The sequence below is a fragment of the Populus euphratica genome, unplaced genomic scaffold (genome assembly GCF_000495115.2).
Source record: "Populus euphratica unplaced genomic scaffold, PopEup_1.0 scaffold478.1, whole genome shotgun sequence".
NCBI classification, from domain to species: Eukaryota; Viridiplantae; Streptophyta; class Magnoliopsida; order Malpighiales; family Salicaceae; genus Populus; species Populus euphratica.
The window spans coordinates 105,136-175,800 of record NW_011500352.1 but is presented as its reverse complement, the minus strand read 5'-3'; the positions used below and the strand labels follow the sequence as shown (position 1 = coordinate 175,800).

The 70,665-nt window shown below is 31.8% G+C and overlaps 9 protein-coding genes and 1 long non-coding RNA gene across 11 annotated transcripts; 7 read left to right on the top strand and 3 right to left on the bottom strand.

Annotated features, from left to right (window-relative positions):
• Positions 1-10,553: 10,553 nt before the first annotated feature.
• Positions 10,554-21,115, top strand: LOC105113964 (uncharacterized). Of its 2 annotated transcripts, XR_840050.1 has the most exons (3): positions 10,554-10,722; positions 10,852-10,929; positions 20,973-21,115. It is a non-coding gene; the product is annotated as an uncharacterized LOC105113964 (long non-coding RNA). The 2 variants fall into 2 exon arrangements; XR_840049.1 differs by lacking the exon at positions 20,973-21,115 and having other exon boundaries at positions 10,852-11,150.
• An 867-nt stretch (positions 21,116-21,982) lies between these two features.
• Positions 21,983-24,504, top strand: LOC105113963 (proteasome subunit alpha type-4-like). The gene is made up of 2 exons (XM_011010336.1): positions 21,983-22,105; positions 23,492-24,504. The coding sequence occupies exon 2, from the start codon at positions 23,503-23,505 to the stop codon at positions 24,277-24,279; it is 777 nt and encodes a 258-aa protein (XP_011008638.1). The 5' UTR covers positions 21,983-22,105; positions 23,492-23,502; the 3' UTR covers positions 24,280-24,504.
• A 6,839-nt stretch (positions 24,505-31,343) lies between these two features.
• LOC105113962 (umecyanin-like) lies at positions 31,344-33,049 on the top strand. The gene is made up of 2 exons (XM_011010335.1): positions 31,344-31,654; positions 32,499-33,049. The coding sequence occupies exons 1-2, from the start codon at positions 31,489-31,491 to the stop codon at positions 32,876-32,878; spliced, it is 546 nt and encodes a 181-aa protein (XP_011008637.1). The 5' UTR covers positions 31,344-31,488; the 3' UTR covers positions 32,879-33,049.
• A 462-nt stretch (positions 33,050-33,511) lies between these two features.
• On the bottom strand, positions 33,512-37,415 carry LOC105113961 (transcription initiation factor IIF subunit alpha). The gene is made up of 9 exons (XM_011010334.1): positions 37,052-37,415; positions 36,818-36,976; positions 36,591-36,736; positions 36,068-36,441; positions 35,640-35,755; positions 35,195-35,326; positions 34,692-34,907; positions 34,381-34,593; positions 33,512-33,889 (listed from the first exon to the last, which is right to left on the bottom strand). The coding sequence occupies exons 1-9, from the start codon at positions 37,220-37,222 to the stop codon at positions 33,797-33,799; spliced, it is 1,620 nt and encodes a 539-aa protein (XP_011008636.1). The 5' UTR covers positions 37,223-37,415; the 3' UTR covers positions 33,512-33,796.
• A 1,315-nt stretch (positions 37,416-38,730) lies between these two features.
• Positions 38,731-42,404, top strand: LOC105113960 (fumarylacetoacetase). Its single transcript, XM_011010333.1, has 14 exons — positions 38,731-39,029; positions 39,221-39,299; positions 39,392-39,450; positions 39,538-39,662; positions 39,771-39,845; positions 39,946-40,021; positions 40,181-40,280; positions 40,369-40,428; positions 40,583-40,653; positions 40,762-40,824; positions 41,036-41,100; positions 41,375-41,471; positions 41,571-41,696; positions 42,052-42,404. Exons 1-14 carry the CDS (start codon positions 38,826-38,828, stop codon positions 42,109-42,111), a joined length of 1,260 nt encoding a protein of 419 aa, XP_011008635.1. The 5' UTR covers positions 38,731-38,825; the 3' UTR covers positions 42,112-42,404.
• A 2,952-nt stretch (positions 42,405-45,356) lies between these two features.
• On the top strand, positions 45,357-47,208 carry LOC105113959 (spore wall protein 2-like). Its single transcript, XM_011010332.1, has 3 exons — positions 45,357-45,647; positions 45,850-46,087; positions 46,237-47,208. Exons 1-3 carry the CDS (start codon positions 45,419-45,421, stop codon positions 47,054-47,056), a joined length of 1,287 nt encoding a protein of 428 aa, XP_011008634.1. The 5' UTR covers positions 45,357-45,418; the 3' UTR covers positions 47,057-47,208.
• A 630-nt stretch (positions 47,209-47,838) lies between these two features.
• On the top strand, positions 47,839-51,029 carry LOC105113958 (mannan endo-1,4-beta-mannosidase 6-like). Its single transcript, XM_011010330.1, has 5 exons — positions 47,839-48,409; positions 48,601-48,798; positions 49,171-49,293; positions 49,589-49,800; positions 50,189-51,029. Exons 1-5 carry the CDS (start codon positions 48,005-48,007, stop codon positions 50,571-50,573), a joined length of 1,323 nt encoding a protein of 440 aa, XP_011008632.1. The 5' UTR covers positions 47,839-48,004; the 3' UTR covers positions 50,574-51,029.
• A 101-nt stretch (positions 51,030-51,130) lies between these two features.
• LOC105113957 (uncharacterized) lies at positions 51,131-51,788 on the bottom strand. The gene has a single exon (XM_011010329.1). The coding sequence runs from the start codon at positions 51,672-51,674 to the stop codon at positions 51,321-51,323; it is 354 nt and encodes a 117-aa protein (XP_011008631.1). The 5' UTR covers positions 51,675-51,788; the 3' UTR covers positions 51,131-51,320.
• Positions 51,789-54,821: 3,033 nt separating this feature from the next.
• LOC105113956 (probable long-chain-alcohol O-fatty-acyltransferase 3) lies at positions 54,822-55,748 on the top strand. The gene has a single exon (XM_011010328.1). It carries the CDS (start codon positions 54,822-54,824, stop codon positions 55,620-55,622), a length of 801 nt encoding a protein of 266 aa, XP_011008630.1. The 3' UTR covers positions 55,623-55,748.
• An 11,229-nt stretch (positions 55,749-66,977) lies between these two features.
• LOC105113968 (putative UDP-glucose flavonoid 3-O-glucosyltransferase 3) lies at positions 66,978-68,018 on the bottom strand. The gene is made up of 2 exons (XM_011010339.1): positions 67,480-68,018; positions 66,978-67,257 (listed from the first exon to the last, which is right to left on the bottom strand). The coding sequence occupies exons 1-2, from the start codon at positions 68,016-68,018 to the stop codon at positions 66,978-66,980; spliced, it is 819 nt and encodes a 272-aa protein (XP_011008641.1).
• Between the last annotated feature and the right edge of the window lie 2,647 nt (positions 68,019-70,665).

Sequence of the window (70,665 nt, the reverse complement as noted above, 5' to 3'; positions counted from 1 at the left end):
TTTCTCTCTCAATAATAGAATCTTGCAATCTCTCTCTACTCTCTTAAATCAAGGAGTGAAAATAATAAAAATGAACTTTTATAATAAAATTGAATTGCAAAAAAAATTAAGGGATCGAATAGGTATACTTTGGAAATTTGGAGGACTAAATGGAACTTTTCATGAGAACTTTGAACCCACCATTTATTGTCAATGCTTTTTTCATATTGGTCCATGGTCTTTCAATCTTGTCGTTAGTCAACAAATTTGAATCAATTGTCCTTTAATTTGCCTCCAAAAGGATGCAATTGTTTAAAAAATAAAGCTTGAAGATTAAGATGAAAAAATAGAAAAATTTTGAAAAGTGAAACCATAATGAAATGTGAGAGAATAAATAATAATTTTTGTTAAAGTAAATCTTCCATTCTTTTAGTGTTTTCTATAATAGTATTTATAACATGGGTCCTCAGTTCACAAGTTCATTGTAGGTATATATACAAAGAGATTGTAATAATTTGATATTTTTAAGGTTGTGAAGCTCAAAAGTTTATTAAAGAATGTAATTGAATGTGCTAGCCATTTCTCTTATGTTATTTTTTTCAAAAATAATATCAAGTATGTAGGTTACTTCAGTGTGTTTTTTTTATATAAAAAAAATTCAAAGTGTAGATTAAAAAGCTTATGTAAGCATCTAATTAAATAAATCAATAATCATTTCTATAAATAAAAAAATATTGTTAACAACAAGTAAGAAAAAAACTTAAAAAAATAATAGATGAATGCATATCAAGATATTCAATCACACAAATGAAACATTCAACCAATTGTGTTTACTAAACTTATTTATTTAAATCAATAAAAGATAAATTCACACTTTAAAAAACACAGGATTTAAAAGATAATAAATATAAATGAAATTAACTGCATAAACTCATGCCATAAAAAATATTACATAAGGACAAACACATCAACCATATTATTTAAAAATGAATATTTCTTATTATAAACAAAAAACTTTATTTATATAGAAAATATAAATGAATTAAAATAATATCTTGAAAAATACAACAGAAATAGAACAACTAAAAAAACTTATATTAAAAAAAGGCATGCTAAAAGATTATAAATAATCACAACTTATATACACGTGACCTAGATCATAAAATCGGGATAAACTCATAGAAAAAACTTGAAAATAATCACAAAATAAAAATTATAAAAAAAACCTAATGCAGAACAATAAAATCATACGAAGTTGAATCCTTAGCAAATTAAATGTTGAAAGATGAAACCATGAGAAAAAAATCAATTACACAAAAAAATATAAGAAAATGAGGGTGAAAAAAAATATTAATTGGAAGGATACAAATTTCCAATTGGAGGGTTAAATTGAATTTAAAAATAGCTTTAATAAAAGAAAAAAAAATCAAAAGAATAAAGGTCAAATTGAAAAAAAAACAATTGATTGAATGATGAAATTGAAAGTAAAAATTTTTTTTATAGAAGTGCCAAGGAAAAAAAAAGAACCAAAATAAAAAAAACATATGAGAAAGTGCAATTGAAAGACTAAAAAAATTCTATAAAGGGAATAAGAATTGAATAATAAAAGAATGGGATTGAAATTAAAAAAAAACATATGAGAAATTATAATTGAAGGATTAAATTGAAAAGAAATAAAGGGGAGAGATCAAACAACCACCAACATTAATCTAATTACCGTAAGGTGCCATGCATTACTTCACAGAGAAGAGGACACAATGGTGTACTAGAAAGATGGTGGAAGGCCAACTTCGGCCATAGGATGGTGTCACATGCACACTAAAATGACGTAGACGCAAATCACTTACTGGTGCATGTTCGCTGATGCATGTTGAACATGCACCAGTAGCATTTCTAATTTTAAAATAATATGAAAATATCAAAATGTCTCCTATAATTTTGATAATTACACAAAATACACATGTGAAAGTACAAAAATATACCCAAATACAAAGTTTATTTTTTGTATTTTTTAAAGTTAAAGATGTACTTTTATTCTATATGTATATTTGAAAACTCTAAAATACCCTTATTCAGCAACCCAATAATTTTTTAACCCAGGAGAAAATAAGTATTTTTATTGTTAAGAAACTTATGAAAAGTTAAAAAAGTTGTTGGTGAATTATTCTAATTTTTGTTGATTTTTTAGGTAAAAAAATATTTTTATTATGCTGGAAAATTTAAAAAGATGTAAACACCCCTATAGAATCTTTTAATGAACAAATAGACTAGTAAAAAAAAGACCAAAACACCTTCACTTTCAAGACTCTGGTTTTTTTTTTTTCCAATTAAGGGTAATATAATAATTTTATTATAAACTTCCAGGAGTCTGAGTGTTTTTCTTAAATATATTAAAGGGATCATTGGAGGGAAATGAAAAAAGAAAAAGAAAAAAAAAGGATAAAAAGATGTAAGAATAGAACGCCAAAGCATAACCATAATGGATTATACGTACCCTAATCTTTCGAGCAATTATGCAAATCAAGCCATGTTTGTTGTTTGGAAATTCTAATGCAAGAAAAGCATATACCAAACCGGCGACTTTCACTGTTGTAATTGTTGTAAGCATATGGCCGACACCACCATTGGATTCATTAGACAGTACTCTATGATCTACAGGTCTACCGTAGAGTACTGCCAAAAAAAAAATCCGAGAGAGTGGCTTGTCCTGCCTCTTATGTAGTTCTTCGTATGAAGATTTTTTTTTCTCTCCAAGGAAATTGCATACTTTTTTTTTTTGATTTACGTGGGGTATCCGAGCCAGGTTGCACACACCACGACTAATTCTCACGGCCCACTGAATACCCTGCAAACCCAGTAGGCATGTAAGGCACCGCGGGGGTGACAGGCGTGCACGCCAGGGCTCGAACTCAGGTGCAGTGGAAGGAAACAAGCCCCTTCCACCGCTAGACCAAGCCCTAGTTTGCAAGAAAATTGCATACTTCATTTGATTGATTGGTGTCTACAATTATGATTTAAGATTTAATTTTTGAAAGATATCGATAGTAAATTGTCCCTTATAGTACAATATTCTAATGTGAATATATTAAATTTTTAAAATTAATATTATTAAATATAATATGTACTAACAAATTAATTTCGTGACTCATTATAAGTTATAATCAATCTTGTTAGAATTTTATTTGATTTTTAAAAAATATTAAAATAATATTTTTTATTTTAAAAAAATGAAAATAATATTATTTTAAATTGATATAAATCAATCCACATTTATAATTGGGCTTTAGCCAGTTCCAGTTCATGTACCGGAAGATAATAATCTGAACACTTGAAAACTGATACATGAATATTTGTTACCATCAAAGGGTTTTATTTGATTCCGTATAGTAAACACCGTGTTATTTGATTCCGTATAGTCCTTAAAAGTTGAATTGTACATGACACCGATGCCAATATATTTGCCCCAAAATCCAATTTCACATATGGCAATAAAACTAATTGAATAGGTCACTCAATGATGACAAAAGATACAATAAAATATTGGACTGAAAATAATGTGTGCATGAATTTCAGATCTACCACTAGATTGTGTACGCATGATGTCGCAGGCAGAACTGAAAAAACATTTAACCAAAAAAAAAAGTTCAGAAGATTATTATGTTTTTAAAGAATTAAAAGAAATTTGATAATTAGATTAAATATTTATTAATTTAATAATATAATAAAAAAAAAAGCAATAACAACAACAAACAAATTTAAAGAAAATATTGTTTATGAGCAAAGTTGGGTTAACACTTGAAACATGTAACCTAACAGGCGAGATCGAGATAACATTATAAAAACATGATACTATAAAAATTTAATTGAAAAAATATCTAAAAAAAAAAGATATAAGTTAACTTGGTCAAACCTTTTAAACCAGTGACTAGAAAAGTTAATAAAATCTTAATTAATAAAATATTGAGGGATGAAATAAAAAAATTCAATAAAAAAAATAGTAATAAAAAAATAAGAATAAAATCTAATAAAAAATAAAATGAACTAGAATACTGAGGGATGCAATTGAAAAAATAATTCAATTAAGAGAATAATATAAAATATTGAAGGATGCAATTAAATTTTTTTTTATCTAATTAAGAGAATGATATAAAATATTGAGGAATGGAATAAAAAAATAATCCAATTGAGAGAATAATTAAAAAAATTAAAATAAAAAGAATGAAGATCAAATCTAAAACCAGTAAAAAACCAAATGAGGATTCAATTGAAATTTTTTTTTGTTTGTATGGAAAATCTAAAATAAAAAAAATAAAAATCAAATAACAAAAATCAAATCTAAAAATAAAATAAATAGAAGGGTTTTTATTTTTTTGAAAATATACAGGGATTGACTCTGAAACCAAGTAAAAAAGTGAAAAAAAAAGAAAAGAAAAAAAAATGATCATCAATGAAAAACCCGATATATTTTTGTCACACCCGCCATAACATTGTAAGGATTAAAGAATACAATAAAAGAACCCATATATGTTCACATGATACCATGCCTAATCTGTTTTTCTAAGTTAAATAATATTTTTTATAATAAAATAGTCAAATATTTTTTTATTAAACTCTATAATAACAAAAATAACTAGATGAAAAAAAAACACAATAAATTTACTTTGCAAATAAAATTAAATAAAAAATAAAACAGACCTTCTTGGCAGGTATTTTTTCCCCTCCGAGGGCACATTAATCATTTTATTGTTCAGTAAACAGAAAAATACTATTATACCCTGCAGCAAAGACTATTTGTGGGCTGTTGTCAAGGGCAAAATCATCTTTTTATTGACAATGAGTCTAGAGCATAAGTGAAATTGGCTACAGTAAATCTACTACCTTTCTAATCAATAACGTGTGACCCCTCCAGTAATACCAATACCACCAACTCTTCCTCCACCAAAGCCTCCAGTGACTCCTCCAGTAATACCAACACCACCAATTCTTCCTCCACCAGAGCCTCCAGTAATACCAACACCACCAATCGTGAAGCCACCACCAACACCACCAAAGCAAGAGACTTGCCCCATAGACACTCTGAAGTTAGGCGCATGTGTGGATGTGTTAGGTGGGCTCGTCCACGTTGGTGTTGGAAGTAGTGCTAAGGATGAATGCTGCCCACTGCTGGAAGGTCTTGTAGACTTGGATGCTGCTGTATGTCTTTGCACCGCTATCAAGGCTAAGCTTCTCAACATCAATCTTATTCTACCCATTGCTCTTGAGCTCCTTGTTGACTGTGGCAAGACCCCACCTGAAGGGTTCAAGTGTCCTTCCTAATTATATAATAGGTACTGCCTAGCTTCAATCTTCAGGATTTTGCTATATACATATATATAATTTTTTCTTGATTTTGAGTAGATGTTCAGTTAATTAGAAAAATACTAATTCATAGTTTGTATTCTATATTTGATCATTGCAGGTTGTGGTGTAACACACAGATGAAACATGTGTGTGGGCTTGAAAGCATAAAGAATAACTGCACTAGCTAGGGATCTTCATGTGTCTAACTGCGCGAGAGATCTTCAAGTGGCTAGAATGAAGCATGCTTCAATAGGATATCCTATGTTTTGATCTCCTAGTGGATTTTCTTATGTTCCTTTTTCCCCTTTACGATATAATATACTGTCTAAATTTGCTTTGCTTATTATGCGTTATACTCTGTCGCGGAGCCGGGGTTTATTTTATTTACACGTGACTCGCTTATAATTTAGGGACTGTTTGTTTTCCCAAAGTGTTCTTTGAAAAAAATTTATTTTATTTTAAATTAATATTTATTTTTATGTTTTCATATCATTTTAATATAATTTTAAGAATAATTTTAAAAAATTAAAATTAAAATATTATTATATTATATTTTTAAATAAAAAATACTTTAAAAATAACAAGTAATATATTCCCCATCGTTATATCCAAATAAATTCGTGTTTCAGACGGCCTGAGCGCCCAATTTTCTCCTCTAAAACAAAGGTGATGGTTTCTAGGCCCCTAGAATCCAACAAATATGAAGCGTCCAGCATTAAATTGGACTTCAGTTGGCCATGAGGCCTCACAGGACCATGCCCGCCGATAGGGGATTTTATAAAAGATTAATTGAACCCCAAACGGCCTTCATGCATCCAGAACCACTTATCACATGAATTTAGGCATAAGAGAATCCAGGACCGGGTAAAATTTTAATTTTTTAAAATATATTTTTTTAATTTAGCACCCCTTAATTTTTTCTTCTTGTGTTATAAATGTCAAAGTCTAAATCTTTATGTATTCTTATCACTTTAGTGATTCCTTAATGTTCAATTTGATCAAAATGTGATGAGAATGGCGTGTTTTTATAGGAGAGAAATTAGAACATGAATTTCCTTGCGAGACAAGGATTATGGATGATCCTCAAGCTAAATTAAATGGATTGGCCTTTTTTTTAGAAAAACAAGTGGTTTCTCTTATAATCCATACTGAATTGAAATGTGTACTCGATTGTCGACCAAGACCATCTCTCTTTCTCCAGAAAATGCTTGTGATGTGACCTAATGTACTATAAATGGGCAGCAATGGGTTCGCCTGTAAAGCTAGAAATAGAAAAGGAAAAGGAAATTACACTGGCATGGAATGGACTCTTGTGCATGTATTTTATGTGCTCAAGATATTGTAGGCCGACAAGATGACCGAGAAGGTATGGAGGAACATCGCCAACATTTCACTTTCTATGAGCCTGTAGTCCTATCTTTCTTTGTTTTTACTTTCTTCTATGAGCCTGTCGTGCTATTATTTACAGAAATAATAGATGGTGATGCCGATAGAAATCATTGTGCACACAGAAACACAAAAGGACTGTTTACTGTGAAGGTTAAATCACGCTTTTGTCCTTCGAGAAAAATAGATGCTTTTGTTAGGAGAGTAATTCGGTTTTTTTAATGGCTTGTCAGGGGCTATTTTGTCATCTCCTCACTTTTTTAGAATAATAAAATGACTTATTTATTTCTAAAATAAATAAAAAAATCCATTTACATTGGGGATTTTTATCTTTTTCCTTTTTTAGAACAGGCAAATAATTTTTTTTGCCTTTAGAATTGAAAAAATAAAGGATATGTTCATGAATGATTTTATCTTTTTATGTTAATATTTTTTATGATTCTAAAATCATAAACAAAATCATGAAGATATTTTGAACTTTATATGCTTAATAATTATTTTTTAATTAAAAATTTGTTAGAATATTTTCCTCATGCATTCTTGTGTGTTATTGGAAGCACCACCTAGCCTTTTTCCTTTCAGTATGGTGCATAATGATGATGGATGGATGGTTAATTGTTAATGATCATTTTTTCTCTCTTTTTCCTAGAAACTGCACGTTTTTTCTCTTTTTTTTTCTTTTTTAATTTTATCCCTAATGTTTTTATTTTTTATTTTCATTGTTGGCATTTTGAGAAACAATTTTAATATTTTTAATTTAATTCATAAATTATAATTTTTTATATCTTATTTTTTTCAATTTCATCCTTATTATTTTAAATTTTTATTTTTTTCCATGATTTTTTTGTTAAAGTTTTATTGTTTTTAGTTTCACAGTCTTTTTTAAATAGAGGTTTTTTTAAAAAAAATATATATTTTGTGTTGGATAATTTTTTTTCTTTTATACATATAAGCTTTATTTTATAAGAAAGTATTTATTTTAAAATAATATTTTTGATATTTCAGGCCTTGAATTATATTTTTTTCTTTTATTTTATTCATTGAGTTTCATATATATTTCTATTACTTTTTATTGATTTTAATAAAAAAATTAGTATGTGCAAACATGTAAATGTCTTATTTTATGAGATTAAATATCTTAATTTATATTTATTTATCAATTTTATTGATTTTTTTAGTTATTATTAATAACATTTTTTCTTTTATATCCATAAATAATTATCGATTTATTTAATTAAATATTTATATAATTTTTTTTATTTAAACTTTGAGGTTTTTAATATAAAAAAATATCAAAATAGCCCATACCCAAGTTTTTTTTTTTTCAAAATGAAAATTACACCTTGTAGTAGAGTGTATGTTAATATATTTTTCAACTAGCAAAATCAACTATATTATATCAAGTAAATTTTTATATAATATAATTTTTTTGAAAAAAATTACAATATTTAAATATATTTTTTTACATTAATTTTTTTTTAACTTGATTTACAACTTAACATAGCACGAGCAAATCATTTAATATATTTTATAACGTGTTACCTTGACCTTAGCAGAATTCAATCGGTGTTTCCATATTCTAAAATTTTGAATTTGACAAACCTGACAATTGGATACGAGTACGAGCAACATGTCACATAGCAATGGCGAGCCAGTGTTCGGCATTAATTGCAATTAAAAAGTGATTTATTATTTATTATTTTTTACTTTAAATTAAAATATTTTTAATAATTTCATATCATTTTAATATATTAATATTCAAAATAATTTTTTAAAATAAAAATATTATTTTAACACATTTTTAAATAAAAAATATTTTAAAAAACAATACATTCATAAACTGATCAGCAGGCCAGCAGTACTGTGGCTGGGTGAAACCTCGATGAAATGAGTGAGAGACACAGGGTGATGTCGGTCGAAGGCAACAACAAATTTCACTCTCTCTCCATGAAATGTAATTCATTTGCAGCTTGAATTCACATGCATGCATTGTATAGTTTCTTCACTGGACTGAATTCAGAGGGCAACTACACTGTCATCACCAGTCAATGTCACTGGTGGTGATAAAGAGTTTATTTAGACGAAAGACTATATATATATATATATATATATATATATATATCTTCTTGGATGACTAAAGGAGAAGAATGATGCCCAAAAAGACGAACACCAATTTGATAAAAGAATTAATAATCCAAAAGGATGTGCCATCGATAAGAGCTGGCCTTGCAAGTTGTCTTTTTTGGACATACATATACCCAGTCTAGCTACGGTGTGAAGTGAGAATGAAACTTCCCAATCGCCGCCTATCCTCGTGAGCAAGTAGCCATGTCGTCGGCTCAATTGGTAGCTGTGCCCAGTTTGCTTAGTTTATAACTATTAATGTCAAGAAGTTCGGTGGGATAGAAAATCCAATGATGTAGCCATCCAACGTATCTAAGTTGATGCAATGGAGCATGCACATAAGGTTGAGATAAATCTCGATCAAAACATGCTAAATATGAAAAATTATGATTGGTTGGATAGTCGAATTTGACATTGATCTGGTTTTTTTCCTTCAAAAAAAAAAAATTCCTTTCTTCATGGTTCCGAATCTGGTACCTCACCTTCACAAATTATGCAAATACCACTTTATCATTTCTTGTTCTATAATTTTAATTTTGGAAAAAAGAAGTTATATTATAATGCTATTGATCCAGTTGTTTGGCCAATGTAATTCCACTACTTGAACCATTACATAGTAATTCAATAGTTTGATAATTTTAATATCATTGCTAAAGAGTTCACTGAAGAGATTTCTCCATAAAAAAAAAAAAATCAATCCCACCAAAATATAAGCCCCTGAAACAAAACAAAACAAAATATGAATATATTATTAGAATTAATTTTGAAATCAAAGCATTCTTTTAATTTTTTAAATGCACTATAATTATTAAAAATATATTTATTTTTTTAAGTTACTTAAATTATCCTATAACATAAATATAATTATCTTAATATTGCAAATTTCTATCAACATTACAACTTTTGAAAACTCTAATTCTTATTGACTATTAAAGCTAAGAATATATATTTTAATGTCAAGAAATCATCTTAATTTAATAGTTTAATTTGTTAAGTTAAATTCTAAGATATGATCATTTATATTATTTCCTAATATATTTTTTAAAGTAAAAGTTTTTTAGATTTAAAACTTGTATAAATTTATATTATTTTTTATTTAATTTTTTATTAAATAAATAAAAATAATAAGATTATTACTTGAAATCTCTAAATATTATCCACCACATACTCTAAGAATAGATATCCTAATCTCTCGAGCAATTATGCAAATCAAGCCACGTTAGTTGTTTGGAAATTCTAATGCAAGAAAAGCATGCATCAAGCTAGTGGTTTTCTCTATTTTAATTTTTTGTGACTATGCGGCCGACACAATTACAAGTCTATGATTGAGTGCCAATAACCCGAGCGTTGCTCGTCCTCTTATATATGTTGTTCTTCATATAAAGATTTATTCTCTCTAAGAAAATTGCATATTTCATTTGATAGAAGTTTACATTAATGATTTAAGATTAAAGTTCTGAAAGAGATAGTTAGTAAAGTGTTCCTTATAATACAACATTCTAATGCTAATGAACCATGTAATTAAAACAATGTTATTTATAAACTTGCCAAACCCAACTAATCAATTTGATAACCAATTCACAGCTTGGCAAGTACTATCATATTTTAAATTAAATTGAATGAGAGTTAAAATCTGATTTAATTTGTAAAAAATTTCAAACAATAACCATTTATTTAAAAAAAAAATCCTTGAAATAACATTATTTTGAATCCATCCAGTTGCTGCCCACTGCTGGAAGGTCTTGTAGACTTGGATGCTGCTTTATGCCTTTGCACCGCTATCAAGGCTAAACTTCTCAACATCAATCTTATTATACCCATTGCTCTTGAGCTCCTTGTTGACTGTGGCAAGACCCCACCTGAAGGGTTCAAGTGTCCTTCCTAATTAATTAGGTACTGCCTAGCTTCAATCTTCAGAATTCTTCTATATATAAATGATTTTTTGTATTGATTTTGACTAGATGTTCAGTTAATTAGAAAAATATTAATTCATAGTTTGTCTTCTGTGTTCGATGATTGCAGGTTGTGCTGCAACTCACAGAGTATACATGTGTGGGCTTGAAAGCATAATTAAAGAATAACTGCACGAGGGATCTTCAAATGGCTAGAATGAAGCATTTTTATATAGGATATCTTGTGTTTTGTTCTCCTAGAGAATTTTCTTCTGTTCTTCTTTCCCTTTTATAGAGAATATATTGCGTGTTAATTTGTTTTACTTCTTGTTTACCTATTATGGCTATACTTTGTCAAGGGCCAGGGGTTGATGTTCTTCGTGTACCCACTACTTGAAATTAATATTATAAAAATTTGTTTCCATGTTATTATGGACTTGAAGCCCACCGCAAAGCATAAGACACAAATGAAGTTAGCGTCCATAGACTCCATGCTGGCCTGTGTGTTTTAAACGTACGATTCTCATTTGAAATGAAGTTCATGGTTTTGGAACCTAGAAGTTTTAAGCCTAACAAGATCGTTCCCTGTGATCTATAACTTATATCTTTTTTGAACTCAAAATTAATGATAAAGAACAAAATTAAATGAAAGAGATCCAAACAGAAAAGGTTTTAACGTTCGTATAAAAATATATTTATTTTGATGCTTGAAATTTATAATACACACACACATATATATATATAGTCAGTTGTTCAATATTTTTTCAATTCAAGTTTGACAAAAAAAATTCATTTTTGTTATTTTTAAATATTTAATTTTTTTTTTAAAAAAAAGATCACCAGAATCTAATAATAAAAAAAGAAACTCGATGATTTCATTGATTTCAACCATTAAATGGTCGATTGTGGTTTGGAAGGGTTCTATTTTATAAGGAGAGTTTCATTTTTTTTTAAAATTTTAAAATGGCCTAAAACTAGATCTAAACTCAAAAAGAATTTTGATTTTGAATTGATTTTGGATTTTTAAGTAGTTTTTTTAAAGTCATTTTATGGGTTTGTAAAGATATTTGTGCTATTTTCTAATTGTTTTGGTCAAAACTTGGTTTTTGAATAAAAAAAAATATATATTCTGTTTTTCAACCACCACAATAGCTGAAATCTTAGGAATTCCACACGACACATTATCTGAAATATTTTTTTCAAAAAATAACGAGACGGGTGACAAGGCGTCCTTTGTGATTATATTTTTTTAAAAAGGCCTCTTGCAGGCCCACATATGGGCCTTTTTTTAATGGGATAGACCCAGCAGCGCCTAACCTTTTACTTTTTTTTTTGTAATTTTTTCTTTTGTAAAAAAATCATGTATTTTTAATAATTTTTAAAATTATATTTCAATTAATATCTATTCTTTCTTCTTCTTCTTTTTTTTGTATTTATCCTTTTTTAAATAGTATTTTTTTTATGAGTTTAATTTTTGAAGCATTTATTCTAATTCATGTATATTTTTTATATAAAAAATACATTGAAAAAATCAACATATTTAATTTTTTTCTAAAAATAAACCAATAGCAGATGATAGATCAAATAGTTATTACTCACCGATAAAGGCCGAAGTAATGACCAACCTCAAATAGAGTTGATACACCCAAACTAATCACCATATATGAATGCATTACCTCACATGTACTATTCTACATCGGCGGGTGAGGACTCGGGGAATAGCTTTATATGACCACACTCATCTTGACAAGTAATATACATTTTAGGGCCATGCATAACTGCTATTAACAAATTTATAAGGCCTATCGGCCAAGGTAGACTGGTAATTTTGATGAGGTCATCAAGCTCTTTAAAGAGGATGGATTGTAATATCTCACATCGACAGGTGAGAAGGACTTGGAGTAGGGCATTATATTAACTTGCTCACCTTAACTTGTAAAATGTTTTAAAGTCATGCATAGTTGTTAAGAACAAATTTGTAAGGCCTGTAAGTCAAAGTAGATAATATCTTGCTAGTTAGGTGGAGTGTTACATCTTAAAACTCTCAGCTCATATTTATAAATTGATTTAGGCATAGAAGAATTCTCATCTTTTTCAAAGAATTTATTTTTCAAGTGTTAAATTGTCCAAATCTAATTCCTTATGTCTTTTTATTCTTGGTAACTTCAAAAAGATTAATGTTTTTTAAAATCATTATTCTTATCACTTTATTAATTACTTAATGTTTGATTTGATAACATGTGATGAGCACATTTGTGCATATATGCTTTTAAATGAGCACATTTGTGCATATATGCTTTTAAATGAGCACATTTGTGCATATATGCTTTTAAATGAGCACATTTGTGCATATATGCTTTTAAATGAGCACATTTGTGCATATATGCTTTTAAATGAGCACATTTGTGCATATATGCTTTTAATTTTGACTATCCATGAGTAATTGTTTTTATTAAAAAAATTAATTCTTTTGAAGAAGTTACAATGTAACTTAAAATATTAATTAGTTTAATAGTATAATTATGAAATTGCTCTTAAAAAAAACCTATTGAACTAGATATCAAGGGTAAAGTGATCTTTTTACTATATTATAATTATCTTTAACATATTGTATGAAGTTATATTTGTCATTTTTTTGCATAGTAAAGTTACTACTCTAACCCTAGAATAAAAAATAGAATGCCTTTCACTTATGGATTTTTTGATCATTTTACATCAATTTTATTTTAAATTTGGAGGTTACTCAATAATATATATTAAATATTATTAAAAATACAATCCCGTGTAGAGCCGTTCATCCACCAAATACCACCTTTCATAAAGGCTTTTGGAAGATCTCAGCACCCTTTGCTCGGTAGGTGTAGACTAGAGCGTCTCTGGTTTAAAGTCGATGATATTTTTTTTGTATTTTTTTTCATTAGTTTTCTTCTCTCACTCTCCCTTTCTCTCCTCTTTGAATTTAGCATCAGTCCCTTCAAAATTTCAGATCATCCATTTTTTTTTTTCAATTCACATTTGATCTTTGTCCTTTTGATTTTTTTTAATAAGCTATAAAATTATAAATATTTTTAAATTTCATAACTCTTTGATTTTTTTTAATTTATCAAATTTGATACTTATTATTTTATATACTATTTATTTTATTTGGAATTATTTTTTAATTTTTTTCTATTAAACTTTATCTCTATTCTTTTTGTTACTATTTTTTTTGCTTTTGCAAGTTTTTTTATTAATATTTTTTTTTCATGATTTCATCATTCAGAATTAAATTATTTGAGAATTAACCTTCTTAATTGAATCTAGAACCAGTATTTCATGGGTTGCAAGTTTTAGAGATTAGAAAAAATTTAGGATATTCGCCAGAGTTTGATTATTTTTTTCTCGTTTATTAAGTTGATGTTTTTTTTTTAATTTTTAGTTTTGATTTATTATTTTTTATTATTTACCTTCTATTGGATTAGTTTTAGGTTAATGATGGTTCACTTAAAAAAAAATTAATAGATTTGAACTTTATTCTTCAAACTTTTTCCCCTAATTTTTTTATGAGATTATCTCAATTTTATGCTCTTGGTCATGGGATTTTCGAGTTCACCTAATTTAATATGTTTTTTTAAAATTATTTTTATTTTTATATTTATAATTTCATTATTTAATATTGAATTGTTTGATAATCCGAATAGGTTTAAGTCTGGTTTTCTTTACTTTTTTTTGTTTTTTTATTAGTGTATTTATTATTATTGTATTTTTTATTTAATTATTTAAATTAACAATTAAACTAATAACTCAAGTGTTGGATTTTTTTATAATTTTTTTTTACTTTGATAAAAATTTACCCGGCCCTTTACAGATCATGGGTAATAAATCTTGCAAGAAAGAAAGTACTGGAACATAAATGATCTCCTAGGAGACAAGGATTATGGATGAAAGTTACGCTACACGATATTCGATGTCAATAAAATCTGAGACTTGAATTATTGGTTTAATCCCTCTATTTTGGCATTTACTACGCAGCAGCTATCTAAATGCCAAAAGGAAAAATACATATGATTGTGTTCAGCTATCTAAAATCTTATGATGTTACCTAAAGTTAATACTATATATGGATAGTGCTTGGTTTACTGGAAAAAGGCTAGAAAAGGGGGGCAAATTTTACAAGGTTTCAAATTTGGTACATTTATTATTACATGTTATTGATCAAATGATTCAACCACACTATTCCACTTTTCAGATCGGTTTTAATTACATTGCAGAAAAGGTCTGCAGAAATTCCTTCTCAATCAAACAATTAACAAGATGTGAATATATAATGCATGCATCCAATTTCAATTCGTTTGGAATTGAAGTTTTATCATGGAGTTCAAACTAAGCTTTGAATATCATGCAGGATGGGATAATGGCGTGGGCACTTACAACTATATTATATCATTTTATATATATAAAAAAAAAAGTCATTTCACTTTAGATAGCCTTTCCAACTCTGTGCACAAGTACATTGCATATATGGATAAAAGAGACCGAAAACGATATGACATCAATGAGCATAATTGTTACTTGTGCTTATTTACGCGGTAGAGTAATATTAATTTTATTTTAAAATATAAAAAAATATTAAGAGTATGTAAAAAATATTTTAATAATTTTATTAAACCTAAAAATTTATTTATTTTTTTGTCAGATTCAAGTAATATGGATTTGATAACCATGCTAGACCTAAAATATTGATTCAAATATCTTCAATTTAAATAATAAAACAATATCAAAATGTCCTCTATGATTATATAAAATTATAAACAAATAGCGTGAAATGATAAAAATACTGAAATATCCCCACAACTAGAGTTTTAATATTTTCAACTAAAAAGCAAAATGATAATTTAATTTTATATGAAAAAGAAACATTAGCCTCATCTCATGCATTTAGAGCTTGAAAAATCTATGGTGTAATAATATACTTGCCCAGGGTTGTCAAACCCTAGCGGCTTGGGTCTAGCACCCAAGTAAGTTGGATTAAGTATGTTTGTCAAACTCAAGTAAACATGGGTCAAACATAGCTTTTTCACTTTAAAAATAATAAAATAATACCAAACTATCAAAATGCCCTCATAATTATAGAAAATTACACAAAAAACAGTATGAAAGAACAAAAATATTCACATATAGAAAGCTTATTTTTTGTATTTTCTAAGGCTAAAGATGCATTTTAACTATTTAACAATTTCTAAAAGGTCAAAAAAACCCATGGACAACAAGTTTTAATTTTGTTGACATTAGAGATAGAATAATATTTTCACCATGCAAATAAACATGAAATTACCATACCCCGTTTAAACGTTTAATAACCAATAAGCCCATGAAAAATACTAAAATACCCTTATAATCAAAGCTTTAATTTTTTCAACCAAAAAGTAAAATAATAATTTAACTTTATGTGAAAAGATAACATTAGTCTAATTTCAAGCCTTCAAAGCTTAGAAAATTCATCATTCAAGTCTATAATGGATAGTGTTTTAGTTCACAGTACACTTGTATAAGTCTGTCAGACCCAAGCAGTTCGATTGTGGTAACTATGCCAGACCCAACGTGCTTGGATATAACAAATATGCTTGATTTAACAAATAACAAACAAAAATGATAATTGTGCACTTTAGTTAGCAGAAGAGAGAAAAAAAATACAAACAATTGACCACTGATTAGTACTTAAAAGTGCATTTTTATCATGGTTTTATATCATTATTTTGCACTTGAAGTATCAATGACTCCTTAACTAAAACATGTTTTATAATAATATATCTAATAATATAAGATACCTTTAATTTGTGGTAAATGTTCATTTTAAATGCAGGCCTATCACATAAATGAAAGGATTGATTGATGACTTTAAGAATTTAAATTGCAAGGGTAAAGAGATGACCAAAATTAGAAAAGAGATGTCGGTGCAATCCAAACCGAAACACTGTTCGGTAATTGGATCATATCTGGAGCTATAGATCTCAGATTTATGTCTACTTTATATGGATGGAAAGGTAAGACATAGACCTATAACTTTCATATGGAGCCCAAGATCTAAAAAGGCCATTATCAAGTCCAAATTGTAGCAACAACAAAGAAGCCCGAATCTGTCTTCCAGCCCGAGCACTGTTCGGTATTTCAAGATCTAAAAAGGTCATTTTCAAGTCTAAATTGTTGCAACAACAAAGAAGCCCGAATCTGTCCTCCAGCCCGAGCACTGTTCAGTATTTTGGTCATATCTAAAGTTCTAGAAGTCCAAATGAGCTGATTTGTTTACACAAAAAAGCTGAGACAATTGCCTACAACTTGCATGTTTTCGAGTGGCTCCAATTTTGACATTATCAATGACGTTTTGGGCAGACAAGAGAAGAAAGCTGAGACAATTGTCTACAACTTTCATGTTTGCAACTGGCTCCAATTTTGACGTTATCAATGACGTTTTGGGCAGACAAGAGAAGATAAGGATTGTCACCAAGTTAAGAGATGGCCACCCACTCATCAATTAGTCATCAAATCAATAGTTCCCAATTTTGGCCTATAAAAGGAGGCATTTGCCATGTATTTAGGTATCTTGGTCTCCAGATCAAGATCATACTCTTCTTTTCTTTCTTTGTATTTTTTGTAATGTTTATGCTTTGCTTTCATTAATATCAAGTTTATGCCTTTCATTTCCTTACCTTTACTTAGTTAACTTTTATGTTCTTATTTTGTTTATCTATTTTGCTTTCTTTCATTATGTCTAGCTAAGTTAGTTATGTCAAGGTGAAAAGGTTACACTAATGGTGTAGGCTTTCATTTCCTTTCCTTTACTGAGTTAACTCTTATCTTATTTATGTTCTTATTTTGTTTATTTATTTTTCTTTCTTTTATTATGTCTAGCTAAGTTTATTATGTCAGGGTAAAAAGGTTACACTAATGGTGTAAAAATAAGTATAGTGTAAACTCAATATGAACTTTAATGTTTGATACTAACATGTTTTGTATTTGTTATCTTATTCACTCTTTAATACTTTGCTTGTTAAATGACTAATCTTGATTTATATTGTATAACACTTGGTACAACAAATGCTTGGCACTTTCATAGCGCATACTGTATGGTATAACCGACACCTGAGCTATGAAAGGAACTTGATTTGTTGTTAACATAAGTTATAATCATGAATGCTTGACGAGATTTACAAGTATTAGCATTAATTGAATAAGATGACTAATGTAATCATGTTAACAATCTATAATCTGATTGGAACCTCCTTTGTGTGTGGTTTCCAATTGACTAATAAGAGTTTATACTATACTTGTTTGACATACCATTAGTGAATCCTCTAACCTTGACATTTATTGTTATCGTTGTTAAATCTTTACGTTAATATTCCATCTCAAAGTTTTTATCTTCTTCTTCTTCTTTTTCTTTATTATTATTATTATTATTATTATTATTATTAGTATTACTACTACTACTATTATTAGTACTATTATTGTTGTTGTTGTTGTTGTTGTATTATTGTTATTTATAATTTGTACAATTAATCTCCCTGTGATTCGTCATTACAAGTCTATCATAGTGCCAAAAATCCGAGTGTGGCTTGTCTTCTTATGTAGTTCTTCATATAAAGATATTTTCTCTTTAAGAAAATTACATTTTTCATCTGATAGGTGTCTACAATTATGATTCAAGATATTCTAATATTAATAAACGATATTCTAATATTAATAAACTAAAACTAGTGTTATTAATTTTTATTTAACTCAATGATTTATTGAATCTTGAGTCATATCAAGATTTGATCTAAATCTTCAAATTAAATTAAATAAAAATTAATCTAAGTTATATAAAGTTTAGATAAATCTCGATGAAAATCAGCTAAACCAAACAAAATATGAAAAATTATGATCGGTTGGATAGTCTTGTTTGATATTGATTTAATTTTTTTAAATAAAAGATAAAAGTTACAGTCTGCAGGGTTTCAAATTTGGTACCTTCACCTTAATAAATTATGTAAACACCACTTTATCATTTCTAGTTTTATAATTTTAGTGTTGGCAAACATACTTATATTATAATGCTTTCGATCCAGTTGTTTGATCAATGTTCCAGTACTTAAACCAGTACATAGTAATTCAATAGTTTGATTAGATCTATGTTCGAATAACATTGTTAATTAAAGAGTTCTTATCAAAAGTTAACACTTAATCAAAAAAAAAAAAATCCAATCCCACTACTACTTAAATAAAATATAAGCTCCGAAACAAAACAAAACAAAATGTAAATACATCTTGCAAACAACCAGTTTCAACTCCTCTGGAATTGAAATAAGCTTTGAATATCATGCAGCTTGGAGATAATGATGGCGGCACTTATAACTATCGTATCATTTCATCATAGTGGTCTGAAAAGGAAAAAAAAAGGGGTACCATTGTACTATATATATATCCTTTACAATGCGGGTCCTCTGCATGCGCACAAATGCATATTGCAGATGTGAAACTGAAAACGATATGACTTTTCTGAGGTTGTGAAGCTCAAAAGTTTACTGAAGAAAGTAATTGAATTATCCTAAAGAGGACCATAGGAGGAGCATGAAAAAAGAATTGAAGAATAAAAGGACGCAAGAATAATCTTTCGAGCACTTATCCAAACGAAGCCACGCTTGTTGTTTGGGAACTCTAAAGCAAGAAAAGCATAACCAGACTAGTGGTTTTCTCTATTTTAACTGTGTCTGTGAGCCTGTGTGCGACGCCATTGGATTCATTAGACAGATAGATCAATTTACAAGTCTATCATGGAGTGCCAAAAATCCGAGTGTGGCTTGTCCTCTTATGTAGTTCTTCGTATAAAGATCTTAATTTCTCTCTCTAAGGAAATTACATGTTTCATTTGATATATAGGCGTGTGCAGTTATGATTTAAGATCTAAGTTTTGAAAGAGATCACTAGTAAATTGATCCTTGCACTACAACATTCTGATGTATTGATTAGAACTAATAACTTGGTTCGGCTAGCTGGATAGTTCAATACAGTTGAAATGTACGTAATTACACCAATGCCAATATATTTGCCCCAAAATCTAATTTGATTTATGATAATGAAATTAATTGAATAAGTCAATCAATGATGACGAAAGTCACAGCAAAATATTGGACTGAAAATATGAGCAAGAATTTTATACCGTTATCATGTCTATAAGAAGGCTACGTACATGCTTGGCTTGAGCTTCATATTCACTGAGAACTCAGTAAAGTAAGTCGCCACGATGGCTAAGTTTGCTTTGGCCAATCTCTTGATCCTTCTTGTGAACTCGGGCACTTTGCTTACTTCACTTGCTTATACCGACTGCACTTACCCGCCCCCACCACACTATCCTCCAATGTTACCACCAGTATACATACCACCTCCACCACCACAACACTATCCTCCAAAGTTGCCACCAGTACACATACCACCACCACCACCACCACCACCACAACACTATCCTCCAACGTTACCACCGGTACACATACCACCACCACCACCACCACCACAACACTATCTTCCAACGTTACCACCTGTACACATACCATCACCACCACCACCTCTTTCACCACCAAAGCCTCCAGCGATACCAGAACCACCGATCGTGAAGCCACCACCACCTGAAACACCATGCCCTCCTCATCCATCACCACCAGAGCTATGCCCACCACCACCTCCAAAGCAAGAGACTTGCCCCATTAACACTCTCAAGTTAGGTGCATGTGTGGATGTATTAGGTGGACTAGTCCACATTGGTATTGGCAGGAGTGCCAAGAATGAATGCTGCCCAGTGCTTGAAGGTCTTGTAGACTTGGATGCTGCTTCATGTCTTTGCACCGTCATCAAGGCTAAACTTCTCAACATCAACCTTATTATACCCATTGCTCTTGAGGTCCTAGCTGACTGTGGCAAGACGCCACCTCCTGGGTTCAAGTGTCCTGCCTAATTAATCAGGTTCTAGCTAACTTCAATCTTCAGACTTTTGCTATATATAAATAAATTTGTGTTGGTTTTGACAAGATATTCAATAAAATTCATAGTTTGTGCTCTGTGTTTGATGATTGCAGGTTGTGCTGTAACTTACAGAGAATCCATGAGTGATGACAAGATATTCAATAAAATTCATAGTTTGTGCTCTGTGTTTGATGATTGCAGGTTGTGCTGTAACTTTCAGAGAATCCATGAGTGAGCTTGAAAGCATAATTAAAGAATAACTGCACTAGGGATCTTCACGTGTCCAACTGCACGAGGATTCTTCAAGTGGCTAGAATGAAGCAGTTTTCTATAGGATATCTTGTGTTTTGCTCTCCTAGAGAATTTTCTTCTGTTCCTTTTTTCCCTTTTCAAGAGAATATATTGTGTTAATTTGTTTTACTCATTGTGTTTCAAAAGTGCTTTGTTATGGGCTTGGTTTATATATATGCGTTTTCATACATAACTCGTGTTCCAATACTTTTATAAGGAAGAAATATTTAGAATATAAATTTCTTTTAGGAGACAGGGATTGTGGATGAAAGTTAAGCTCCATGACATGGATTGGTTTAAAAGATTATAATGTTTTTTTTTTCTCTTGATCCATGCTTGATTTGAAATTTTTACTCGATTAACGTCGACCAAGGCCATCTCTCTCTCTCTCTCTCTCGAGCAAATTCTTGTGATGGTCTAAAGTAATACAAATGGGGGGACTGCTTGGTTCACCGGAAAAAGCTAGAAATGGAAGAGGAGAAGGAAATTATACTGGCATCGAATGGGCTCTTTTGCATGTATTTTATGTGCTCAACGAAAATTTCTTCGAATTACATGACAAAACTAAACCCTAATTTCACCACACTTAATACTCTTATAAATAAGGAAGGCCACGGTTACTGTGGAGCTACAGATGTTGGTGAGGGACATTTTAGCAGGTTTATGTAGGCGAATCTATTTAATATACAGTAATTAGTAAATGAATATTACTAATACGATATTACCAATATCTTAGCAAAGCTAATGCTGATTTATGTATATTTTAAGGAACACATATATACCTCTTTATCTCTTCTATCTTGGTAAAATCATAGCTATAGCTCAAAGCTATGCTTAATCCATCCCCACTATCACATACTTTAAATAAAAATAAAAATAAAAAAAGTTTTAAATGGGCTTAAAATCGTGTTAGGCCTACAAAATTAAGGCCAAGCCAAAAATTTAGAGTATTGCCAACCCAACCCACTGAGTCAGCTGTTTCCCCTCTTCTTGAGCAAGAAGTTAAGGCAGAGCTAGAAAGAGTATAAAAACAGCAAAAAAGTCGAAGCTTTCTTCAGCTCTTCAAAATCACTCGCGTCATAAGACACAGCACATTCCTCTAAATCACTCGCAGTTTACAGGTAATTAGCTCTATCCTTCAATTCTTAATGCTATTTGTGTCTTCTTCTCTTGATTCCATGAACCGGGTCTTCAAGATTCATACTTTTTATAATCGTTTTTTTGTTGTTGTGTTTGATTGTGTTTTTTATTGAAAATTAATCATGGGTTTTAGTCTTTAAGTGTTCTTAAGTTAGTTTTGTAGTTGTTTACATAGATCTGTTTGTGTTTTGGGGTTATTGTTACAGTGGTAAAGCATAAAGGTGTTTGCTTTTTTGTTTTTCTGATCTTATTTCTTGGTCGAGGGTTTTAGTTGGTAATACTAGTTCTTATAGGTGATATTTCATGGGTTTGATGTGATTTGTAGGTGGATTCTGAATTGTAGCCTGGGTTAGTGTCTTTACATGGACTTTTTGGAGATTGAATGTTTTCTGTTGAAAGTGGAATTTCGAAAGAGAAAACGCATTGTTGATTGTGTAGTATAGAGACATAAAAATTGAGAAAACAGATTTTGAATTTAGTTTGGCAACTTTACTAGGAATCGTTGATTGAATATTGGAGATGAAATAGAACAATTACGGAACTACCTTTCTATATTTGCTAGAGATGAGTGATGTTTGGATTTTTATTGTAATATGATTTTTTATATGTCCTTTATAATACCTTTGACAGGTATAATGGAGTTGAACAATGGTATGAAAACATATTTTGGAATATGGATTTTTGTTACATTATTGTTCTTAACTATTTAATTTAGCATATTAACTTTTTAATTTAGAGTTTTCAATGTCTTTTTTATGTTGTTTTGGATGGTCAACATCGTAAATGAAGGGTTAACATTGCTTTCAATTACAGTTTTAAGGTTTTATTTTCATAAATTCATTCCTCCTTTATGTATACATGACTTCTTGAGTTATTATATACTTTCTAGTTATCGACATTTTCAGCTTCTTTTGGGAACTTTAGGGTTTGGCACAATCCTTGCATCTTTGACTTTTCTGGTTAATCAATTTTTTTTTCCTTAAAAAAATAAAGAATTTACTGTATGGTCAATTTGCAAAATGCATCTCCTGCGTTTTGCCATTTCAATTTATGGAAATTTCCACAACCTTTTGACTTAGTTTTGGTTCTTGAAGCTTCATTATTTCTGAAACATTTTTCCTCTCCTGAGCTGATCATGCTTCTTGCATAACTAGCCATGCTGTACTCAGTTGCTCTAATTTCTGTTTTCTCTAATGTGTTGTGTGCTTTCATTTTTCTGCATGTAACTAATCTTCTGTGCGAGTGTCTGACTCTCTTACTGTGGATTCCCCAACCCTGCTTTCTGGCCTTTCCTATTTATTTGATTGCAAGGGTAAAAAATATTTTTGTTCTGTTTGTTGCTTGATCTTATTAAGTTCTCCTTTCAGTGTAACAAAAAATGTCTAGGAGATATGATAGCCGCACAACAATCTTCTCCCCTGAAGGACGCCTGTATCAAGTTGAGTATGCTATGGAGGCCATTGGAAATGCTGGTTCTGCAATAGGAATATTATCCAAAGATGGGGTTGTCTTGGTTGGAGAAAAGAAGGTTACATCCAAGCTATTGCAAACGTCAACTTCCACTGAGATGCAAACCTCAACTTCCACTGAGAAGATGTACAAGATTGATGATCATGTTGCTTGTGCTGTGGCTGGAATTATGTCTGATGCCAACATCCTCATCAACACTGCCAGGATCCAAGCACAACGCTACACCTTTGCATACCAAGAGCCAATGCCTGTAGAGCAACTAGTTCAATCCCTTTGTGATACTAAGCAAGGATACACACAGTTTGGAGGTCTTCGTCCCTTTGGTGTGTCGTTTCTGTTTGCAGGATGGGACAAAAATTATGGCTTCCAACTTTACATGAGCGATCCTAGTGGAAATTATTCTGGTTGGAAAGCTGGAGCAATTGGTGCAAACAACCAGGCTGCACAATCCATGCTAAAGCAGGATTACAAGGATGAAATCACAAGGGAAGAAGCTGTCCAGCTTGCTTTGAAGGTGCTCAGCAAAACCATGGATAGTACAAGCCTTACTTCAGAGAAGCTCGAACTGGCTGAGGTCTTCCTTTCTCCTTCTGGGAATGTGAAATACCAAGTCTGCTCACCCGATGTTCTAAGCAAGCTGTTGGTGAAGTTTGGAGTTACCCAACCTGCTGCTGAGACTTCCTGATTCAAGCTCTCTCGCATCTCGTTTCAGTATATCATTGCTTCAGAGCAATTCATGCTTGAATTATCTCTGTTCTCAGAATGCTTCATGCAAATGAGACTTCCAAGACCATGTGCTTGATTAGAATTACAGTTCTATCAGATACTTTTGTTGGTTAACTAAATTTACCTTTAAACTTTTATCATGTTTTGTGTTGAAATTATTACATTCACACTGCTGGTTTTGTGATTTTAGCGCTAAAATATGCACTTCTAAGTGAATTTTAGACTCATCGTGAAGTATATTGACGTGGGCTGACCAGGTAACCTCTGAGTTGATCTCATAACTCAACTTTAACTGGGTTAGACCTAGAATCTGGTTAGACAACTCGGTTATATCATCCAGTACATGACCAAAGAAGCCGAGCCGAGCCGCAAGCCTACGGCTCAAGGAGGCAAGAGAATATCTCCATTACAAACAATAAGTGAGGGAACATGCAATCGACCGGGGCTAAATGACTGCCATATTTCCCTCTTATTATTGTAGGAGACAAATCTGACCTTAGTTTCCTGCACAACACTGCTCTGCCGGGATTCTATTTTTTTTAATTTTGCTGTTAAATCTGAAAATATATTCATTTTAAATATCTCTATTTTTTGTTTATTTTAGTCAAAATAATATTTTTAAATGGAATTATAATTTTGGTTTAAAAAATATATTTTATGATTGTTAAAGTAAATTACTAAAAAATATCAAAATAGTATGTTGGTATTTTATTTAATTAAAAACTAAAAAAGAATAAAACTATGTTCAAAATCTATTTTAATATTTTAATAATAAAAAATTAATTGTACTCGAGTTTTCATGAAGAATTTATTATTAATATTATTATTTTCAGATTAGATACATAATAATTGAAAAAATATTTATTAAAATTTAAATAAAAATTTATAATAGTATTTAAGAACTAAAGAGTAAATAAATCTAGTAAAAAAAAATTTATAATGTAAAAAAAAAAAACCAAAGCAAAAGAAAAATAAATTCAACAATAGACCCGGCTCGCTAACTTATCTCTGTTTTTTTAAAAAAAAAAAAAAATTAAGGGAGGGATATCATTCATCCATCCTTTATTTTCTTTTAACAAAAAAATATGATAAGCAATAAGTTATCTATCAGAATTTCAAAAAAAAAAAAAGAAAACCCATCGCTAAAATCTCAAATCTCTTACTTATCACATAGCGTTGATCAACTACGACACTTAATTATTATGAAATGATTTAAAAAAATAATATTAAGATGCTTCATTATATATATAAATAGTAAAGCACCATACTAAATGGTAGAGTGTTTAGGTAATATTTCTACTACAATTATGAAGCATAAGCTTGTCTTCTCTGGAACTTTAGTTTCTGCTTTCTTATTGAAGGCTGAGGGCCAGCTATAAGACCATGTTGACCCTTAGGTTTGTGTTTCGCTATATCTTGCAGGCTGCCCTGCTTAGCCTGTCTTTCCCTCCACATTGGACATATGGCAGCTACGATCTCTAAAGAAACCTACCTGTGCTAAGATTCTAGCACCGGCCAATTACAGATGTTTCTGTTAAGATTAATAGATTCTAAGCCGAAAAGATTTTTGTCAAGTAAAAGACAATTGGCTGCTCTCCTAAATGACAGAGAGATTCTTAATCTAGCTCATCCATCAAACAAGAACTGAAATGCCAATTCCCTCATGCAAAGACAGCCAACTTCCTTGATTTGATTAGTATTGCTTGTGATAAATTGCTTTGAGTTTATCACCATTGTCTGTCAAATTGATCCATGTGATGATAAAAGCCAAGAAACTCACATGGACGACATTGAGATAATGGTAATTAGCAGAAGACAACATAATGGGGGTAATTAACAAGATAATCCTGAAATAATGGTGATCACAAAGGTAACTTAGTTCTTGCAAACTTCTCTCTTGGCTGCTCCGTCACGGTTTCCCCTTATATATTGCTCACGAAAACAATGATCCAAGTCCTTCCCCGTCTTACCAAGTCCATTTATATGCATTACATTGCTGATTCTCTTGGCAGAATGCAATGGGATATAAACTGAGCAAGTCCTTAAACTCTGAGCAAAAGCCAGGAGCAGGCCATTCCCATGGTTGTGGACCATCCATTATAGAGTTATTAAAGCCAGAATGCTTCAAAGTAAAGGAGTTCCAGAGCAAAAGGCAAGTGCACCAAGAACAGAAGAAAAGTACCAAAGTGAGCAAGTTGACTCTACGGGACTGGCTCTTAACCTCTCCTAACTTGAAAGCAGAACACTTAAAAGGCGGTGAGTTTGGTGTTGTCAAACATGGGTCCAAAAGGGTACACCCATCTAGAGGAAGAGAGAGTTTCTCCAAGGACAGACTACTGGTGCTTGATCATGTAGCTGATAAAGAAGACTATTCTACTGTTTCTTCGGTGAGTTTACTTGGCAGAACCCAAAGTGGCAAGTTACAAAAGAGGGTGAGCTTTAAACTACCCGAAGAGGCTGACATAATCCTATTTTACTCTCCACAAGACTCATCGGAGAGTCCCCAAGATTGCTCCATGTAATGCATGTTTCCAAGTGTATCAATGGGGTTGGTTTGCTGCTTCTCTGTTCATGACTTTCTTCATAGCCATGTTTCGTTCCTGTTATGTCTACGTCATTTAACACCGTGACTTGGCGCAACTAGCTCCAAGCAACGAATAATTAGTTGCCCTAGATCGAAGGGATGCACATTGCTTGCAAAAATCACACAAGAAAGGTTTTTTAATCAGTCCTAGTCTTAGACTTGGGAGTTGGGATGATAGCAGTAAGATTCTTCCTGTTGGCATTGAAGTAAAAAACAAATGCATCCATGTTACTCATTACAAGACCACCTCTATCATATCTTGCATGAATCTCCTACTCTGTTTCCATAAAAGAAAACCAGCTAAAACAAGCTTCTTAGAGAATTGCACTGGAAACTTCCTCACGCTGAAACAAGATTGAGACTTTGGACGAGCTTCTAGGAAAAGATTCACAAAGAATTGGCGCTACCTGTAGAGTGGTCACAGGTTATTCTCATACTTGCATCGCAAATTACAAGTAAATATCTTGCCATGGTATTGGCCTGCCCGCCAGTCGGGCTTCAACTTAAATTCTGTTCTGGCCTATTTAACAACTCGTTTTAAAAGTATTCAAATCATTTTAATATTTTAATATACTGATTTTAAAAATAATTTTAAAAAATAAAAAAATATTATTAATATATTTTTTAAAATAAAAAATATTTTAAATAATAACTATAACTATAGTTCCAAACATATTTTTATAGTTTATTTTTGTGGTATAAAATATGGTACAGTGCAACCATAATTAATGACTATTTAAAAAATAATAAATCATTGGTTGAAAAATGTGGGATTCATATAATAATTGTGGTCCAACCGTAGATTCATCGAAAAAATATCATACCTACTTTTCATGTTCTCTTGACCTATTTCTCAACATCCCTTTGTTTTCATCAACGGTTCACATTTTTTTTTGTCAGCCTTTTTCCTTTCTTGAAATATCTGTTATAGATATCGTGTTTTTTTTTTTGTTTTTGAGTTGCATTACTTAAGACATTGAAAGTATTTTAATTTACTGTTACTTAAAAAATTATGTTATTTTAATTATTACCTTCATACAACATGCTGATAATAATACACATTAGACTTATCATTGTTTTTTTATTTAATTATCTAATACCTAAGAAATACTAGCAAAAATTTCTTAAGTATTGTGTTTTATTTAAAAAACTAGTATTTAACATTATTCAATAGCACTATATAATTTCATTAGAAAAAGATCTCATGATAACGTAGTATTTACCTGATATTGTTGCATGCTCAGGAAATCATGAAAATTATAGTCATTGTTGGATGGATTTCTTACGTGATAGAATTGCAAATAATTTAATGAAATAATAAAAAATAATTTATATAAAGTATTGTTTATTTCATGATGTAATGACAGTAGTTAAATCAATAATATTTTAATTGAAAACTATCAATATTAATATATGTTTTTTTTAGTTATTTTATAACCTCAAATTAAAAAACATTATTAACCAAACACATTAAATTATTTTTTATTTAACCAGCCATAGTTTTAACTAAACATATATTTTTCCAAACCAACTTCAACTATAAGTACTTTTTATAGAACAACTTTTTTCAAACTATAATTATAAAAGTTACCACAATACCAAATACAAAAATTGATATTTATTGATCCCTTCGAGAATGTCGTAACAAGTTCTACACTTATTAACCCTCGCCTGACTTGGAGCTTGATAGAGTTGGACTTGAACTGGTATTATTTCTAATTATTTTGAATATTGACTTGGTTAAATTTAATGACCTGATAAATTGATTCGTGATCTAATTGATCTAACTTAGTTAACTATAAGAATTTTTTCAAAAAAAACTTAAATTTGATTTTTTAAATAAAAAATAACTCAAATTGACTTGACAATCCAATAACTTATACTATAAATTAGGTTAAACTCTGAGCTAAGTCGGAAAACTATGGTTTTACATAATTTAAAACTAACAATTATAAAGAAAAGTAAATGGCACAGGAAAAATATTGTAGCCCCACTCCATTGTTCATCTTCTCATAATTTATTGTGAATTTTCATAATGAATTTTTTCACTATGGTCATCAAAGTTTCTCTCCTCAATTCAATTATTTTGTAGCCAAATTGATAGCCAATTGATTTTGATTGGTTGAATTAGGGTATAATTGAAAGATTGGGGATCAAAGTAAAAAAGACATCAAAACTTGGTGGAACTTTTAAAATTTGTATGAAAAGTTTATTTTGGTCCTTAAAGATTATAATTTCTTTTTTTTTCAATCCCTTTAGTTTTTAAGATTTTAGTTTTGGTCTAAAACTTTATTTCCCTCATTTATTGTTTTTTGGTTTGAGAGAGAGAAAGAGAATCACTAAATTCTGATTGTACAAAAAAAAGATCTTGGTTGATACTAATTCAGTCTATGAGAAAGGTTAATATTAGTATCAATGAGTTACACTTAATGAAGAGAGTCTCATCTAAGTTTTATTTTTCCTTTTCATTTTTTGAAATAATAGGAACTCTAAAAGTTTAATTTCTAGGTTGATTTTGGGTTTTTAGATCACTATTTGGGTTATTTAAAGCCATTGATAGGTTTTGAAGGTATACAGGATGTTTTTTAGGTGTTTGCGGTAAAAAATAATAAGTTAAAAATCAAGTTTTTTAGAAAACAACCCGTAGCCTAAATGTCTAGTGACTTGTTGGGCCTGAAACTATGCCAATTGGCTACACGTCAACTTTTTTTTTTGGTTAAAAATGTTAAGAGAGGATAATAAATTGTTTGCCCTTCAAAAAAAATAAACTGATGTACTTGGATTTTTTTAAACTAAAAGGGTGCTAGGTCACCCCGGCTAAACCTATACATTTGAGCTTCTTTTTTGGATCCATTGGTTTTTCTTTTTTATTCCTTTTCCCTTTCTAATTTGATTTTTTAATTTTGAGTTTTTATTGAATTTTTTTTGTTGGTTGTTTTTCCTAGTTTTTACAGATTTTTATGATTTTTTAATAAAATATTATTTATTTTTTACTTAGTTAACAAATACACTTTATTAGTTGTTTTTTCCCAATTTTTATAGATTTTTATGATGTTTTTTAATAAAATATTATTTAATTTTTACTTAGTTAATAAATACACTTTCAAATTTTTGTTTCCTGACTTTAGAAGGCATTCTTTTTGTCCAACCCTTTTATTTTTCTTTACTTTTATAAAATCGCTTTCGTATGTATATTTTTTTTAACTAAATAAAACTTTGTTTTCAACAAATATTTTTATTAAATACAATTAAGTTTATGACATGTGTTTTAATATCATATAACTATATTCATATTTATCTTTTAATTTTTTAATTTATGTTTTGGTTAAATATTATATAGTTTTTATTTTGTTTTCACATAAAATAATAGCATTGTTTTTTTAATATACACAACCTTAGATGATATTTTTTTCACTTTAATTTTATTTAAAAGATTTCATATATATATATATATATCTATTTTTACTATCATTTTATTAAATAAAAAATTAATTCTAATAAAAAAATTTATTAAACATAACTATACAAAATGAGTTATATTGTGAGATTAATTATCATTATCTATATTTTTTATTTAATTTTTTCAATTTAATCTTTATATTTATTAATGCAAATAATTCTTAATTCATTTAATTAAATATATGACTTTTCAATTTACTATTTGAGTCTTTTTTTTTAACATAAAACAACGTGATGGAAAAGCCTTAATATATATATATAGATATAGGGAAAAAAAAAGCTGTGGTGGAGCTTATGTAAAGTAGCTAGTGTATGCGAATCCTGAAGTGGAGAAGGGCCCATTTGATTATCTACATGAAATTACTGAAGGGACAAGGGGCTCGCCGATCTACATGAAGCTTCAAAAAGTAGATGAAAATTGAATGGAAGGTACCGTAGCATGCCTGAAATTATCAATGAATCCACCATCAGTAGTTGTACATTCTGGACCATCCAGGGCATTAAATTGCTTACCGGTTCTGAGTTGTACTCTAAATTAATTGAATTTGGAAGGATACATTTTGCTTGGTCCATAGCTCATCCTCAAAAGGTGCATTTATGGGGACCAAACACTTCCACCCATCTAACCTCCCAATAAAAACTTTAGCTTTCACCCCCATTTCAATGGCGGTGTTTATAGGATGTTTTTTTTTAAATAGTTTTTTATTTTAAAATATATTAAAATTTTTTTTTATTTATGATATCATCAGATTAAAATCATAAACGAATATACTAGAAGAAAATATTGATTTAATATCTTTTCAAGAAAAACGATAATTGAAAACATTATAGTTAATTAATTCCTTTCTTTAAAGAAGGAAAAGAAAAGAAAAGGGCCGTGACGTCGAGTGAAGAAAAAATATCTAAACGGCGGCAAATCGCGGGTCATGTCTCAAAACGTAAAAATGCGCCAACATGTAAAAAACAAAAGAGACAATTACCATCAGGTCAACAGAGTTGGAAGCAGATAGACAAAACCGAAGGAGCACCTACCACGTATCAGGCACTAGCACACTAGAGCCAAGCCACCTACGATTCTTTGCTTTTATATATACGCTTTTGAAAGGAGGTTGCGAGGCAAGTAAAATGGCAGTGCTCAAGGAGATGTTGATGCTTCTGGTTCTAGTTTCTGTGAGCCTTGGTGTTGGAGCCCAGGTGCACCATATTGTTGGAGGGGAACGTGGCTGGGACCCTTATGCTGATCTTGGTCTCTGGTCCTCCGCTAGAACTTTCAGAGTTGGAGACAAAATTTGTAAGCCATCTCTCTCTCTCTCTCTCTCGATATTTTATTTTCAGAAAGATCTTTTATTCTGATGATAACATCTGTTTGGCTGATGAGAAATGTAAAGAATATCAAGTCCATGCGCCTCTGAAATATACTAGTTATGCCATATATATCGAGAGAGAGTTTTGTTGTTTGGTTCCAATGAATTCAAAAGTACAAAAATTGTATCATTTTTCCAGGAAAACTCGTGTATTGTCATGGATTCTATAGAAAACTATCAAAGTCTTGAATTATAAACTGTCGAAGAAAGAAAGAAAAAAGGGGTGCTTGTAAATAAGAAAGAAAGTGAAAGGTTCAGATTTGGTAGTAACAGATTCAGCTTGATTAAAATGATGGCAGATTTGGTAGTATAAACTAGTTTACAATTGACTAATTACTTATTTTGTTTTGAAAATTACTATTTTTTTTTAATCAAGATTGGAACTAATTCCCAGATATCGTAATAAAATAAAGTGTTGTAAATCCAAATTTTAGAATATACTGATATTTTTATCTAATTTTTATTCTTAAGAGTGATTTTGATAATGAATTAGCATAGTAATTCCTATCTTCTACAAGTAAATTCGAGTTAATTAAAATGATTTTATTTTTTAAAATAGAAGCTAAACCAGTTTGTGGGTTGATTTGTCATGTAAATTCAAATTGAATTTTTTTTCTTTTCACATTGGGCTACAAGGCGTGTCGACCGGTGGAAATAGACTAGGTTTAATAATAGTGTGGATTTTATTACATTTGTATGTGTATTTTGATACTTGAGAATTGCTTGTAATAATATTTTGGAGTCATGGGGTGTGACATGTGGTGAGGGCAGGGTTCACCCACTCAGCAGCACAGGGTAAAATAGCTGAGGTGGAGACCAAAGAAGAATACCTAACGTGTGATGTGAGCAATCCAATCAGAATGTACACAGATGACATTGATAGCATCTCTCTTGATGGAGAAGGGATTCGTTACTTCACAAGCAGCAATTCTGATAAGTGCAAGAGTGGCCTGAAATTACATGTGGAGGTGGTTCCAGAAGGGAAAACTGATACCGCCACCGCCACCGTCACCGCCACCCCACAGGTTGTCACATCAGAAAGCTCTGACAAGGCTGTTGCTGCTTCGCCTGAAATTTCAGGTTCAGCCCATATTGGCGCAAGTCTTGCGTTGTTAGTGGCTGGATTTTGGTTATGCTCCATGGGTGTTTAGATTTTGGATTTTGTATGGGTGATATCGAGATTGCTTTTGCTTGCTTCCTGACTTGGACTCTATGATAAGTGGAACTTATATATGGCTTGGAAAACTTAAACTTTATGTTAATTCGGACATGTTATGTTTTGTTTGATTGTTGAATGGATTATTTACATTAAATTTGTCTCATAATTGTTAGAGCTGGTTCAAATGCGAACTAAGAAAAAAGAGCTTGGATCATCAAACAACCAAGTTAAACCGATAAGTTATTTTAGTAAAAAATGCATTGTTTCATTCCTTTCTTCTCTTTTTTAAAAAATAATTTTCTCAGAGCCGATGCATGGCTACTTCTATTAGTCTTTAGTTGCGGGTTTATTAAACCAAACCACCCACCGGGCAGTTTAACAACCATGATTTGTGTTCTTTTTTCTTGTTGGTTCGAACTCTTCTGCAAAACAACATGCAAACTTGAGACTTGATGATTTGCTTGCTCAGCAACTGTTAATAGTCTCGGTTTTGATGTCTTTTTGCATCACATGTGGTCAAGCAGAACCCATATCCCAAGTTCGTGGCCACCATCCTACAAGTATCAACTCGGAAAAATCACGGCGACGAAGGGTTTTGCTGATTCCCAGCATCCACACATCCAGAATCCTCAAAACAGCAACACACTCACCATACAGAAAAATTTTCAAATATATTTTACTACAGAGGAAATTTTACAAGTATATTTTTTCATCATCGAATTGCTATAACAAAATTATACGGATAATGGTCAGAACACAAGTTACATGGACGAGCTCGCATAAGCACAAACGTAATAGAACACTGTAATGTGAATTTTTCTTTTCTTTTCTTTTCTTTCAACAAGAGTAAAAGGATAAATAAGCGGCGCCGTGGGAAATTCTGCGCGGGAATCTCAGAACACAGAAAAAGTTATCGTTTGTCCCTCAACACAACAAAGTTAGATCCACTGGTCTTCTGAATCTTAGAAATTCTCCTTAGAATATCCGCAAAAGCCTTCTTGTCCTGCATTAATGAGCTTCCACCAGTTAGAGAACGGGGTGGGGTGCATCCAAAACATTTATATTAATCTCCTGTGAGGCCCCACACTTTAAACATGTGATCTCAAGTTCATATGATTCCTGTGGTAGTGGAGCTTAGCCATCCCCCACCCCTTGATGACCCGAAAAATCATTGGCATGGCATTCAAACATCCTATTACAGTTGTCTTCTAAACATGACATGTTTTTTCAACTTTAGAATGCGCTCATCCCATCATGCACAACATAGAGCTTCTATGAGCATGAATAGGAGTAACCAGAACTAGAAGCACTGGACGGTGAAGTTCACTGATGATGAGCATAAAAAGAAAATGTTTTGTAAAAAGATGGCATGGTGCTGACTGAAAATAGATTTCCATGGATAATCTTGCAACAGCACAACGAACAGAACAAGTAATTTCAAGTGACAGCAAGGTAATGTGAAGCAGGCTTGCACAAAGCCAAAGCAGAGCATACCTCAGGAGTCCTTAGTCGTGATTTAAACCTAGCCACCAGATCCTGTGTAGTTACGGGTCCATTTTGCAACAAAACAGCCCTAATCTCTTCCTCAGTGACAGGGCCAGTTGCCCCAGATGTTGGCCCGGTTTTTGACGATGATGGCATTGCTTTAGGAGTTGCAGTACCTTTAGTAGCAGGAGAGCTTTCTTCTTTCACGGTAGGTTTTACTTCCTGCTTCCAAAGAACAATGTTAATAGGAAAATTGGTTGTTATACACATTCAACAGCATAGCACGCTGTTTTAGATATATATTTAAAGAAACATCATACATTTTCTGTCTTCACCTTCTTCACAGGTGCACCATTAGAAGTTTTTGCATCATCAGCATTCAGTTTTCTTTTCCCCTTAGCTGACTTGGAGGTAGAAGGGGTTCCCTTAGCAGAACCAGGTGGTGTTGGTTTTGCAGGACTATTGTCAGCAGGTTCCTCCTTTGGCACAGCATCCTTCTGCTTTGGAGCCAGTACAGGAGAACTATCATCATCCATCTGATAAGACCAAACAAGAGCACTGTAAACAAAAGATACAGACATAAATCATACTGCCAAGGAAGCTTCATAAATAGCATGTCAATTCAGGCATCATATAAATTGATTCCCATTATCTCAGGAAAAAAATAAATTCCACACCTGATCACACAATGCACTTTCATATTGCACCAGAAAAACACAAGCAAAAGATTAGCAAATAGAAAACAAGTAAAGCAATGCAATTTTAAAAACACTCTTAGGTTGCCAATTAAACATGCACACAATCAACCATCATAAAAACTCACATCGTCGTCGTCATCGTCATCTTCTGCATCTGACTCATTCAGACCATTTGCTTTCCCAAGTAGCTTCTTCAACTCTTTCCCAGATTTGCTCAGTCCTCCTTCCTCATTCTCCTCATCCTCGTCCTCTTCATCCTGAAAGAATATGCAAAAACCTACTGTTACAATCAGCACTGCAAATAAGAAATATCCCGGGTACTTCTCAACAACAGTGTCCTCCTCATTTTTATTATTTTTTTTTAAACCCTATGTAACTAAAAGTTCCCACATTTTGAAATTACACCCAAAAAAACAAACAAGTGTAACCAGCACCAGGCAAACAGAAAAGAACACTTGTAACATATCAAGCAAAAAGCAATAAGTCAACATGTTCAAAAAGAACATATATAAGTTGAGGCATCAAAACAAGTAGTTTAGATTAGCACCAAGACAGATAGCTAATACATACCTGCTTGATTTCAGGAGGAGCAGGAACTTCAGGGGCTAAATCTTCCCGTTCCTCAGGATCAATGGCAACAGCTTCATCATCATCAGTGAAAATTTCTTCGTGCTCCCAATCATCGCCTAAAACCATAAAAACACGTGCCTGAGGTAGGAATTGCTAGAAAAACTAAATTGCCAAGTTCGGTTAATCAAAAAAAAAACCCGATGTAAAATACCGCATACATGAAGTTCATTGCAAGCCAGGAAAAAAATAAAGCAATGCATCACATCTTGTGTGCATCCCAAGGAAGAAAATATTGATCACAAGATGGCAGAAAAAAGACTAACAGGGAGAAAAAAGACTACCAGCAATTAAAAGAATGTAGAGAAAGCATTTAAACAATTATGCAAGAGATTGGCATCCATAACATGGCATTTGGGAGAAACACTCACCCTTCTCAATATCATCATCATCCATATCAAGATCACCTCCTCTTGGACCTTCTTCATCATCATCACCACCCCCTTTATTGAGTCCAAGCCTACTCTTCCTTCCCGCCTCTTCCTCCTCGTCCTCCTCTCCCTTGTCAGACACATTGCCCTCATCATCATCACCGTTTGCTTTTTTCCGACCTCCCTTTCCACCAGCTGAAACACCATCCTTATCATCTGGCTTCTCCACCTCACCAAATGCAGCAGCTCCATTATGTGCAGCTTTCATCATCCACCTTTCATATCCATCTGCAGTCTTCCTCCTATTCTTCATCTTCTCTTCCGCTTCCTCCAAGGTAAGTTGCTTATAGTGCGCAACCTTGTTAAAGTTGTACCTATATAGAACACAACAAGCAACCCATATGATTACAAAAGCAATCATCCCTCAAAACACATTGAATACACCCGTACATTTACATTCACGAAACCAAAAAGCCAAACATTTTACAGCTACCCCAAATCACTAAACACTTATCGCCCATACCAAGAACCAGCAGGAATAGCAACAAACTCTTTCCCAGACATCATCAACAGATAATAAGTCGCCGATTGCGACCCTTCAAGATGACCCTGATACTGAAACTGCCCAGTTTCATCCTCCAAAAGCCATGGCTTATTCTTAAACTTCTCCTATACAATCCAAATCACTTAATTAGAGTTCCAAAAACAGCTGAGATTAAGCCAAAACTATATAAAAAAAACTATGATTACCCGCAAAGTATCAGTAATTTGGCGACCATGAATTCCTTCTTTCAGCAAAGACCATTTATTCTCGGCATTTTTTTTCTTCGAAAAACCTGGCAATCCAGTCACAAATCTTCCTATAAAATAATTCTTTTCGCTACTCGTACTCGCCCTCACATTATACTCCTAAAAATCCACCCAAAAAAAATCACAACAAATTAAAAACAAATCAACAAAATCAACTAGAGAGAGAAACTGAACTCGAATCAGGCGAGTAACAATAGCGCCACAATCAAAGCATTTGCCGCGATTCTCCGCCATTGCTTTGCCACAAGTCAAGCACAACGTCATATGCTTGCAATTGCTTCCGTACAAATCTGTGGTGCTGCCACAGCCACTACACGACGGCTGTAACTGAAGATCGAAAGACATTTCTCTTACTAATCCTTCAAAAAAATTAGGTTTTTCAACTTCTTTTCTCGAGAAGCAAACGGAAAAATGAAAATTGATAGAAGCTTTAGGGCTTTTCTAAATTATTAAATCATAGAGTTAAAACATCTTCAATTCTTTAGAGATCGATTGATTTTTTTGTGTTCGTTTATTTTTTCAAGGTTTGACCAGACTGGGAAACAAGAGGTGATAGGGAGAGGTGATTTATAGAGAGGAGAGACAGAAACGGCGTCGCTTTGCTCCCTATGGGCTTTAAACCCATGTGGGCTAACCCCTGCAAGAAATACACGGAACCTAGAAAAAAAAACATGTCAAGTTCATTCGAAGCGCGAATGGTTTTGAAACCCGAAACCCGGTCCAGACCTAATGTGACCGAGTTATTAAATCATTGGATCATTGGCTTGATCCGCATCCCTATTTTATCCTTGTTAAGAAATTGATTAATAAATTAAAGTTTTCATTTTTGACTCTAGGTTTATGATTGGGTTGATATTATATTAACTAGATTTATTTGTCATTGATATATAATAAATAAGGAAAAATATGAGGAAAAACACTTTAATTTTTCAATTGTAATAATCATGAGTATTTTAAAAAATCTGGAATTAAAAACAATCTTTATAATAAAATAAATCATGTCATTGACGACAGGATATTTAATAAACTTAAATATGGTTATGTGATTTTTAGTTGTCTGTTTGCTTGGTAATTGGTAGCCTGCGTTTTTAATTATATATTTTAATTCAAATATAAAATAGGTAAAACAATGTTTTTAATTTTAAACAACAATTTGAAAGGCCACATTTCTTGGGTGACAAACGGGCTCCAAATTGGAAATTTTGCAGGCTACAATTTTGGCGTTGGAAAAAGATGGTGGGAGCATTAACCCCAGCTAAGAATTTGGTAGCCATCTACCCTCGTGACTTGCAGCTACAGCCGCCGCGCCCTCCTGGCCGTTAATCCCAACTACCTCTTCCAGCCACCAAACCCCAAGATAAAATTAAAAAGTGATAAATTCATATCAGTCCCCTTTCTAAACTATTTTCTTAATTAGGTCTCAATCTATATTCTCTTAACTTATTAACAAAGTATTTAAGAGTGTAATAGTGGTTTTTTAAAATTATTTTTTATTCATGAATATATTAAAATAATATTTATTTATTTATAATATCGATACATCAAAACAATCAAAAAATAATTTTAAATAAAACAAAAAAATCTTGAATTTTAGCCAATTGTTATGGGGAAGCAATCCAAACGGGGATAAGTCTCTAATTTGTCGGTTAATTCTAAATTTTATCCTTTTTATAAACAAATATTTCCAGGCTATTCCATATTTTGGGGACCCAAGTTGACAGAAAGATATAATGTTGGATCCAATTGGTTAATAATAAAAGTAAGGTATCTATTGAGAAACTTTGTATACATTGGGAACTGACTGTAAATAAGGGAAAGTGAGTCCGTACAAAATTACAAATAGATCCTCCACTTCACCCACTCTTCTCCACTCTGCAACTCTTACCCTTTCACTGCTAATCATTAGCCATTACTGTCAAGCGCAATAGGCCACCGTTTAGGCATCGCGATGGCTTTGAAATCCTTCATCGAAGTCGGCCCTGACTCTCACTTCCCTATCCAGAACCTTCCGTTCGGTATCTTCAAGCCTGAACCCACTTCGCCTCCTAGACCCGGCGTAGCTATCGGCGATTACGTGTTGGACTTGTCCACCATCTCTGTTTCCGGCCTCTTTGACGGTCCGTTTCTCTCCGGCTCCGATTGCTTCCTCCAGGTCCGTTTCTCTTGCTTCCTTTAATTAACGACGTGGTTTTTAGCTCTGTTTTTTTTTATTGATCATACAATTTTTAGTCTTTTTTGCTTAATCTTTTCGAGCAATTGTAGAGCACAATGCGTTAATTAAGATCATATAATAATTATTATTGGATAATTATGATTGTGAGTTTTCTGGTGATTTATTAATAGCCAAATTTGAACAAGTTCCTAGCGTTGGGAAGGCCAGCGTGGAAGGAAGCACGGGCGACGGTTCAAAACTTATTATCAGGCATGATTATTATTTGTAAATGTTTAATTATGTCTAATCTGAGTTTTTTTTGGTTTAATTATGTATTTTGTTTTTGTTATTTTATGATGTAGCTGATGAGGGTAAGTTGCGTGATAATCCGAATCTGAGGGAGAAATCGCTTGTTCCGATGGTAAGATAAGTAAAGAGTTATGAATGTGTGATTAGTTGTGAGGAGATTGTTGTTTCTGTAATGTTGGTTTTGTTTGAGACTTTATAGAGCAAAGTGGAAATGCTACTTCCAATTGCGATAGGGGATTATACGGATTTCTTTTCATCAATGCATCATGCGAGGAATTGCGGAATAATGTTTCGAGGGCCAGAGAATGCGATTAATCCTAACTGGTGTGTGGGTTTTTGTAGAGATGGGAAATAAGTTTTTTTGTTATGATTGATTAGTATGTTCATTCTGCCCTAGTCATTCAAGTTTATGGAATCATGCTTGATTTTCAGGTTCCAGCTTCCCATTGCATATCATGGACGATCTTCATCTATTGTTGTGTCTGGGACGGATATCATTCGACCAAGGTAAGAGAATTTATTTATTTACTCTACTTTATTTACTGTTTACGCATCAAGGGATTTTTCTTTTTTCCCTAATTGTGTTTGTGCATTTTTGTGTTTCTAGAGGTCAAGGCCACCCAAATGGAAACTCCCCACCATATTTTGGACCTTCAAGAAAGCTAGACTTTGAATTAGAAATGGTTAGCCACCTAGCCTTTTATTATATGATGACATGTTTATCATTATTTTTCCCTAAATCTTTATCTGTTGTTATGTCAATACTAATTACATTTTTATGTAGTTCTACAATATGTTTCAAATTTTTTTGTTGTTTATACTGGCTGTCCTGTTGCTGGCAGGCTGCTGTAGTTGGTCCTGGAAATGAATTGGGTAAACCTGTGGATGTTAATGAAGCTGGAGATCATATTTTTGGACTTGTATTGATGAATGATTGGAGTGGTATTGATTCTTAACAATGCTCTTCTGTCTGCAATATATTTATTTATTTTTGCGATATCACTAAATCATAAGAAGTTGGCTTTGACAGCTAGAGATATTCAAGCATGGGAATACGTGCCTCTTGGGCCTTTTCTTGGAAAGAGTTTCGGTAAGGCTGGAAACCTTACTTTTCCACCTCTTGAATGCATTTGTCTGATTTTGGGTTTGGGATATGAAACTTTGACTATTAACCATTCAATACATGTATAATTTGCTTTTTTTGTGTTGTTTTTTGGCCTTATTTTTTCTTACCTGATAAATAGGTACAACAATATCCCCTTGGATTGTGACACTTGATGCTTTAGAGCCATTTGCTTGCGATGCCCCAAAACAGGTAGCTTATTTCCGTTGGTTACAGGACATAACACCATTTTGGTTGATAAGTTTGATCTGAATTTTATGCTGCACTTGCATGCTTTATGACATATCCTGTGAATTGCAGGATCCCCAGCCCTTACCATATCTGGCTGAAAAGATATCAAAAAACTATGACATTTCATTAGAGGTAGCGTATCGCAGCCTTTGGACATTTTTTTAATGGTATTTCAGCGTTCATGAAAATGCATTGTTTTGTCTTACTAATGGCCTCTTTTCCCCTGATAAGCACATGCATTAATCTCATTTTAGGCCTTACAGGATTCTAATTCTATGTTAAACTGGGAACTTTGAAACTTGTTTCCTTCTAAGAGAGTGATTATTATGCCTTCTGTTCTAAGGTTCAAATCAAACCAGCTGGTCAAGAAGATTCATGTGTGGTCACAAGAAGCAACTTCAATCACTTGTAAGGCCTCTTGAATCCTTTTGTATTTGCATCATGATGAAGTGCAGTGCCTTCAAATGAGATCTGTTTCTTGGATAAATGGCATTCATATCATCTCCTTTTTAGGTGTCATTACCTGTATAGTGAATAATCGATCAGTTGTCCTATAACACTAAAAACATATCACACTGTTTATCCATCAAATAAGAACTCATGTTATTTAAGCAAAGATATCGTGTCTGTATTCTTGTTTCTAATTATGTTTTGAGTTTGCTGACTTTTATTTGCACAACAGGTATTGGACAGTGACTCAACAGCTTGCACACCATACAATAAATGGTTGCAACTTAAGGCCAGGAGATCTACTTGGAACTGGGACTATCAGTGGACCTGTAGGGCTTCAATCTTGTTAAATTTTGATATAGTAGTGATGCCTGAAATTCCAGTTTTCTTGCCTCCTATAATTTGCTGCCCCTTGTGTTGCCAAACAGGAGCCAGAATCTTATGGATGCTTGTTAGAGCTGACATGGAATGGACAAAAGTCACTCTCACTAAATGGAACAACAAGGAAATTCCTTGAAGATGGAGATGAAGTCGTGTTCAGTGGTTGTTCCAAGGTTATTTCCTTGTTCGCTTTCCTAAAGCATTTTCCGAAACAAACACTCACATCCTTACACAAGGAACTTATCCATTTGTGCCTTATAATCTCGTCATCTATTGAACAATTACAAAACCCTTTCTTGTTACTCTTTTGGCTTGGTAGAGATTTCCCGTAAGTATCTATGATCAAATATATTTTATGCATGAGCAAAATTAGGTTCTTGGAACTTATCTTGTTAGCCTTATTTTAAGCAAGCTGGCAGTTTTATGAACTTGGTTGTGTGTTTTGTTTCTCGCATCACACTTGACCACATTTCATTTCTTTGTATCATGTCAAATGCAAAACATCCCTTGAAATTTAATCCATTTCAGGGAGATGGTTACAAAGTGGGGTTTGGCACATGCTCTGGAAAAATCCTGCCATCACCCTGAACATCAAATTGCTTGTGCGTCGTGGGATCTATGTCAGCTGATGTCCATGTGATAATCCAATAATAAAACCCGTTGGCGGGTGGAGCTGTTGATTGTTGGGGGCAGGATAATTTGTGTGAGTCCAGGAGGATAGCAGTTCTGATGACTTGAAATTCCCTGTGAAGATAAAGGAGAATGATCGGTAGTGGCTAGAAGTAAAAATGCTATTTTGTTGGTTCCATCTACTGTAAAGACAATGAAATTCGATGTTGTAATGCTTCTTCTCAAGTAAAAATTTACGAGTTTCCAATGTCTTTGTTGCTCATGGCACCCTCTTTTGTGTGCACCAGTGCAAATTCAAATTGTATTCTAAGAAATTTTATTTTATTTTTGTTTAAATTTAATATTTTTATGTTTTAAAATTATTTTGATATACTATATTAAAAATATTTTTTAAAATATATAAAAGAATTGTCTAAGATGATCCACCTCTCGCAAATGCAACTCTCTATCGCAGCAATGTGGGTGGTCTCTAGTGCCTAACCGTGACACGTCCAGATCTTGCCTTCTCTGTCAACAGAGCTAGTTAATTTATGCATGCAACATGTACTTCTCACTCCCAAGATGTGTAGAACGTATTTTACGTTACATCAAAGGCACCATATCTCATGGTCTGGCATTTTCTCCTGGGTCACTCGCCATCAATGCCTTCGACGTTTCAGACTAGGTAGGTGATCCTATTGAACGAAGGTCTGTAAGGGGTTAATGTGTGTTTCCTGGCTCTATTCCAATTATCTGGAGTGCAAAAAAGCAAGTTACAATAGTTGCTTGTAGCTCCATTGAAGCAGACTATCGTGCCTTTGCCCAAGTAGCTAGCAGCTGAAGTTACCTGGTTGCGTATGCTCCTCGCAGACATGAAAGTTCCAGCAACAATTCCTCAATGGTGGTGTGACAACCTCTCCTCCGTTGCCTTAGCTTCGAATTCAGTCTTCCACGCCCGTACAAAACACATGAAGGTGGATTATCATTTTATATGAAAACAAGTTTGCCAAGAAGGTCGCACTTCATCACATCTCATCGACTGATAAGCTGACAGATTTTTTCACAAAACCGTTGTCCATCTCTCGACGTAGAAGTCTGACACACAAGCTGATGATAATACCTGATCATCAGCATGAGCGGGGGTGTTAAGCAACAACTCATGGATTGAGCATATATTTTTGCTATGGAATTCTCTAAAAAACCAATATCTTATGTTTAGATTATTCTTATCCACAAATAATGTTATAAGACTCTATAAATAAGAGTTACGTACTTGTAAATCATTCAAGTAATTAGACAGTAAACATTATTTTCTTCTTCACTTACTAGATTTCCATATATATGTAGGGAACAAAAGATTTGTCTGAATTATAATTCTGTGAATAAGTCCCTATAGTTTAGAAAATCATAATTTTTTTTAGTAAGACCCACCATGAATTATGCTTGCGCCGCAGGTTTATCAAAAGCTATATTTTGCTACTTCTTGACGGAAAAATCACTGAGTAGTGTAGTCATATTTCACTATTTACATGAATAGTGGATCATGAATGCACTGTTCAATGAACAATTTAGCATGACTCTATTATTCACGTGAATAGTAGAGACATTTTTTATTATTTTGATCGGATCTAATCCAGCCCAAAGCTAGAAATACATTGAACAAGCCGCAGGTTTATCAAAAGCTATATTTTGCTGCTTCTTGGACGGAGAAATCACTGAATAGTATAGTCATATTTCACTATTTACATGAACAGTGGATCATGGATACACTTTTCAGTGAACAATTGAGCATGATTTTATTATTCACGTGAATAGTAAAAACATTCACTATTTCGGCCGGATCTAATACAGTCCAAAGCTAGAAATACATTGAACAAAGTCCGACTTAGTAAAAATAAAAAATAAAAAATTATTTTTTATTTTTAATTATATTTTATTTGAAAACTAGTATTAAATATTATTCAGTGACACTACATAAATTAGATGAAGATTACTTGATGACATAGCATTTGCAGAATTTGATTGCAATCCCAATTTTGTTCTTGATTATATTTTATCTGATGTTATTGCGCTCTTAATTAAGAAACCAAAAAAATTGTAGCCCTTGTCAGATTTAATATATATATTTTTAAATTATTTTATAACCTTAATTTAAAAAAAATTCTTAACCAAACACATTAAACTACTTTTTGTTTAATTTCAATTCCAATCATAGTTTTAACCAAATATACATAAATACCAAATCAACCTCAACCAAAAATATTTTTAATAAAATAATTTTTTTTTCAAATTACAACCACAAAAGCTACTATAATACCAAACAGACTTCTTTAAAGAAAGGGTAACTTTTTGATTTTTAAATTTGTTGGTGAGATTGTAAATTTTAATAAAAATATAGTTAAACTTCTATAAATTAAAGTATGGGACTCTCAAAATTTATTAATCAATTGAGATATTATTTAAACTTCAACAATATTTATGTTAAAAACAACCATGGTACTCAATTTCATGAAGTTCATGTTTTCATCTTTTTCTATCATAACAATTTTCTTACATTAGCATTATAATAGTAAAGAAATATGTTTTTTTAATCATAATTAAGATATATATTAATATATTGGCCCATGTTTCATAGCGGGTCAATATCATTTTTTTTAATGTAAAAAAATATTAAATATATAAATAATATTTTAAGTGTCTTGGATTTGATAATCATATTAAGTTTAAATAAGTTAGATCTGGTAGTCACGCACAGACCCAAATGAACACCATCTATATATATATATATATATATATATATATATATATATATTGTACTACATAACTATATATTAAGATACCTCTTTAGCATTCACGATGAATTTATCATTTATATTAATGCTTCTCATAAATATTTAATACACATACAAATCTTAAATGACCATAGTTATATTGTACCACATAACTATGGTCATTTAAGATTTGCATGTGTATTAAATATTTATAAGAAGCATTAATATAAACGACAAATTCATTGTGAATGCTAAAGAGGTATCTTAATATATATATATATATATATATAAAAACCCTAACTTGCGGGCTATGTTAAAAAGAAATTAATTATGTTTATCTAAGTCGGTGGACACAGGTTATACTAATATTCCTAAATAGGAAAGTAAAAAAAAAAACCTAGCTTATAGTTAACTTCCTTCTTATAAATACATTAACTCTCTCTTTCTCCATTAAACTTTTCTTCTCAAGAAACCCTAATAATCCTAATCTCTATTCCCTCCCCTTAAACCCTAGGATGGGGAGTGCGACTAACATGTTCTCCTGTTTAGAGGATGATGGGGAGGTTTCAACAATCATCGAGGAGAGGGATCAGAAGAAGTTGAAGGAAGAAGAGGAGATGGAGCAAAAGAAGTTGATGGAGATGCAAAAGAAGTTGAAGAAACAACAGGAGCGGGAGAGAAAGCAATCTGAGCTGACTCACATGCTCATGAAAGCCTTACCTTTCAAGTTTCCTCATCATCATCGTACATAATTTGTTTAATATTCTTGCATGCTTTCTTTTCTTTAAGTCTTTGAAGTTAAAAAATATTTATTTCTCTAGTTGTTTGTTAATCTTTGGATTATGCTTTGTAGATAGTGATTTTGGGCAAGCATGGTATTCAAAAAAAAGAAAGAAGGAAGGAAAAATCTTTTCGATTAATTAACATTTAATTTCTAATTTTTCAGAACGGAGGCTCCCGAGTCTCAGACAGCAGAATCAGAATGGCGATGCAAAGAACCATGGTGAAGGGTCTAAGAAGAACTATGGTGGTGAAGGGTCTAATAATGTCTCGGAGTGGGACCAGGGCAGGGATGCAAAGCAACCTAGCAGTAGTGATCAGAAGATTAATGTCTCCGAAAATGACCTTGGTGGTGATGGGGAAGAGAAGGTTGATGGTGATAACAAGGATAATGGGGCTGAAGGGTATGTTTGATTTGTTAATCTCATCGATTTCCTTTTTAATTAATTTTTTATTATGCTGTAGAATAGAATTGCTTCATGATTTATCTGTGTTCTTATGATTAGATTCGTTACAGATTTTACTTTTCTAAAAATTTAATTTGTTTCCACAGGGGTAATGTTGTTGTTGCTGTTGATGAACAAAAAGATTCCAAGACTTCCAAGAAGAGGTTCGGCAAGAAGAAATCTGAAGCTGATGATAAATCTGTAAAGAGTGACAAGAAGGACGAGGATTATTTAACCATGATGACTCTTGCAGAGTATGAGAAGGAGCTTGAGAAGAGGAAAGCTTCTGACGAAAAGACTGATCTGGAGAGCAAAGAAACTCTTGACAACGCTTTGGAATCTGACCCTGAAGAGAGAAAGGTAACTCTTGACAAGGATTTTGATTCGATGCAACTTTTGCAGAACGAGACTCATGAGGATGATGCCCTATTCATCAAGGTGGTAAGTAAACATGTCAAAAGGATCCGTGTTGCATCACAACAAGAGGGCCAAAGGCCTAATGACGGCCGACAGTCCATTAATGGAGAGAGACCTGTTGGAGGGCCGTATAGACGTGAGAAATGGAGGGCGCCGAATGCCGGCCCGCAGTTTAATGGAGAAAGACCAAGGAGTGGCAAAGGCGAACCCAGGTACGATGGGGAGAGGCCTAACAGTAATGGTCATGGAGTCGAGGGCAAGAAGCTTGACGGCAGTAGGTACTATGGGGAGAGGCCTCCCAGCAGCAGCGGGGGTCATGGAGTAGAGGGCAAGGAGTCTAATGGTAGAAGGGAAAGCAAAGGGCCTCATGGAGATCAAGGCGAAAGGCGTTCCGGCAGTGGTGGAAGCAATGGACCAGTTCATGATCTAATCCTCAAGGATTCAAGGAAATTTCCTGACATTGAAGATACCAATCAATTTCCCGCCCTTGGAGGAGCTAGAAAAGCATAAAGTTGTTGGAGCCTCTGAGAGAAATCTTGCAGCCTATTTCTTGAACTGTTTCCGGGTGATTTATCAATTATACTTAAATGGTTATTGATCATCTTAAATTTGTTCCAGTTCTTTGTGTCGACATATATGGTGTAGTTATATATAATATCAACAGCCCGTGAAAAAAATTAAAGCCATTCATTTACTGTTAATTGCTTAAATTAAATTAAATTAAATATAGCCTGATGCTAATGCTTATCATAATTAAATGTTAGAAGACGATTCTTATTTTATTATTTTAGTTTGTAATTATGAAAAAACAAAAATTATTTTATTTTATCAGTTTTATCCTATGCTAAAAAAAACAAAAATTATTTTATTTTATCAATTTTATCCTATTCTAAAAAAAAAAACAACATTAACTCTAATAGATTGATTGCCTGCAGATATATTGGAAGCAGAATCGGTTTTAATGAAATGGCATGCATAAAGGGAAGTTAGGACTTATAATTTAATTGTTAACTTATTTTTTTAATTTAAAAATAAAGGTTATCTTAGAATAATTTATATCAATTAACATTAAGTTTTTTGTTAATGATTTTAAAGCCTCCACCGTAAAATATTAACACAATTCTTGTCGTCGAAGAAAATAAAAAACATGATTTTTTAAAATTATTTTTAATAGCATTTTATTAAAAATTTTAAAATAATTTTAAATAAGAATTTCAAATTTTCATAGAACTCCAATTATAACGCAATTCCAACCTCAAAGCCTAAAAGAGCCACCGACAGAAACAGGTGGTTTTCGTCGTGTATCCTATGGCTTTAAAAGCTAACATGACGAAAATGTTACCTTTTGCCAGATAAGATGTTCACCTTTAGCGACGAATATCGCAGGCTTGAATCCTTAATAATAGTGAACAGACAACACATTTCTGTGTCTTGACTTTCTGCTCCAGAAACCAAGAAATGGACTCACAATGGAGAGCCAAAAGACTATTTCCATTCCTAGGAATACTCTTGCTGCTCTCTCTTCTTTACCTTGACTTCAACAACAGTAACAACAACTACTTCAGTTTTCCAATCTTTTTATGGCAACCCAAGATGGGATTTGTCTCAACCAACTCCACACAATTCATCATCATCGATGATAGAGGTGGTGGTGGGGTGTCTGCATTTTATGTTAATGGGTGGAATTCATATTGGTTGATGATGAAGAGTGTGTGGAGTCCATCAAGATCAAAGGTTTCTGAGATGCTCAAGACAGGAGCTCAAATGGGGTTGACTGTTTGCCGGACTTGGGCTTTCAGTGATGGTCGTGGTCCTGATGCTTTGCAGGTCTCTCCAGGTCTCTTCAATGAGAGGGTCTTCAGGGTAAGTCCTAATTTTTTTCCTTGTAAAATTAGAGATTTTTCTGCTGTCAATTGACTGTCAAATCTTGAAGGGAGGTTAAGACTAAAGAAGGGCCTTATAAAAGGCAGATGGGCTTTTCATTGTGGTAACTATGAAGAATCTTGAGGCAGTTTTGGGTCCTCTTTGTGTTTAATGAAGGCATTTGTCTGCAGGGATTAGATTATGTGATAGTTGAAGCAAGGAGGAATCATATAAGGTTAATTCTCAGTCTAGTGAATAATCTTGCTGCATTTGGTGGGAAAAATCAGTATGTAAAGTGGGCAAAAGAAGCTGGAGTTAATGTCTCTTTATCAGATGACTCATTCTTTTCAAACCCAGTCATTAAAGATTACTACAAGGCTTACATTAAGGTGAGATGCTATGTTTGACACCTCTAAGGCTCAATCACTGGATTTCTATCAATTGCACTGGAATATTTGAATCACAAGCATTATATGATTGTAAAATGAGCAAGAGCATTGCATATGGCTGAATTTTGTGACAATTCTGTTTTTTAAAGTTGATTATTCAACTTGATTTGTTGTGGTATAACTTACCATCTCAAATTTGGTTGTGCATCATCTGCTAGATCAATTTAGGCTGAATTATTGCTATATTAGTGAATAACAGTAAGGAAATTTCGTAAGGACTAACATTTAAGAGTGGGAGACTTGGCAGTCTATGCTTCTCTTTCTGCGTTATGATAATCTCTTGGTTGCAAATTTATGTTATGCATTTCCCAGGCAGTTGTGAAGAGAAAGAATTCATTAAGTGGAGTTAGGTACTCGGAAGAACCGGCAATTTTTGCTTGGGAGCTCATTAATGAGCCTAGGTGTGCATCCAGTTCTTCTGCTCCTGTTCTTCAGGTGAATCATTGAATTTTTGTTCTTGTGTATGTTTTGGTGTTGAATTTCAAAAATAAACTGAAGGATTAGGCTGGAAAATGGAGAGAGAGACGTGAGAGTGTTGTTTGATGGAAGCATTTTGAGCCAAATATCATTTTCTCTTGGTCTCTGTTATTGTGGGGTGGTCTGTTTATGTCTGTTGTACTATAATATCAAAAGGATATGTATTAGTTTTTTATTGGTTAAGAAACTTTTCTGGATCACGTTTGAATCAGATTTCATTGAAATCATTTTAGTGCTTTATCTTTGGCTTAAGGCATGGATTGCTGAGATGGCGGCATATATCAAAAGCTTGGACATAAGACATCTAGTGACTGTCGGGCTTGAGGGGTTTTATGGCCTGAATACAACTAACAAGTCAGAAGTGAATCCTGGGATTTGGGCAGCATCACTTGGAACAGACTTCATACTGAATTCAGCAATAGACAAGATCGACTTTGCTTCTGTTCATGCATACCCAGATAGCTGGTTAGTAATACATTTTGAGCATACAGATTAATGTCCAGTAATAGTAGTGAGGTACACCTAAGAACAGTTCATTGCATTCGTCTTTTATAATGCTGTGTTACGACCCAAAACCGAGGCTGATGGGAAGATCAACATTAAGATTGAAATAGTGAATCACTGTCAAACATTTGAGGAATATTATTGGTTTTTCATAGAAACAATAGTCCAGTTCATATGATTTTGGCTCCATGCTGTCTGCAAGTTCCTACCTGTAGCAGCGTGGATGTTAAATTAATTGGTGACACCCAGTTGATTGCGGGCCCCAGTAAACAAATCATCTGAGTATTTACTTTTATGTATTCTTGATATATATATTCTTATTTCTCTTCATACCGTGTACAAATTGTAGGATTCCACATACTGATTTGGAAGCAAAAACTAATTATCTTTCTAATTGGGTGGATTCTCATATAAGTGATGGAGAATTTGTGCTGAGGAAACCAGTTCTTTTCACAGAAGTCGGCTCAAGATGGGATGAGGATGGGAAAGGAGTGCATGAGAGAGATGTTTTGCTGAAAGTAGTGTACGATAAAATTTATGAATCCGCAAAGAAGAGGCAGGCTGGTGCTGGTGCCTTGATCTGGCAGTTGTTAGTTGAAGATGTGGATAGATACAGTGATCAGTTTTCTTTCATACCACAGGATTCTCCTTCTACCTATAAACTGATAGAAGAACAGTCATGTAGGCTTCAAAGACTTTCTGCAGGAAACAACAAAGCAAGAAAGCCTGAATGAGTGGATCCTGTTGCTTGGGTCGCTTGTGAATGATAGGAAACCAAATAAAGCAAATGGTAGTGTTTTAGTTGGAAGGCAGTGTTAAGAGTTGATACAATTCTCGTAAGGCTCAAACGATACGTGCTCGAAATGGAAGAATGAAAAGAAAAGATAAAGAAGTGTGAAACTTATTCAGGTTTAATCAATTCTATTCAAATTCAAGGCCAGAAGGTTTGAACATATCGAATATACATTGCTGGCATGGGCACTTGTGTGATTGACTGAGTTCCCCTGGGAAATGCTCTTTGAATGATGTAACTTGCCCTGAGACTTTATGCATTTTGTAGTTGTTGTATTGTATCAGAACATGTAAATTGATTCATTCCAAAAATGTATACTTCAATTTTTTTGCAATCTGCTCCATGATTGAACTATCTCTACACTGCCACAAGGTTAATGCTTAATCGTTGTCCGTGATGGAAATGTCTTCCGGTTAAGACCATGGATGACGTTCGTCATGGTTTATTTTTATCTTGTATTCATTCATCGAGAGACTTGTTAGGCTACAGGCTGCACAATTCAACTCTAAAAATTATTGGTTTTTCTTCTTTCATGAGCAATACTGAACTCTAATATTACAACCATCAGCTAATAGAAATACAGAGCAGATCACACCAAAACACTTCTCAGCAAATATATTTGTCTATACTTTCAAAATCTGCTTTCATAGTAGCAAAATGTTGGCAGCATCCTTGAATAGATGCCTATCTATGCCATTGCCACGCAGCTGCATTTGCATCGAGACATGCATTTCTTGCAATCTGAAAGAGTTGGCTTCCCACCATCGCAATCACACCTAGTGATACACTTGGACCTTGAGCTACCACCCCACAAGCACCGTGCCATGCAGTGCAGAATTGGCACGCAAGTTGGACAACCATACTTCATCTGATCAAGAACACAGTCTTTGCATCCACTGCCGTCCGAGGGCTTGGTTCCTCCTGATCCCTTTGTTCCATTCCCACCCGAAGAGCAGCTGGCCCGTGCTGGTGAAATCATAAAAGAAAGCATGAGTAACATCATCAACATGACAGGATATGCAAATCCCTTCTTCTCCTCCATCTCTTCAAAACAAAAAGACTAGTCCTTGCTTGTATTAGCTACAACCCTTTTCGCTTCTTTTATACACTTCTTGGTGATTAACAGCTAAGAGAAATGTTTCCCAGTGTTCACATTGTGACTCGTATATATGAAAGAGATAGACATAAGTGGTGCCATCTATGTTCACATTGTTTTCCAGGTTAAGTGTTCTCATTAACTACGTCATTGAATGTCTGCCGTGTCTTGGTTTGCTCAACGTTTTATCTCGTCGACTGTCTTACTTTATCCTGTCCACAACTGTGGAGAAATTATAAATTCGATTTAATTTATCACACCACTGATATTTTAGACTATCATGGTAAATAATATATTTATTTTTGTATTTTTTTATTAAAAGTAAAATACGATTTTTAGTTTCTTATATTTAGATTAATTCAAACATTTTAAAATAAATAAATTAAGGAGAATTTTAATTTCATTTTCTTTTATGTTTGTATTTATATTATATTAATCTAGATTAATTTAAGATGATACCAAAATTCATTTTATAAAATAAAACTTAATTTAAAACATGTCTTTTAATGAACCAACACAGTTAATATACATAAAACTAAAAAAAGTTGGGAACTCAGTATTTATTCACACTCATTGTACTGAGAATTAATAATTTACAGTGTATTTTTTTGTTTTACTTTTTTTAAAAAAAAATTATCTTTATCAATTATATTTTTTTTAATATTGAGCTGATTAAAATTTTTGATTTATAATTTTTTTCTTTAAAATATTATGGATTACTATAGTGTTTTTCTATATGGTTTTTCTATTTAACTTTTTTATTTTTTAAAATTATATTTGTTAATTTTATTTTTTTAATTTTTAGCTAATTGAGAAATTAGTTTTGTAATTTTTTTCTTTAAAACATTGTTGATTGTTACAGTATTTTTCCACATGGTTTTTTTTTTTAGTTTTCTTCAAAATTATTTTTTTTAATTTTATTTTTTAATATTGAGCATTTTAAGAATTACAGTTATAATATGTAAGGAAAGCATTGTAACTTTTCTGACAAATTACTGTGGATTGCTATAATATTTTTTTCATGTGTTTTTTTTATTTTTTATATTTCTTCTAAGATTATATTTGTTAATTTTATTTTTTAAATATTAAATCGGTTAAGAATTACAATTACAAGTAAATACAAGTAAGGTTAAATTATGTAGAGAAAACGCTGTAACTTTCCTTACAAAATACTATGGATTGCTAAAGTTTTTCCTCACCTGGTTTTTTTCCAGTCTCTTTTATGTTTTTTTTTTGTAATATTTTTTTAAATTATCTTTATCGATTTTATTTTTTAATATTGAATTAGTTAGAATTTAACTTTGTAATAAAACTTAATCATATGGATAGAACATTGTAGCTTTCCTCACAAACACATTGTGGATTGCTATAGTGTCTCTTCATATGATTTTTTTTATATAATTTATTTGAAATTATCTTTATCAATTTTATTTTTTTAATATTGAGATGGTAGAGAATTAGAATTACAAGTAATTACAAATAAGGCTAAATCATATAGAAAAATATTGTAACTTTTATTACAAAACACTGTGAATTGCTATAGTGTTCTCAACATGGTTTTTTTTCTTTTTTTTGTTATATTTTTTTCTAAAATTGTTTCTAACGATTTTATTTTTTTAATATTGAATTGGTTGAGGATTTAACTTTGTAATTTTTTTTTCTTTAAAACACTATGAATTGCTGCAGTTTTTTTCCACTTGATTTTTTTATGATTTATTTTTAAATTATCTTTGTCGATTTTTTTTAATATTAAGTTGATTAGCAATTATAATTATAATAAAACTAAATCATATAGGGAAAGTATAGTTGTTTTCCTCACAAAATACTGGATTGTTACAATATTTTTCTAAATGAATTTTTTATAATTTTTTTAAATTATCTTTTGTCGATTTTATTAGGGAAAGCAATGTAGTTTTCTTCACAAAACATTGTCAATTGCTATAATATTTTTTCTTATGAGTTTTTTTCCTTCCATAATTATCTTTATTGATTTTTTTTAATATTAAGTTGGTGTAAAATTTAGTTTTATATTTTTTTTACTTTTTATTAATAAAAAAACTAAATCATATAACGAAAACACTATATTTTTTCTCACAAAATATTATAAATTACTAAAATTATTTTGTTTAGTCTCTAATTATTTTATCTACTAAAATTATTTTGTTTAGTCTCTAATTCTTTTATCACTAATATAATTTTTTTATTATAAAATATCAGCGCTATCATATATTTAATTTATATTACTTATTAAATAATAATTTATAATTATAATATTATTAAATATTTTTATTTTATAAATTTATAACAGCGCGTAAACATGCCATATCATACCTGCATCCCATTGCAAGTTTGTCGAAGGAATTGATTGACAATGGTCCCTCTAGCACTCCACAATTATTGATGATATTACATTACAGTTCTCATTAATTGCCACATGACGGTTTTGTTGATAAGGGCACGATTAAATGTGTACGAGTTGGCACATCAATTGAGTGTCTTGCACGAGTGTAAATATACTTATTTTTTAAAATTATTTCAGAGATGTTTGTTTTTTATTTTTTATTTTATTTTTTTCTCATAAACAAAATTCATTTTCTATTTGTTTTTTTTTTTTGCATCGAAGGCAACCTTAAAGCACATTTGATGATTATTTTTAGGATACAAAATTTGAAGTAGTTTTCTTTAGTTGTAAAATCTTATTTCAATCTTATTAGGAGTCAAGCATAAAATCTTGAGCCTAAAATCTGATCATGATCCATTGGGCCCTCCATTAATTTGCGTAGTAAATTTCTTGAGAGGAAAGAATGAATGACAAGGAACAAAGTTCAAACTTTAGGCACTATTGTCTGTCTTTATGCCTACATGATGTTTCTGTTGATAGTAATTGTTTGGTATGAGATTTAACTTGTTTTTATTAAAATTTAATTTTTATTTTAAATTAATAATTTTTTTTTTTAGTGTTCTAATCCCAAATCAAACCAGTAAAAAAAAAAAAAGACAATAAAAGGAGACAGAACACCCTTGATGCCTTATCCAATACAAAAAATATATATATAGACAGCTTTCTTCGCTATCTAAAGATAGAGAACTAAAATGGAGGATGAAACCCAGAACTTGTGCAATCCCATTGCTCTCCTCTTGTCTTCACTAGGGTATTCTTATGTCCTGGCCACATACATGACAAAAGGCCTGACAAGGGTCTTATTTCTCCTCCCCACATTTTACCTACTGACCATCTTTCCTTGGTATTTCACATCAAGTCTTCTCAGAGGAGTCTTATCTTTCTTCATCACATGGATCACATCTTTCAAGCTTCTCCTTTTTTGTTTCAACCAAGGACCTCTCGCTGCCTGCAAAAACTACATCGACTTTGTTGCAATTGCCATTTTTCCTCTCAAGATCCAGGAAAATACTCACCTACATTTAACTCTTTCTTTAAGTTTTAAAACTCTATCATCAATCATGGCAAGGTATGAGTTAGTGACACTATTCAACAAGCCGTATCTAGCGACATCTTTACAAGATTTTTGGGGTAGAAGGTGGAACCGGTTGTCTTCAAACATTTTGAGGCAAACAATATATGAACCTACCCAAAATGTTTTGGTGGGTTTCGTCGGAGTTGGCAAAGCAAGGATACTGGCCATGATTACTACCCTTGTGATTTCAGGCATAATGCATGAGCTTATGTTCTACTACATCTCTTGTGGGACGAGACCCACATGGGAGGTCACTTGGTTCTTTGTCTTGCAAGGAATTTCCATGGTTTTCGAGGGAGCATTGAAGTATTTGGCTAGGGTTAAGGGGTGGACACCCGTTCACCCGACAGTTTCAAATGTTTTGACACTTGCGTTTGTGTCATTCACATTTTCTTGCTTTCTTGTACTGCCTGTATAGAGGAGTGGACGAAATGAATGTGGCTTCAGGCCAAAGATTTTACCTTTCAGATAATAGATCACTTGAAACCCTATCAATTGTTCCAAGAGCTACATGCAGGTTTTCCTACTCTCATATTTTACTGTTACCCGCTATAATGTAATGAATATTTTGTTTTTTCTATAAAAAATTACATGCTTCTGAGCTAGAGTTATTTTGATATTTTTACTGGATATTCTAGTGAGGTATTCATCTTATTTTTTTGTGAACAATTAAATAATCAAAATAGCCCCAAAAGTTCAAACAATAAAAATCTTGATCGATGTTGATGTTGGTTCCAATAAAATAATAAATTTATTGATATAAAAAAGTATATGTGGAATTTGGAGATAACATTTATTTCAAAAAATCAATCTACAATTTGGAGATAAAAACAAAAACACGTTTGGTAGTATAATTATTGTTATTTTTTAAATAATTTTTCATGTTTTGTGGAATTTGGAGATAACATTTATTTCAAGAAATCAATCTACCATTGGGAGATAAAAGCATGTTTGGTAGTGTAGGTATCAATATTTTTTACATAATTTTTCATGTTTAAATATATGTTAATATTTTTTATTTTTTAAAAATTATTTTTATTATCAGTATATTAAAACATTTCAAAATATATAAAATATATTAAAATTTAATAAAAAAATTAAATTTTTAAAAAGTATACTTTACATCATATTTTTAAATATGCCCTTAAATTTTTAAAAAATATAATTTACATCACGTTTTTAAATATGCTATAAATATTGATCCATGGATCAATGAAGAAGAGAAATATTCTCCAGTAAACTAGGATCAAATCAAGGGTTTGCAGTTAATTAGCATGAAATGCAATGCTAGTCTCGATAGTTTCAATGCCTTGAAATCTGCAAAGCACTATATTTGTGATTTGGATATGAAATTACCAGCAAGCTTATGGGTCATAGAGAATTAATATAATACAAATGATAATCACTTGCGTAATCGAAATTAGTTACCATTTTTACTGTACTTGTTTCCTCCCTAGGAAAATTGTAACTTCACTTTTGTTTACAAATTCTTTCCAGTATTATGCTTCTCTTTGTCTATAAACAAATGTTTTCTACTTTCTAAAAATAAAAAAAAACAGACAAGGTCAACGTACAGCAAAAAGGTACAGGCAGTGTTATTAAACTTGTAACTATTCTGGGCCAAATTTCATGTTGAACTGGCTTCAAAGTTACCTGGTTAAAATTTTATCTACCCGGTTAAAACTATGGTAAAAGTTGGTTTAATTATTTTTATTTTTTAAAAGATAAAATTGAAGTCATTTTAATTTTTTTTGTAAAAAAAATCTTAAAACAATGTTATTTTTAATAAATCTAAGTTAATTTAAGTTAACATATTTAATTCATGATCCAAATTAAATTATATAACTATAAAAATAAGTAGAGTTGCATCTAACGGTTTTTTTAAAAAAAACTAATTCATCTATATTATATGACCGACTCAGCCTAAATAATGTGAATATTACATATGATAATAAATTAAAAAACCCTATAAAATAGATATCATGGTAAGATTTTAGAAACCCAATCAACTATATTCAATACTTATATTATATTTTTTTTGTTTTTATATTTGATAATTAGTATACTGAGCATTTGTTTTTATTTTATTTAGAAATGTTTTGGCTCTAAAATCTTTGTTAGTGTATTTTTTATTAGATTTTTTTAACTTAACAAAAAAAAAAGCTTGTTTTTAGTTAGGAAAAAAGAGGATGTAACTAGAATTTAATGGTAATATAAGCTATGAAAATTAGATTTAGAGGTGTAAGCTCACCCAAAAATATATAAATATATGAAATAACCATAAAAGATATATTTAATCCCCTCAAATAAAAATAAAACTAAGTGAATCAAATTTATAATTTATAAAATATGAAAATTAAAATTAAATACTATTATTGATTTAAACTCAACCCAACTATTTCCGGTAAGACTGTACTCTGGTTGCAAGTGGGGCAGCTACTCCTCGAAACCATATATTTAATTTCTTACCTGCTAGCTCCATTTCCCTGTACTCGCATTGAATATTGGAGTTAAAGCCAGGACCAACTTTCAGCTAATAATGGATAGAGGAGCTGTGTAGAAGAAAGTTAAAAGGAAATAAATAAATAAACAAAATTGCGAAGACGAAATTCTTTTGTGGCTGGATTTTAAATTACGTTCTTTGATGGTTGAATTTAGAAAATTGGCCAAACTCGAACAAATGAGGCATTCGAGAAGTTTTCTTTCTGCATGAATTGAACTTTATAAGTATCAATATTAAGGCATAACGTTAAAATTTAAGAGTTGATGAGGAGCAATCTAAAAAGATTTGCTTGATGATTAAGAAGGTACCCTTCCTAGTTACGAGATTCAAACCTGACCAAGTACGAGGACCAAAAATGAAGAAAAAAAAAAAGAAGAAGCTAACTTATCGCAACAAAAATTACCTACCAATCTAAACTTTATGATCAATAAAAACATCTCTCAACTAGATAAATGTGCCTTTCACAAAATTCAAGAAAGAAATGGTCTCCATACTTGCCTCAACATCAATCTTCCACCGTACCACGTTGGCATGAACAAACCCCATTACAAGCGGTGCTGCTACCACCCTAGGCAATCCCCATGTGCACTTTATTTCTCTCTTGATACCAATTTCAATAGCCAAGCAAAAACCATGCAAGAGAAAGAAGCAAGCCACCTCCCACAGTGGCTTTTGGAGTCGAATGTGATAGAAAATCAGCTCGTGCATGAGGCCAGAGACCAAAAATCTGCCGATCATCGGGTAATGGAGCCCTCTTTTTTGCAATCCAACGTACAGAAGATGACCGGATTGGATTGTATACAGTTGGATGCAAGATACTAGTGACCATTAGGTTCCTTCTTTTACTCCAGAAGTTTTGCAGTGAGCTCGAGAGGTATGGCTCATCAATTGTGGCTCGAGCTAGGGCTCCAACCATGCCTAAGATTAGTTCTAGACCTATATAAAACATAGAGTAGCAATATGATTTTTGGATGGATATATTCGTCTATGGTATAAATGTAACCAACCTTCAAGGCATAGTTCAGAGGTGATTTAAGGCCTTTTAGTGGGATTTCTCCAGATTGGGTTTCAACATTCACAAGCTTCTCAAGATCTTGACTGTCGGCAACATTTACAAGCTCTTGATCATGAGGTAGTATTATTGGTGGAGGGTCCTGTCGAGTCTTGACAGCGAAGCAAGAAAGACAATGAAACGTGGCAAAGAGAGGGATGACCTCTAAGCAGGATGTTCCTGCATATTGTGAGTCATGACCCATGTGATCATCAAGTTTAGACAGCTCTATACATTCCTTGATATTGCCAACAATATCAGTTTTTTGACTATTTACGGAAGGATCTTTTCCCGAGGCAGAGTCTTTTGGACTCCCATCGTTAAAGGAAAGTAAGATCAATCCAAGTGCCTCATTGATATACCTGGTCACATAAAGCATAGCTAGACGATCCAATATAGACAGACAGGTGTGTATATTAACGGGAAAGGATTCCAAATATTTATCTAATCCGAAGTAATATTACATGCAAAAAAAAAACAATAAACAACAGTCATAACATGTTTGCAGATAACACACCAATCAGCAAATATCTCTTTCTAAATTCTTAATTATAAGTTTTAATAGATGTAGCCACTTTCATTAGCCTTCAGCTTTTCTTGTTTGCAGCCATTCCCATAACTACAGGAGGCAAGGATAATTAATAGCTGGCTATGTATGAACTCGACGGTTTGGTCAACTGAGGGCATGCATGAGACATCAAATCAACTTGAAGAAAACAGAACCGACAAGCCCAGTGAGGGCGAACGTGTGGCAGAAACATAGCAGTTTATACTGTATGTGAGAAGACATGTGACGGCCACTCAAAAGCTATTATACTCGGCCCATAAATTTAAAATGATATAAAAATAGTCAGAACACTGACATTGTTTTGACTATTAAACATAACATTTTAATTTATTTTTTTTAAGTTACAACACTTCCTTTTTTTTTTAAAAAAAAGGAAAAAGTAGAATGGATTTTGACGAAGGTGATTGGATAACAGGTTGACTGACTCAATTTTCTAATGATTTTTCAAAATTTAAATTAGGTTATATGTTAAATATACCAGGTTCAAATTAAATTAATTTGGTGAGCCAAACTATATTCGATCAAACTAGGACAACTAGCTTAACAGCAACTAGTGTCCTTTTCTCCTATGAAGTTTTTTTATTCAAACTTCACCTTAATTTATAGCAAAATTGAACGATAAACGTGAAGGCTAGGGCATTGTGATATTTTCGATCTTTTCATTCAAGTATAATTATCATTTGAGTAGGAGAATGTTTTTTATTCAAGCATTATCTTTTTTTTTGGGTTGAAATTCAAGCATTATCTTTTGATAATGACTATTGTTGAAAATTATTAGATCAACCAGCTGATTTTAGAACGACGTTTGTACATTGCACAGTGGAATCTATTACCAGCCAATTAAAAATATTTTTGGTTCATAAACTAGGTTGATATAAAAATTAGTCATGTGAATGCATGATTGCTGGATGGTTTACTTATTGGACTGATGGTATTTTTGTTACATGCAACATTGAAATTTGATTATGTAAATATATTTAATTTATTAATAAAAATTTATTTATTTTTAATATTTATAAAATATTTTATTAATAAATCTAAAATAAAAATAAAATTCTTAGAAAAAAATATTTTATAAAAAAAATTATAAAATTGTTATAACTATAAGATTCTTATTTTATCAAATTATTGTTTCTGAATATTTTTAATTAATGCTCTATTAAGACTGAATATCAAATAAAATTGTTGAAACTAGCATATATTATATTTTTTGTGAACAAAAAAATTATTCTCATAAATTTTGAAAGATCATAACAGGTTTTGAACATTGTACTTAATTTTTAAATATAAATAATTTTTAAATTGATAATAAATTAATTTTTTTACTCCTATTTTATTTAGAATTATGATTTATATTTGAATCAATTTATTAAGAAACCTAATGGGTTGAATCATTGGTTATAAAATAAAACGGGATAATTAATCAAGTGTAACTTGAATATAAATAAATTTTAGAAATTACAAACTAGAATTAATATAATTATTACATGGGATTATAATTCAAGTAGTAACGTGATTAAATAAATTTCTAAAATTAACGATTAAAATAATATATGTAATATTATTTAAAAGAAAATTTGATATTTTGTTATTTATATAGTTTTTATATTTCCTTATAAATAAAAAAAGTTATGCCTTTTATTTTTTAAGATGAGTAGAAAAAAATTTATAAATATCTAAAACACAAAAATAAAGAGCTAACACTAAAAAAAATAACAACCTTTCTTTTCTAAAATAATTTAGAAGATTTTTTAATAGTAATTCGTCTAGATTATTGTTAGAGTCAGATACTTAAAAGACTTGTAATTTACAATAATTCAATATTAAAATAAATATTTAAAATAAAAAAATATCTAATATTTAAATAATTTTCATATAAATTTTTAAAAAACTTAGTTTCATTTAACAAGATTATTGAAATTCTAATATTTTTTTTAATTTTCTAATATTTTTTTAATTTATAGTTTTTGTTCTATGTGTATATATATATTAGAAAACCTGACAGTGATAGAAAAACAATAGTTAGACCATTAAAGTTTTTGTTTGTGTTTTAATTGTTATTAATATTAATTTTAAAATAATCTTATTAGCAAAATTTATTATTTTTTTTTAAATAAATGGTTACTGTTCCGTCCAGATCTGGCCGGAATCTGATATTCTGGCCAGAACTTACCAGAAATTACGAGAAAAAAAAAATCGCTTTTATGGCTGCCAGGTGCGAGCATGGATGCTGCCTCGCCAACGGTTCAACTGCAGCACCCATGGGCTGCTGCTGGAGCCTCATGCCAGCTGCGCCAGGCGTGCCTCAACGTCAACCTTGCATCGTCCCACTGCCGGCATGAACAACCACAAGGCAGTAGCCATCTCAAACGACTAAGTAATTTGAAGGGAGAGTTCACACAGAGTCCAAATTCGAAATTTCTTTATAGAAGATCTCAGATAATTTTTTTTCTTGACCTCTTCAAACAATATTTGTAGTCAAAGACATGCCAGAATATCCCTTGAATAACTTCAGAATAAGATGAAAATAAATTTTAGCTAATATATAAAATATTTTTTTACTTTTCACAATAAATTTTTCAAGTAGATGAATACACCCTTCACAAAATTAATGAAAGCAATTATTTCCATTCTTGCCTCAGCATCAATCTTGCAACGTACCACTGTCGGCATGAACAACCACATGGCAGTGGCCACCACAAACCCCACCACAAGTGGTGCTGCCACCACCCTAGGCAATCCCCATGAACAATTTAATTCCCTCTTGATAACAATTTCAATAGTCAAGCAAACACCATGCAAGAGAAAGAGGCATGTGACCTCCCAAGTTGGCTTTCGGCGTCCAATGTGATAGAAAATCAGCTCGTGCATGATGCCAGAAACCAAAAATGATGCGATCGCAGCTGGTAATGGGGTCCATTTTTTTGTCATAAAACGGCTAAAAATGGATCTCACAGGATTGAATACCGCAGGGTGTAGGACACTAGTCACCGTCAGGTTCCATCTTTTGCCCCAAAAGTCTTGCAATGAGCTAGCTAGGTATGGCTCATCAAATTGTGGCTCCAGTTCTATACCAAGGAAGGCTCGAGCTACGGCTCCAACCATGGCTAAGATTAATTCGAGACCAATATAAATGTGGATAAGATAGACTAGCAATATGATTTTTGAATGGATATATTCTTCTTTGGTGTACATGTAACCAAATAAGACCAGTAGTAGAAACTTTATGAAATATTTTGGAGGTGTGCTCAGGCCTTCTCTGGGGACTTCTTGAGATGGGGTATCGTTGTCTTCGACATTTACAAGCTTCTCAAGATCTTGATTATCATTAACATTTACAAGCTCTTGACTATGAGGTGATAAATTTGGTGGAGGGTTTTGTTGAATATTGATGGGAAGGCAAGCTAAGGCAATAAATTGTGGAAAAGAGAGGGGTGGTTGGGGTGATAAAGGGCCTTGGTCTAAGGCAAAGAGAAGAAGCTTGAAGTTTGCAAGCCAAGAGAGGAAGAAAGAAGAAAGAGCTCTAAGATTGAAGACAGAGATATAGAGAGGAAGGACAAGAAATATGCATATGACTGGGAGGATAGCAAGGAGCCTAGTTGTTCCTTTGTCGATCAACTTACCTATTTTGTGACAATAGCAAAGTAGTGCTAAGACTAGTATCCATACCAAGAGGAAGTTGGGCAAGCCACCTCCCATTTTCAAGCTATGTTTCCTCAAATTGTGAGGAGACTATGCGTCTAGAGCACTTTCAAGTTGCAAGAACCATCCTTACAATACCCCATATGTTCTTGACATGTTTTATTTCCTGTGGCCCATTCATCATGTGCTTTAACTGATTTGATATGAATCCAAGACGGACAGCCAACCTCATTCAAGATTTTTCTTCTGTTTACTTTACTGAATTGATGTGTGCTAAAGATTTTTCTTAACAGCATGACCTCTTTTTTGTGTCTACACTACTTGTCAGCTGTTGATCTTAACAAAAGTTAGTGTTTGTAATCTTTCTTTATTTTACTTGATTTGTGTTTGATAAAGTTATGATTTTATATATTTAAAATAGAAAGAAATTGAAGAAAAAAGGACAGAATTTTTTTCAAAACTTGTCACATGCGGAGTAATTTAACTTATAACTAGAAAGAACTGAATATTAAATCGCAGTATATCAAGCTTCATTTAGAATCTTATTTTTTTTCTTTCTTTTTATCCTTAACGAAGGGTATATGTAGTTTAAAATATACAAAATCTGAGCTTAATTATGTGTAAATTATCTTATGTATTTTCATTAATTTTGATGATAAATAACATAACATAATGATAGTTATATTTAACTCTCAATATAAAGCTATATCTCCATCACATTGAATACCTTTTTCAATTGCTTTATACATTGTTGGTTGCCCGGTGTGTCCCAGATCGGCATATCCTTTTGGAAAGGAAAGGAAGAAAAGAGAGAGGACATCAAGACGAAGGGATGGGCACACGATTCTAGAGCTAAAAAGAGACGTGTGGGGGGGGAATTGAGATCATATTCTATTCCTATATATCCAAGTAATTAATAACCATGATCGTGCACAAAAAGAATCTTGTTTCACAATCAAGCTAATAGTCGAGAATCTTGATCGACTTAACCAGAATACAGAGATGAACAAAATTATCTGAGTATATCAAGATTGTACGGGCAACATAGTTTAAGTTTCAACTTAAAAAAAATAAAATAAGGTGGGAATATATTATTTGAAAGAAGGTTATTTTCATTGTGTACATGTACACTCTAATACCTATTAAATTCTCGGCAAAGGAATTTTAAGTGCAAATAACAACATTATTTTTGGGATTTGGTTAGAGCATCAACGAGACAAAAATTCCACAATTAATCCATTATTTTATATATGAATAGTCTGTAAAGGATATCCTAACATTTGTAAGAAGAAGACAAATGGTCGAACAAAAATTGGAATTAGTGTGATTAAATTTCTTATTATGCGAATGCTATGAATTAATTCTTGGGGAATTTCTTTTAGGAAAAAAAAGAGAGGGTCGGCTATTTTTGTTGTGTTGATTAGGATTACGATTAGGAAAATCATTAAGCAATTGCTAACCAAGTTATGGTGGTAAAGGAGAAAAATGTACTAGGCTCTAGGTGTGAGGCTTTTATTTCTCAAGAACAAAAATCCGTGCATTCATAAGGTTGGTTAATTTGTCTTTGTTCCTTGATTGCTCTTTTTTTTTTTTTTTTGTAAAGTTCAATCCCTAATTAATACAATATTGAAAATTAAAATTAATAAAAATAAAAAAACCAATTTATGCTAAAATAATGCTTATTTTTACCGTCAAAATCAGCATAAAAAAAACTCTCTTTATACTAAAATCCAATGACCCTCTCTCATGCATGAAAAAAAAAATAGAAAATGAATTTTGATATCAAAATCTAATTTATGATAAAAGAGACCAATTACATAGTAATTCAAAAGGATGGGATCAAGCTTAAGTTTCTGTGAACTTCGAAGTTGCCATATATTTTCTTTGTATTTATCACTTTAAATTTTTGTTTTTCAATTTCTTTCTTTAAACAAGAAAAAAAGAATTAATTAGTTATTAACTTGGGCTTAAAAATGTTCAATTATACAAAAAAAAATAATTAAAGACTAAATTTAAAACCTTAAAACAAACTAACTATTCTATTCATGGTGATTTATAAGAAAATATTTAGTTTAAAGTACACAGTAAAAACACCTCATTTTTTTAATGTAATGTTGTCCCGTTTATGTTTGGTTTTGGACCTTTGGTTTGGGCTTAATGGAAATAATCTTCCTGTGTTACATAATCGTTAGCCCAGTGGAGAAATAACTTAAAAATCATATCTTATATTATTTGAAGAAGTTAATTGATATATAGTTGTTAGGTTTTATACGGTGGAGGAATCGCAATGCCCTGGCAAGTTTTGAAAGTGTAGTAGTGATGAAAGTTTAAAATGCTATTTATATAGAAATGTATTAAAATATTTTTTATATTTTTTAAAATTTAATCTTGACATCATTATATTAAAATGATTTAATATAAAATAAAAATGATTTTTAGTAAAAAAATTAAAATGATTTTTTACAATGTTTTAAGTATAATTATATTAAAACAGGTTTAATTTGATGAGTTATTGGTTCGATGGCTTTTAAAATCAGAATCTTGTTTTAAAAGGTTATTTTACTACTTAGTTAAATTCAAGGATGATAAGATAAAGTTAAATCCCATGATTTGTTTTTAATATTTTTTATTCAAAAATTATCATTCTAGGTTTTTTTTTTTAATAATAACATCAATTATGTTTTTTTTAAAAAAAGCTAAAATCACATTATTTTAGGCTAGATCCATTGATTTGTGGATCAACTTTACCAATTCAACATCTAAGTTTTAAATTAAGTTTGATAACTATAATTTAAAGATTTAAAAAAACAAAAGTAGCCAATTAGTTAAATAAAAAAGATTTTTTTTTGGTGCGGTTTGTGTTTTACATATCCATGTATTTTAAAGTATTTAAGTAATTAACACATATCACAATTTTATTTCAAACTTTATTTTGAAATCTTGATTGAAAAATATTATAATATTTTTTTTTTAATTTTTTTGATTTATTTTTTAAAATTACAATAACGAAAACAACTAAAATATCAAGACAATAAAGCAACTAAATAACTAAAGATGTTTGTTCAATTGGTAGATAGATCCGCCCGTTCTTCGGACCGCAGTGTACTGTGATAAATATCATTCAATCAAAACCAAATTGATGATCATGACAAGTTATGGGCACTATCAAAGTCAGATCATATCTCCATTGCTCTGAGCTCAACAATCCAAATTGATGTTTTTGGTTCTTCTTCTTAAACTGAAGTCTATTGGGTTTTACTCCTAATTGCCTTTGGGCTCCTGTTATGTTTGTGATTCATTTTAGTCGAACGAAGAACACGCCCAAATATGAACCATAATGGAACATTCAAGCAAAATTATGACTTAGGATTTCTACTAAAGATTTCAAGTTCAAGAATTTGTGCTTCTGTGATTTTTTCTTGTAAGATCCTCGTGTTGCATTGCATATCTAAAGAATGTGGCAAGGGTTAATGCCCCGAATATTCAAATAGCAAGATTCATCTCCAACCAACACAATTAATTGATAGCAATTTGACGAATTTATTGCAACTTCCTTGTCCCTAGCGAGCGCGCACACATTCACACACTCATCGACCATCCAGTACCACTCATTTACATTTCATGGATAATTTAATATTTACAAGCCCAAGCATGGCGAGGAAGATAGATAGCAGATGAAGTTTTTCAAAGTGGGCATAAAACAAAATATTTTAAATGATTGATAAGTTTTAAATTTTCTTGATTTACTGGAGATAATTTGATTGGAGAGAGTATTAAGAGTATAAGCCTCTGTTTGATTTAATATTAAAATTAATTTTTTTAAAAATAAAAAAAATATTATTTTACTATAATTCCAAGTTAAAAACATTTTGAATTATTATAAAACCAACCATTAACTCATCTAAAAAAAAAAATCACATCTATAAGGGTGAAGGCTTGATGCATAGCACTAACATCGCCATCCCACAAGAACCTAAACACAACAAGATAAACACGGTAAAGAACCTCTTCAAGCCTTGTTTCCTGACAAAACACTGACCAAGGTTTCAAATGCCACAAATGAAGATCCACTTTCCAACAAAGCTTTCCTTCCAATTTCACTCATTGCTTTGACCCTGCTTTTTACCTCACTGGAACCTTCAATCAAATCTTTCACAGCTTTTGCTATTTTGTCTGCCTTCACAACATCACTAATATATATTCTTTCTATAGTCCGCAAGAACCTTCGTTTACTTTGCGAGAGCCCAGGTGCACTCTCTTTCAATTGAGGCTCCCTAAAGCTCCCGTGACTTCCAAAGCACAAGAACACCAGACTTTTTTGGCTTAGCATCAAGGAACTTCATGATCTCATCACGTTGGTTCCCATCAGCTACTGAGCACCAACCATGTTGTGTCCACACCCAACACCCATCAGCTACTGGACTGTTGCCTTTGTGATAAACCACTGGCCCCACCATTAAGATAGGTAACAGCATGGGATTCTAGCTCAGCAAATGTATTCACAATAATACCCTTTACGGCACACAAAAGTCGAGTACCCTCCATGGAACAACAAATTAGGCAAAACCTTGGAGGAAACTGGGTTCATGTAACTAGGGATGATAGAGTCAGGATCAGTTGGTTTGAAGGTGGTCCCTCCCTTGTGAAATCTATCAGGAAGGTAAAGCATAGAACCAAGAAAAGCAGCACCAGAAGCGAAGAAAATATAAGAAGGAACACCGAGGTCTTTTGCAACATCAACGAAGGGAGGACAGAACAAATCAAGAACCAAACCAGGTGACTTGTTGGACAAAACATTGTTGAAAATTGCATCCTTAACATGATCTCTATGATCAGCAATGAAAATTGAAACAAAATGTTCAGGACTAGCTAGAACATATTCTAGGGGTAGCGGGGTCACAGAAGGAAGACCTCGGAATTGAAACTCAGGATGAGATGTATTAAGTTTCTCAGCATATGTTGCAGCATTATGTGCAAATGGTGGGGGCATAAGAAGCATTGTGGTGGAGAAACTGTCATCTCTATCAAGCAAACGTTTTGCAAACTCCATGACTGATACAAGGTGACCAATCCCTGGTGCTAGGACAAAGACAACCAGGGCTTAATTTCTTCGGTGCCATTTTTGGAGGATATGTAAGGTTTTTGACTCCTTTGTGCTCTTTTGTGGACACACAATTTGGGACTGAGTTATAATATGCTAGATCTAGTGGGAATTCAATGCTCTTTTACTCTGAATAATGTCTGAGAATATATTGATTTCCACATATTGAGAGTTGCCATTCGTTGAAGACTTGGGTGAAGAAAAAATTGGGTACCTAGTAAGATTTTAATTAATTTTTTTCTTACAATAATTATAGCGATGACTGTTTTTCCGACAAAAATTCATGGTTAACCAAGAAGTCAAGAGATGTCGTCCCTACTTCAAAGGAAATACCTTGTTGAAAGAGTCCTATTTTACAAAAAAAAAAAAAAAACAAATTACATTATAATTAACATATAGATGCGGTAAATAATATATAGTGAATTGTATATTTTAAAAACGTTAATGATTGGTTGAGATTGGAGATATGAAAATTTTGTACGATTTATTTGTATTTATATTTTTTGTGTAATGAAAATTATACCTGACATAATATAATTTAATGGAAACTTATAATGACATAAAAATCTTGTCATTATCCTAAATTAGAAGGAGAATCAATTAATTTCATTAAAAAAAAATTAGGCGACATTTAAACTTTCTCTCTTTCTCTGTTTTTTTTTTCTTTTAAAAAACTTCTATTTGTGATTCTACTATGTTCAATGAAAAAGAAATATTTGAATTTTTATTCTATTTCAAGATATCTATTTCTATTTATTATATTTGAAGATCTCTACTTTTAAGATTAGATTAATCATAGATATTTTTTAATTAGATTTCAAGCCGAGTTTAATAATATTTATATTTTATCTATTATTAATTAAGAAGTAACTACTAAAAGGAAACAAAAACCTCATCTATTCAAATTGGTTCTATATATTCATTATCTATTGGGTTTGAATAAATTAATATTTTTATTAATTATTATTTCAGGTCAGAAAAGATAAAAGATATATGAGACACATCCCTGTTTTTATATTTAAAAAAAAATATAAATTCACTCAAAAAATTAAAAATATATTTATTTTATGTATTTTATAATCAAATATGTTGTCTCTTTTACATCTATCATTTTTATCTCCTGATATTAACCAAATCAACCTTAAACTTTCTCTTAATTTTTCTTCTTTTTTTTTCCTTTTTGGGTTTGGTTAATTTGGTTGTACAAAGGTTGAGGAGATATTTAGTAATCCAAGAGATAATAATAATTGTATATGAGAAAATAAATAGTAGTAAAAAGAAATTGTTAAAAGTGAAATTATCTTATTGGTGCAGGTCTAATGTTACTCATGCTTCGTAATTCATCATCACAAGAAGGAAAAGAGAAAAGGTAAACGCAAGAGAATCAGTCTTCGCCATGTTCAAACGAGGAGAGGTCTATGGTGGATCCCTAGGCACCCAGAGATGAGGAAGGGTGTAGTGAGCAACGAGATGCTTCGGGGAGCTTAAAAACCCAAATGGTGTCGTTTAGCTCAATTTTTACACAGCAAATGTAAGAAAACGACAACTCGGTAGTGGCTGCCTCCCTCCCTCCTATCCCATCAAGCAAAACAAATTTTCTAGTTAACATATATTTACTTGCCCTTTCATGAGAAAATTATATTTTTGAGTCTTCGCCATGTTCAAACGAGGAGAGGTTTATGGTGGATCCCTGGGCACCCAGAGATGAGGAAGGGCGTAGTGAGCAAAGAGATGCTTCGGGGAGCTTAAACACCCAAATGGTGTCGTTTAGCCCGATTTTTACACGGCAAATGTAAGAAAACGACAACTTGGTAGTGGCTGCCTTCCTCCCTCCGATCCCATCAAGCAAAACAAATTTTCTAGTTAACATATATTTACTTGCCCTTTGAGAAAATTATATTTTTAGAACTTTTATATGTGATTTTATCATTTTCAAATAAAAGAAAGATATTTGAATTTTTATTCTTGTTCAAGAGTTCTATTTAGTTTTCAGACCCGACTCGAGTTTAGATCTAAAATATGACTCAAGTTATTGAGTTATCAAATTAATTTGTAGATCGATGAATTGGCCACAACAATGGAGTTGTTACAACTGAAGAAGCCAGGTCTAAATTACAGGTGATGATGTGAGAGCTGAAGCCAATCAGTGATCAAGTGGTGGAGGAAGCAAGTGTGATACGTGAGAGGCCAAGAACAAGATGCATTTCCAGTTGCCATTAATGTCACCGACAAAAATAAAATTGAATGGTTTGTCATGCAAGAAAATTCGAGAAATGCATTCCTTGCTGTACGTTTGTGTTTGTCAAGTTGTATACAACGCCAATCGAATTAGAACTCCAGCCCTCCTTTTTCCTTCCATTTCTCCTCCTCCTCTTCTTCTCCCGCCACCATGCCTCACACATCTCTCTCTCAACCGACAAAACGCCTCTTCCACTACCGCGATACCACCCTCCTCTCTCTCTTCACCCTCTCGTGATGGTTTCTCTCTCCTCTCACTGCGGGTTCTTGTCGAGCGCTTCAGATCTGTCCAATCACGAGTTGAAGCGATTTGGTTGAAGTGATTTTTAGATGTAGTTAAATGATATTTATTAAGAAG

What these genes read in the sequence shown, in the direction of transcription:
- LOC105113960 (XM_011010333.1), top strand. Translation starts at nt 38,826, where the DNA reads ATGGCTTTGAAATCCTTCATCGAAGTCGGCCCTGACTCTCACTTCCCT. An exon ending in GCTCCGATTGCTTCCTCCAG is followed by an intron (nt 39,030 to 39,220) that starts GTCCGTTTCTCT and finishes ATTTATTAATAG; the next exon opens with CCAAATTTGAACAAGTTCCT. An exon ending in ATTGATGAATGATTGGAGTG is followed by an intron (nt 40,281 to 40,368) that starts GTATTGATTCTT and finishes TGGCTTTGACAG; the next exon opens with CTAGAGATATTCAAGCATGG.
- LOC105113968 (XM_011010339.1), bottom strand. Translation starts at nt 68,018, where the DNA reads ATGGAGTTTGCAAAACGTTTGCTTGATAGAGATGACAGTTTCTCCACC. An exon ending in ACTTTTGTGTGCCGTAAAGG is followed by an intron (nt 67,258 to 67,479) that starts GTATTATTGTGA and finishes GTGCTTTGGAAG; the next exon opens with TCACGGGAGCTTTAGGGAGC.
- LOC105113958 (XM_011010330.1), top strand. Translation starts at nt 48,005, where the DNA reads ATGGACTCACAATGGAGAGCCAAAAGACTATTTCCATTCCTAGGAATA. An exon ending in CTTCTGCTCCTGTTCTTCAG is followed by an intron (nt 49,294 to 49,588) that starts GTGAATCATTGA and finishes CTTTGGCTTAAG; the next exon opens with GCATGGATTGCTGAGATGGC. An exon ending in CATGCATACCCAGATAGCTG is followed by an intron (nt 49,801 to 50,188) that starts GTTAGTAATACA and finishes TACAAATTGTAG; the next exon opens with GATTCCACATACTGATTTGG.
- LOC105113961 (XM_011010334.1), bottom strand. Translation starts at nt 37,222, where the DNA reads ATGTCTTTCGATCTTCAGTTACAGCCGTCGTGTAGTGGCTGTGGCAGC. An exon ending in TTGTTACTCGCCTGATTCGA is followed by an intron (nt 36,977 to 37,051) that starts GTTCAGTTTCTC and finishes GTGGATTTTTAG; the next exon opens with GAGTATAATGTGAGGGCGAG. An exon ending in CTCCTCCTGAAATCAAGCAG is followed by an intron (nt 35,327 to 35,639) that starts GTATGTATTAGC and finishes ATATTCTTTCAG; the next exon opens with GATGAAGAGGACGAGGATGA.
- LOC105113963 (XM_011010336.1), top strand. Translation starts at nt 23,503, where the DNA reads ATGTCTAGGAGATATGATAGCCGCACAACAATCTTCTCCCCTGAAGGA.
- LOC105113956 (XM_011010328.1), top strand. Translation starts at nt 54,822, where the DNA reads ATGGAGGATGAAACCCAGAACTTGTGCAATCCCATTGCTCTCCTCTTG.
- LOC105113962 (XM_011010335.1), top strand. Translation starts at nt 31,489, where the DNA reads ATGGCAGTGCTCAAGGAGATGTTGATGCTTCTGGTTCTAGTTTCTGTG. An exon ending in CAGAGTTGGAGACAAAATTT is followed by an intron (nt 31,655 to 32,498) that starts GTAAGCCATCTC and finishes TGGTGAGGGCAG; the next exon opens with GGTTCACCCACTCAGCAGCA.
- LOC105113957 (XM_011010329.1), bottom strand. Translation starts at nt 51,674, where the DNA reads ATGGAGGAGAAGAAGGGATTTGCATATCCTGTCATGTTGATGATGTTA.
- LOC105113959 (XM_011010332.1), top strand. Translation starts at nt 45,419, where the DNA reads ATGGGGAGTGCGACTAACATGTTCTCCTGTTTAGAGGATGATGGGGAG. An exon ending in CAAGTTTCCTCATCATCATC is followed by an intron (nt 45,648 to 45,849) that starts GTACATAATTTG and finishes CTAATTTTTCAG; the next exon opens with AACGGAGGCTCCCGAGTCTC. An exon ending in AAGGATAATGGGGCTGAAGG is followed by an intron (nt 46,088 to 46,236) that starts GTATGTTTGATT and finishes TTGTTTCCACAG; the next exon opens with GGGTAATGTTGTTGTTGCTG.